The sequence below is a fragment of the Pinus tabuliformis genome, chromosome 6, assembly GCF_031772625.1.
Source record: "Pinus tabuliformis cultivar Carrire ecotype Pingquan chromosome 6, CPIR1, whole genome shotgun sequence".
NCBI classification, from domain to species: Eukaryota; Viridiplantae; Streptophyta; class Pinopsida; order Pinales; family Pinaceae; genus Pinus; species Pinus tabuliformis.
Window position 1 is genome coordinate 1,773,437,468 of NC_142292.1, and position 72,089 is coordinate 1,773,509,556.

General features: G+C 39.0%; 1 protein-coding gene across 1 annotated transcript; it reads right to left on the reverse strand.

The window, feature by feature from the left end:
* Positions 1-23,690: 23,690 nt before the first annotated feature.
* Positions 23,691-35,729, reverse strand: LOC149266055 (ran-binding protein 1 homolog b-like). Its single transcript, XM_089406993.1, has 4 exons — positions 35,563-35,729; positions 34,288-34,439; positions 34,001-34,126; positions 23,691-23,905 (listed from the first exon to the last, which is right to left on the reverse strand). The coding sequence occupies exons 1-4, from the start codon at positions 35,727-35,729 to the stop codon at positions 23,856-23,858; spliced, it is 495 nt and encodes a 164-aa protein (XP_089263119.1). The 3' UTR covers positions 23,691-23,855.
* Between the last annotated feature and the right edge of the window lie 36,360 nt (positions 35,730-72,089).

The window sequence follows — 72,089 nt, forward strand, 5'->3', positions numbered from 1 at the left end:
CTCCGATGACACTTGTTCCTTGGGAACGGTATAAAGTCTGGTAAATGCGTAGACAGTCAATCTCTGTAAGGAGATTTCTCTTATGTAATTTCTGCATCCATATAATAAAGATTCCAGTTCAAAATTCCGCAATCTTGCTGTGTTCACTTACTTGTTAAAAGGTCTTGTAAGAGATCCATATACTAAAAATTCCAGTTCAAAATTTTGCAATCTTGCTGTGTTCACTTACTTGTTAAAAGGTCCTGTGAAGAGTCATATCCCCGAAAGATGTTTCTGTCTTATGGAAACTTGTATCAAAACTTTCTTCTTCTTCTCTAGTGTAAGAATCTTCAAACATGAAATTAGAAGATTCTGGTTTGCTGGATCCTTCAATTTCTTTGGATTGCTTTATGGCAGGATGTGGACTAAAGAAACTGGGATTTGCAAACAGAGAATATGGATGAGAGGAAGTCGGCGGTGGAAAGGTTATAGAGCTGGGTGTTCTAATAAGGCTTTCCACAAAAGGAGTAATAGAATATGGAATAGAAGTCTTGGGTTCTGAAAATATAGTTGCAGATTTATAGGCCTCAACCCTAGGCTTCTTCTTCAAGGATTCTATTCCTTGAGTTACTTCCCATACTTGTTTTTTTACAATATCCAAAGAATTACTAATCTTTACAATTTCTTTTCCATGAGCAGTGGTAGCATCATGGGTTTTCTTATCTATTTGTCCTGTTTGTAAAGATACTCTGTCAAGACTCTTGGCTAGAGCCTTATCATTTTCTGCCAAAGTTGTAACACTGCTGTTCAAACATACTGTATTGTAATCTTGTTTTCTAAGAATACTTTCCAGCATGGTCTTCATCTCAGAATTAGCAGTTTCAATATTTTCAAATTTAGAGCTGACAAATTTCTCAAGACTGGATAAAGCTAAATTTGTCCAATTAGTAGCAGCCACAACATCTCTTGCTACTAGGTTAGAATCATCAACATGATATGGAAGTAATTTGTACAATTTTCCATCTTGGTTTCTTATCACAAAATTTTTCCAAGGAGGAAACTCTGTGTCTGTTTCTAAAAGGCTCCCATCAAGGAGTTCCCACTTGTGCTTATTTGGGGTCCCAGTTCTCATCATGTTTACTTGGAACTGAGAACAAATCTTTCTTAGTAGTTTTTCTCCTTCAATTTGAACAGCAATCAGAGATCTGGGAATATTTGGCTTATTTAGCATACTCTGAATTTTTGGCTGGAAAACATGTGCTTTCAAGGGAGGAGGAATTACTACTGGATTTTCTTTCATCTTTTCTTCTACAAATTTTTCTGGATCCTTGATTCTTTTATGTTTAGCCTGGTTCCTGAAAACATAATAACACAATAGTGAAAAATTTATCAAAGAAGAAAATATTTTTACTAACATAGAAAAATTACATTCACATAAAACATTTATAAGGCATGTAATATATTAGTTGGTTGGTCCCACAATTTTCTCTGATAATGTGGGGCTTTTGGCTACTCTAAGCAATAAGTTAAAATCTTTTCTGCAATAAACTCCAACCCTCTACAATATTTTCAACTACCTTTTCATTTTCCTGGAATGCTTAACTTCCAATCCTTTGTTACATAACTATTTTGCAAAAATAAGGAGATAAAGTCATGATAACAAAGCATAGTCTTCATAAATCTATAATATTACATATTTGAAACGATTAGGATATTAGTTATTATATAATTAATATATTTAAATATATCCTCATTATTCATTACGTACAAAAGTAGAATACACAATAACTATAATTTCAATTTTTAGAATACGTAATAACTATAATTTCAATAAGTGAAATAATAATTGGATTGACTTATTATCATGTAATTTATATTGAATATACATTTATTTATAATTATCATCGTTATCGTTATAGCCAAACATGTTATATTTTTCCAACTTTTATTTTTCTTTTTTTTTTTTATATTTTGTCAGAAGAAATATACATGTTATAGCCTTTGGATATAGCACTAGGCTCATTTAGACTGATTTTTCATTTTTCATTTTTTTTTCAAAATTACAAGGTCAAAAAATACCTGTTCATCCTCTTGTTGATTATCTTCAGTCTATATGAAGATTTGGTGTTACATTCTATATTCTGAAACAAGACAAAATGAGACTAAAAAGGGCATATCATATATGGATGTCCATGGCCTTTATGTCTTCTCCATCAATAGTCTCCCATATACTAAAGGTGCAAGGTAGAAGTGACACAACTTCTTTAGATAAGTGATTTGCCTCTTTGTTCAACTCTTGATAAATGTTCTCGAAGGAGATCCAATTGAAGAGTTGTATGGACTCCTCTATGATCTGAAAAGAAGGGATAACTACAAGTTTTCCACAAATTTTATTTGTTGGTCCATTTTATTACCACAAAGGAATCACCAAACACCTGCAACCATTTTAGACCTTTGCTTTTTCTCACCTCCAAAATTGACCACAATCCCAAGAACTCAGACTTACTGTTTGTGCCTTTTCCATGCACATATCTAACATGAATAATGTGGTTTTGCAAAAAAAAAAAAAGAAACACCGCACAAATGTCACACTCAGGTGGATCAACTTGGCATGCTCCATGGAAGAAACTCCATGGTATGAATTTATCAATGGAAGGCGATACTAGGACTCTAGGCTTCCTAAATTTCTAAATAACCTCATGTTCCTTAGTCATCCAGATGATAGAAGTAACATGATCTCTAGGGGAATCTCCTTTTCTCAAAATGTGATACAATTTCAAACCCACCAAATGTTGTAGATGAAAATATATTGGAAGCCATCAAAACTAGAGACAATAGAGTTTCACAACCTAACTTGAAAGCATTCCTAAAGGGAAGGTTTGTCCCAAACAAGCACGTTTCCCAATTTCTATATAAGAAGTACGAATATCTTTTTCCTATAAGGACAACAATGAAAAGGGGCCTAGAGGATTTTCATGTGGAGTTACAAAGGGTACACCAACCTAGACAAATCCACTTACTTATATCTATATATATATATATATATATATATATATATATATACATATATGTTAAGTTATGGTATGTTCTATGCTTATAACAGTTTACTTCTTTTTCTTATTATATTCCACCGATTAGCAATCACATGTACATAAAGTAAAGTGCAGATAGAACATTAAACGATCGACAGAAAACAAGCCAAGACAAGAGACACAAGATGTGGCGGCTAGCCAGGGACAAACCCCACAATGTGTGGGGAAACCCTTTCATCAAATATTCTTTTATCTTCAATAATTTAGCAGAGAGAAATAGTACAATAAATCTGATTCATATCAGCAGTGGCAAACCCTAGATCAGTAGCATAAGCATTAGCGGCTTCATTATCAAACTAGGGCAGACCATATCTCACAAACCGACCGTCGGATTGACTTCATTCCACCACCAAAAGTTTCGGCTTCTAGAGGAGGTTCAGATGAACCTACAGCGGAATTCAGATGAGGAGATCTTCTAGGCCACGCAAGTCAATCTTTACTTCTGCAGTTGCAGCTTCAGTTTCAACAGTTTCCGGCTTCAAACTAGGGCAGTCGATATTTTGCAAACCGTTCGTCGGATTGACTTCATTCCACCACCAAAAGTTTCGGATTCCAGAGGAGGTTCAAATGAACCTACAGCGCAATTCAGATGAGGAGATATTCTAGGCCACGTAAGTCAATCTTTACTTCTGCAGTTGCAGCTTTAGTTTCAGCAGTTTCCGGCTTCACATGTGTGAGAGAGAGAGACCCATTTCAGCGCAGTAGAGAAGAGACTCATATCTGCGCAGTAGAGAGAGAGAGATGTGATGAGATGAGTGAGTCCAAATGAGGAAAAGTTCTCTTATATTTATACACAACGTTGGTGGGTGAATAGATGCGACTGTTGGGCTTCTGAGCCTACATGAGTTGTAGGTCGGCTTGATAATAATTCCATAATCAAAATAAATTCATATCTCCATGAATACTTATCGGAATTGGATGATCTTTATATCAATCCTACACCTCTCGACAAGAGGAATCTAATAAAAATATTATTAGCCATGAATAAGATGACCCACATGAAGTTTTTCTCTGGTTGGCAATTTTAACACTCCCTCTCAACCATGGAGAACTTCTTCTGCAATCTGTCTATCGGTTGTTACTATTCATCCATCAAATGCACTGCCTTGTACAGCCTGACCCTTGCCTTGCTCTGCTCTATTCTGCCTGTTCTCCTTTGTCTTGTTCTGCCATGCACTGATCTGTACTGTTTTTCTCTGTTCTGCTCTGCTCTTGCATTGTTCTGTTCTGCTCTGCTTTTGTCCAAATTATGAAGAAGAAGAAATGATCGAGGATGTATCATACTGACTCAAAGTCAATCTCAGAGTATGTACCACTGGTCCCAGGCCAGTCTAAACCAACCCAAAGTCAGTGTCATAGTGAGTACAACTCCAATGGTCCCAGACCAATATCATCCTCCACTGACTCAAAGTCAGTCTCAGAGTATGTACCACTGATCCTAGACCAGTCTCAACCGACCCAAAGTCAGCGTTATAGTATGGTACAACTCCTACCACTAGTCCCAGACCAGTATCATTGATCCCAGATCAATGGAGGTCATCCTAGCGTAGGGAGTACGGTAGTTACAACGATGCGTCCATCAGTACTACTATGGTCCCTAACTTCATTTCCTGCTCATTGATCAGATGAGAGGTACTTCCCATGAGTCCTAGACTGCATGGGTAAGATGCCTCGATAGGAGAACTAATAAATCCTGTCCTCACAGGAGAACACATCAATCCTGCTACAATTGCCATAGAGAACACATCAATCCAGGCCTCACAGGAGAACACATCAATCCTGCTACAATTTCCATGGAGAACACATCAATCTAGGCTGCCATGGAGAACACATCAATCCAGGCCTCATAGGAGAACTAATCATCCTGCTACACAGGAGAGCGAATCATCATGTTCCACAAGAGAGCTAATCATCTTGTCCCACAAGAAAGCGAATCATCTTGTTCCAGTGTGCACCACCAGGGGAGGGTGAGTCACCCTGTGGTCATATGTTGCTCCAGTAGGAACTGCAAGCCCTCAGAGCTCCCAGAGCTTAATGTATGCAACATGCACAACCCTTGTACAAAGGTTTCTTGCCGACTCCAAGTCGTTTGGGAAAATCACAGATTAGATCTTTCCTCGGGGCTTTGACAAGGTGTATCAACCTGTACATCATCTTAATGTGATGGAGCTTCCTTGCTCATCGACTTACCATATCCCAGATGATGTCTATCTGCTGGAGCAATTAACGAATACGGGATTCCTCAATAATCGAATCCCACCTTTGGTTGTTACAAAGAATCACACTGGTATCCAATGTAAATCCAAACAGCTCACTAAAGAGCTTTCGCAACCAGACCGCCTCACACGAGGTTATGCTAGCAACAATATATCCTGCTTCGACGGTGCTCAAAGCCACTGACTTCTGCTTCCTGCTCATCTAGGATATCGAAGCAGATCCCAAGGTGAAACAATACCCAGAAGTGCTCTTATGGTCCACCACACTGCCTGCCTAATCAACATCAGTATATCCAAGTAGTCTCACATCTCCGGCAGTGTATATTAATCCATGAGAGATTGTGTCCTGAAGACATCTCAGAAGATTCCTGTCATCAATCCAGTGAGGCTCAACCAAATATGAGCTCACAATGCTAACTGCAAAACATATGTTCAGACGGAGGTTCACCAAGAACATCAATGCGAATGAGTTTTTGAAACTCAGAGGCATTTCCCAAGTCTGGTCCGACATCACTACCATATAACTTCTAAAAGTTAAGATCCTCGAGGTAGTCACAGGCTTGCAGTCCATCATACCGAATCTTTCCAATATATTTACCACATATGTTCCTTGAGATAGGAAAATTTCCCTTGGCTTCTGCCACACTTCAAGTCCTTGGTCCTTCATTTCAAATTCAAAAGCCATATCCCTCTTACATTTGTGAATGAGAGGGTTTGCACCTGTTAGAAAGAGGTCATCCACATACAACACCAGTATGAGAGGCTTGTCATCTTCAACCTTAAAGTAAAGGTTAGGATCAGCTTCACTCCTAGTGAATCCCAGCTTCATCAAGTAGCTATCGATCCTCTCATACCATGCTCGGGGTGCTTGCTTCAGCCCATAGAGAGCCTTCTTCAACCTGCATACATGAGATTTTCAGTCATAAATCTCAAATCCTTCAGGTTGCTCCACATAGACCTCTTCTTTGATAGAACCATGCAAGAACGCGGTCTTAACATCCATCTGATGTAGGTTCCATCCTTGTGAAGCCACAAGGGCTATGATCAAGCGGATGGTCGTATATCTGGCAACAAGTGCAAATATCATAGTCTATACCTCCCTTCTGGGATAAACCACGAGCAACAAAATGAACCTTATACTTTTCCATACTTCCATTTGCTGCATGCTTTATCTTGTAAAGCCATTTTGAAGTAACAATTGTCTTGTCCAGGGTCTGGGAACTACTTCCCAGACATCATTCTCCATAATAGACTCATATTCTATGGTCATAGCATCCTTCCATAGTTAATGATTGATGACATTTGAGAATGATGAAGGTTCATTTTGTATGATCGTGCTCATGATGGTCAGGTATCACTGATACCTGTTAAGTTTATTACTTTGATGGAAGGTTCCTCAGGGTGCAGCATGTCCTTCAGCATCATCAAGTATCCCCCTAAGCCATGAAGGCCTCTTCCTAGAAGAGGAAGGCTCATGTGGATGAGGATCAATCGGATCCATGGGTTCTTCTACATCAGGCATTGATTCATCATCCTTTTCTTTCGGTTCCCTGGTGTCGGCTTCTTGAGAGCTACTCAAAGTCAGCATATTGTCCACCTTGCTGAGAGCCATATCTTTGTCAAAGGTGACATCATGACTAATCACGACTTCCCTTTGACTGGTGGTGAACATTTCTCCAGGAGTTTAGGAACCCAATGCTTGATGAGGGCATCGATTTTGTACATATACGACGGTGATTGTAGTTTCAGCCCATAGAAACTTTGGAAGTCTTTGATCATGTAGCATGGCCCGGACAACTTCCATCATCGTGTGGTTCTTCCTTCCCACCACACCATTCTGCTCAGGAGTATGTGGTGTATTAGTCTCCCTCTTAATGCCAACCTCAGGTATGCCTGAATAAACCAATTGTAATATATCGAAGGTCTTGCTTTGGCTTGAGGGGAATGGTCCCCTTTTGAGCTTTCCTTCGACACATCCCGGACATACACCTTCTTTCTCTACTTGGAATTCGAGCATCCCTGTTACTATCTGTCTTACATCGGGTAGAGCTTTGTAATGAAGGTGGGCAAACCTCCAATGCCAAAGTTTGGACTAAAGAGTTGTGTCACAAGACATGACACCTAGCGGACTTCCATCGACCTGATATAATGAATCAACACTAAACCCAAGAGTAAAGGCATCTTTAACATTATTTTTCCATATACATACCTTGCCATTGCTTAAGGTTACCTTGTAGCCTTTGTCTTCCATTGCCGAGATGGACACTAGGTTCTTTTTGAGGTCAGGTGCATTAATACATCCTAGAATTTCTAGCCTTCTTGAATGCTTGTCCTCTTCCTTGATTCCCAACTCTCCTCTTACCTTTGCTATTGAATTTGTCATTCCTTTGATTTGCCATCAGAGGGATTTTGATCATCATCCCGGTGTGAGTCCTTTCTGTTAGGGCACTCCCTTGCATAGTGACCTGCTTTATCACAGATGTAACATCATCCTTTTCTTCCACCCTTAGGTCCAGCCTTTCCTTTTCATTTAGACCCAGAATTATTTCTTTTCTTCACATGAGAAGAAAAAGCAACAGGAGGACCTTTAGGCAAGGGCATTTCCTACTCTTCTACCCTTGTTTGTTCTTGAATGCATCTAGCCATTAATTACTCGAAACTAGGAATTACATTATTGTTCAGAAGAGTAGTCCTAAACACATACCATTTAGATGGTAATCCTCCGAGAGTTGTGAGTGCCATTTCTCTGTCAGTAATGGTTTCCCCAATAGATAGGAGATCGTTCTTGATCTCAGTGATTCTTAAGAAGTATGCTTGCATACTTTCATCTTTACCCTTCTTGATTTCCCTCAACTTATTTCTAAGAAACAAAACTTGATTTGATCACCAGTCTGTCGTAGACCAGGTTTTAGATCAGAGATGTAGGCCACCAAGCGCTTGTCGATAGAGTCCCGGATGATCTTCTTTGTTTTGACTTCTCCATTTTTCCATTTGTTCCAGGCAGCAGCAGATGCATTTGATGAAGGCTCAACAATATTGCCTCTTACATGGTCCAGCACTCCTTGATCCTCAAGGGTTAGATTGATAGACATCTACCATCCGTGATAGTCAGCTTTCTCACGGAGCTTGTCTTCGGCAGGAAAGAGTGTTGAGGACCCCATAGTTCTTTTAGGATAGCCTTGCCAATCTTCTCTTCAATGATTGCTCTTGCTCTTGCTCGGGCTTTGTCTTCACCTCAGCTCCGATACCATGTTAAGTTATGGTATGTTCTATGCTTATAACAATTTACTTCTTTTTCTTATTATATTCCACCGATTAGCAATCACATGTACATAAAGTAAAGTGCAGATAGAACATTAAACGATTGACAGAAAACAAGCCAAGACAAGAGACACAAGATGTGGCGGCTAGCCAGGGACAAACCCCACAATGTGTGGGGAAACCCTTTGATCAAATCTTCTTTTATCTTCAATAATTCAGCAGAGAGAAATAGTACAATAAATCTGATTCATATCAGCAGTAGCAAACCCTAGATCAGTAGCATCAGCATTAGCGGCTTCATTATCAAACTAGGGCAGACCATATCTCACAAACCGACCGTCGGATTGACTTCATTCCACCACCAAAAGTTTCGGCTTCTAGAGGAGGTTCAGATGAACCTACAATGCAATTCAGATGAGGATATCTTCTAGGCCACACAAGTCAATCTTTACTTCTGCAGTTGCGGCTTCAGTTTCAGCAGTTTTCGGCTTTAAACTAGGGCAGTCGATATCTTGCAAACCGTTCGTCGGATTGACTTCATTCCACCACCAAAAATTTCGGCTTCCAGAGGAGGTTCAGATTAACCTATAGCGCAGTTCAGATGAGGAGATCTTCTAGGCCACGCAAGTCAATCTTTACTTCTGCTGTTGCAGCTTTAGTTTCAGCAGTTTCTGGCTTCACATGTGTGAGAGAGAGAGACCCATTTCAACGCAGTAGAGAAGAGACTCATATCTGCGCAGTAGAGAGAGAGAGATGTGATGAGATGAGTGAGTCCAAATGAGGAAAAGTCCTCTTATATTTATACACAACGTTGGTGGGTGAATAGATGCGACTGTTGGGCTTCTGAGCCTACATGAGTTGTAGGTCGGCTTGATAATAATTCCATAATCAAAATAAATTCATATCTCCATGAATACTTATCGGAATTGGATGATCTTTATATCAATCCTACACCTCTTGACGCGAGGAATCTAATAAAAATATTATTAGCCATGAATAAGATGACACACATGAAGTTTTTCCCTGGTTGCCAATTTTAACCATATATATATATATATATATATATATATATATATATATATATATATATATATATATATATATATATATATATATATATATATTGAGAGTGGTTCACGGACACCCTAGTCAATGGGTGGTGCTACGTCCATAGAAAAATTTGGGCTAATGCCCCTCAACCTACTGTAGGACCTGACCCCAAGGACTTTGGGGAGAATGGACCCTGTGACCTCCCCATGGTGAGGCATTGATTTTGACCAATTGAGCTAACCCTTGGGGCTGATATGTATATATATATATATAACGTTTCACTTAATAATACATATGTGAAAATTAATATTTAATAGATCCTTTTGGACATTGATAGATTTTATAATATTAATCTTATAAATGTTTTTGATCAAATTGTAATATTTAATGATAATATACAATTTTTTATTTGTTCATCCAATAAGATTCGAATTGATAATGGAAGTAAATTAGACTTTCCCTTAAACTCATCATGATACATAAGAATTCAAACATGGTTAAATTGAGTTGGCTAATTAGAATTGATTCCTTATACACATATTTAAGGGAATAAGAAAAACTAATGTAGTACCATTACACACACGCACAAAGTTAATTGTATTATTTTCGAAAATTAGATTATATCACTAAAATATTATTTGACAAAAATATACTGGCCTCACCCTGCCATTCTGGAAACCAAATTTGTTGGTTGATATATGATAATTCTTAGTTTCTACAAAAGACAAGCACACCAACTAACCATAAAATATTGTATGACAAAAAAAGAGAGTGCTATTATATAGGTGATGAGCCTCATAAATGGGTAATTATATGGACTCATTTTACCTCCTAACCTAGTCAAATCAACCATTCTCTTAGCTTATTGCATGATTTTCTGATTATATTTATGCTTACAGAGTGATTTGAGTTAGTTATGATGCCATGAGGTCTAATATGTGTTTAATGTAAATTATTGATGATTTTTGTGGTCAAAGTCAAGGATCTAGTGGACAAATATCAGCAATAGCTCGAAGTGGAAAAATGAGAGGACTTATAGGAGGGAATCCCTCTCATTTAGTACTCCTCACTTCGAACTCCCCTTCATTTAGCTCGGAGTACAAGCAACCAAGTCATGCATTAGCAAGCAGCCGAGCAAAGTGGAGGATAACTGATGTTTATCTCGAGTTTTGGGAGCCAAGCCTCCCTGATTTTGAGGAAGATGTTGGGAGCTTCATTTGTATAAGTGGAGAGGCCTAGGGCCTCACTAGGGAGTGGGTCAAATTTTTGTTGAATTTTTGCTGTAGTTTTTCCTATGTAAACTATGCTCAACTTCGAGCTTATTATCTTGACAGTTCATGTAATCTTGTTATTGTTTTTGAGAATAAATATGGAATCCTTTTTGAGTTAGCATTGAGTCACCTCATAGGGCTGAAGCTCTTGGGTTAGTTCCCAATCCAAGAAGCCAAGCTCCTCTTCACTTATATTTATATGTTTCATTTTAGTTTGTAGATTAGGTTGCTATTAGATGCATTCCTTTTATGGTTAAGAATAGGTTGCTTTTGGTGATTCAGTAGTTTGTTTCCATTTGTGTTTTCTATAGTAGATTAAGTAGTGATAAATAAAAGATTCAAAAGGCTAGCAGTGGTGCCTTGGCCTCTCTTCCTCCCTTTAGGACAGTGATTTGACACAAAGACCCTCTTGCTGCCCCAAAAAACATAGATTTTCCTCCTTCATAGGACTTCTAGTGTTTGTAGCTTTATAGTTGGTTCATAGTCTAGTTTGCTTTGCTTCATAACTTCTTCATCATGCTCATTCCTTATTTTCAATAGTCTTATTTCATGCTTTTCTTTCATGCAATGGTTATCAACATTTCCTTTCATAGATCATAGTTTATTTTGATGCAAAACTCTATTTTTTAGATGCACTTATTTCCTTGCTTGCTTAATCTCATTGGTTAACTGTCAGTTGTTTATGAAATAGATCTTTTCTAGCAGCAGTCTAGCCTATCATCCATTCCACCCTCCATCTAATCCGTGCCCTACAAGTCACTCAGGTCTCCCTCAATTCTACCTTAGTTTCCAACATTTTCCATAGACTTTCCTCTCTCTCCTTGAGCAAATCCAATCATCTTTATCTCTCCTAATGATTCTTGGTAGACCCTAGGTGCCCTAACACTTCATCCCAACCTTCATATACCTTCTCCACCTACTCTCCCACCTTCAAAATAGTGAAAACTGCTCTTATCCTCCTCCTGTAGGCCTCTTGTAGAACGTTGTTTTTCCTCTTGTAGATTCTTGTGTCCTCCTGTAGATTTTTCTGTAGGCTTTCTTTTGAAGGCTGAGGTTGGGAAAATCCACCAAAAGGCCACCTGAGACCTCCTAGGACCCATCCACACCATCCTACATCCTCTCAAGTCTTGAAACCTCCCTCCATCGCCACCTATTCGCTGCAACATTCACAAACAAATAAGTTACATGCATGACAAATTCACATTACATAAAAATAAAAAAAGATGCTTTTTTCTCATTTACTTTCAGAAATAGCTCAGGTAGATGTTGTTTACTTCCTTGAGTAGATGATGGCATTCTTTTCATGGTTTTCATATTGTTTTCTGCAAAAGTATGATTAGTGGTTAATTAGGATTTCCTTGGTTTGCTTTACATTTCAGTCTTCCTTTCTTAAAGTAGAATAACATCAGTAGAGTAATCTCTTTTTCCTTCCATCACATATAAATCTTCTTCTGGAATCCATAGAAGTTGGCTTGAGCTCCTAGTGATCTTGCATCGGCTGACCAAGTGACAACCTGTAGTAAGAACTAGTACTTGTGCATACAACACCGCCGCTTCCAAGTTTGTTACGAACTATCGGGTAGATAAGAGTAAAGTAGGCAGCCTAGGAGTTGCAACATTATTGCTGCAATACTGGTACTCACCACTTTTTGGTGTCGTTGCCAGGGAAGCATCAGAGTATTCTGTGATTAGTGCTTTCTTCTATTTTTTCTTGCAACATTCTACTAATAGTTTATTTCAGCAAAAGTAGAATAGACATTTCCTTTATTTCAGTTCTGAATTTCTTTTGCTTTCCTTTTCAATTCTACAATTTCCATTTCAGAAAAGGTAGAATAGTCATTTCCTTGTTTTTAGTCTTGCATTTCCTTGCTTTCCTCTTCAATTCTGCAAATTTCATTTTAGCAAGCTCATTTCAGTTAGTTGCAATTTATTTGTTCAATCAATTTCAGTTTTGCAGGTACTATCAATGTGGGGAAAAGGAAACAAAAACCAACCAAAAATATTTTCTTTCATGCCTTGTAGGAATAGAGATAATTCAGGTAAATTTTTTCCCAACACCCCCACTGCTCCACATAGCCAACCTTCTCTCTTCTTCGGTGGTTGCGATCAAGAAGAACCCTTAGGTGAACAACCCGACATAATTGAAGAATATATAGGGGAAGAAGAAGAAGAAAAAATTCCTTTAGAGCCAATGACTAAACATAGAAATGCTAGGGGGAATGGAGAAAGAATAGAGGGTACCTTTCCCATACAGGAGACCAATGGCGACACCAAAATGAAGAATATAATCCCTTCCGCCCTACCTCATTTCCATGGTCTGAATACAGAAGATCCTGACAACTTCTTGTTTGAGTTTGCTGTTATCTGTTGAACCTATGACTATGTAGAAGATGAAAAAAATTTGAAACTACTCCCTTCTACTCTCAAGGATGCAGCATTGCGCTAGTTCATGGGATTACCTGGAAATAGTATCACAACTTTGGCTCAGATGCAACAAGCCTTTAACAAAAAGTATCGAGACTATTATAGGTCAAAAGATACTAAAGAAGAAATTTTCGAATGACTATAGGAAGTGATGAGTCCCTGGAAGACTATGAGGAGAGGTTCCAGCTCAGTTACAAAAGGCCCAGTGTACACTTGACCTAGTCTCTGAAGATGGTTCTGCTTAGGGGAATTCAAGAAGATCTTTTAGACACCCTCCATCTACTGGCTGGGGGAGACATCTACCAACTATCATATGAAGACATAAAGATTGTTTTTAGAAACCATTCTAGAGTATCCAGAAAGAAAGGTAGGGGGAGTCAACCCATAGCCAGTACCTCTTCCTTTAACTCATCCATCAAAGGATAAATTGGAAACATGTTGGAAGAATTCAAGAGTGATATGCTACAGACTCTTGCCATGCAAATGGATACCTTGCATATCAAAAGGAAACAAGAGGAAGCAGAGAGGTCTTTGGCCATCTTTTTCCCTAGATGCGTCAGGAGACATCCTAGGAACGAATGCCCATTAAACTCTATAGAGTTTTGTTCAGTCTGTGAAGAAAATCATTCCATAGATAAGTGTCCTTCCTCACCCGGACTTAAAGTTGTATATCAATGGGCTGAGGGAGTCACTGAACAGTTCTATTACATAAACCAAAGAAGGCTGCATGGAGCTAGACCATACCAGCAGGGGATGCAAGGGACATCCCAGGCATACTACCACCCCAACCAAGTCACTTCCATAGCTTCTTAGGGTCCCTTTGCTCATCCTTCCTGGTCCACGCCTCCTCCTTGGTCCTTCACATCTCAATATCATTCCCAACTAGCCAACCATTCATTTCAATCCTATGCTCAGCCATCACCTCAATGGAATGCACCTAATTAGGGGTGGAGGCCCCAACACAACTCCCTCCCTGCTCTTTTGCCTCCACCACCTGCCCAACCACAACCATTACCTCCTGCTCCTCCAAAGCAACCCCAAATGCTTGCACAACTGAATCTGAACCCAAACAATAGACATGCTCAACAAGTGTATAGTGGGGAACCATCATGCCCGACTTATGTTGTGGTGATTCGGGAGATCAACCTGTGACCTATGAAAGTTCTCCCAGATAGTCAGCCTCCACCTAGGGAGGTTGAGGAAGATAAAGAGGAAAGTGAACCGAAATAAATTCCACCCTTTCCTGAGAGACTATCTGTGACAGTCTAGCCTACCCCAGAAGAAACTGAACTCTTGGGGGAATTGAAACATCTATGTGTAAAGATACCACTTCTCCAAGCCATGAAGGATGTGCCTATCTACAATAGATTGATTAAAGAGAAGTGCTTTAGGCATCTAGGAAGGTGGAAGAGAGATGCGCCAACCATAAATATCATAGGGCATCTGTCTGACTTGATGTCGGAGCAGGTAATCTGTACAAAATATCTAGACTCTGGAAGCCCAATAGTTGATGTCCACATTAACGGCACCATGATTCCACATACCTTGATTGATCTGGGAGTTGCCATTAATGTGATCACAAAGGACACAAAGCTCAAACTCAAACTTCAGGGCTCCTTGAGGAAGACCACAACCATGCTACAGTTAGCAGAACACTCCACCGTGACCCCTGAGGGGATTGTGGAAGATGTGATGGTCTCCATTGATTCTTGGGAGTACCCTGCTGATTTCTTCGTTCTCGAGCCCAAGGCAAATGTCACTGGGTATCCTCTCATTCTGGAAAGACCCTGGTTGGCTATGGCTAATGCCTACATCAGTTGTCGAGCTAGGAACATGGCCATAAAGAACAAGCATATGTCCAAGCAGTTAATCCTATATCTTCTTGCCTAACCTTTGTTAGAACATGATCTACCTCTCTGGTTGGAGGAGGAAGATAAGGATGAAGTTTATTATGCACCGATTTGTACATTAGAAATCACCATGGGAGGAAAACAACAAGATGAAGATGATATGATTGAAAATTTGATTCAAAATCCACCTCCCAGTGTATCGCCTTTAGAGGACATAGTAAGAGAAACCCAAAACAACCCCTCAACTGATCTCTGCACGACCAACTCCACTTTTCTCAATGTTGAGAATATAGAGTTCAGTCCAGAAAGAACTTTGAAAATCAATCCATCCCTATCCACTTCCCAGGAGAAGGAACTGTGTAGCCTGCTGAGAAAGTACTTAGATGCCTTTGCCTGGAGTTATAAGGAGATGAAGGGAGTGCACCCTTTAGTTTGTACTCATCATATATACATCAAGGAAGGTTGCAAGCCAGTCAGGTAGCCTCAAAGGAGGATGAACCCAACACTTAAATATATTGTTAAGGAAGAACTACAGAAATTGCTTGATGCAGGGTTTATCTATCCCATATTTGACAGTGAATGAGTCTCTCCTTTGGTGCTAGTGCCAAAGAAAAATGGTAAGTGGAAAATCTATGTCGACTATCGAGAATTGAAAAAAGCCACTAAGAAGGACTATTTCCCTTTACCATTCATAAATCAAGTGTTAGATGGTTTGGTAGGGAAAAAGTTTTTCTCTTTCCTAGATGGGTTTACAGGGTACAGTCGTATTCAAATCAGCCCAGAAGACCAAGATAAGACCACTTTCACTTGTCCTTGGTGTACCTGTGCATACCGAGTCCTTCCTTTTGGTTTTTATAATGCTCCATCCACTTTCTAAAGAGCGGTACTGAGTATATTCTCCGAATTAGTTCATGATGCAGTAGAGATATACATGGATGACTTTACTCCTTATGGCTCTAATTTTCAGGAAGCTTTATATAACCTAGGAAAAGTTATAGACAAGTGTATTGAGATGAATCTGTCCCTCAGTCTGGAAAAATGTGAATTTTTAATGACTAAAGGGACCGTGCTAGGGCATGCAATATCTCAACAAGGATTGAAGGTGGACCCTAACAAAATTGCCATTATCCAACGGGTCCCACCTCCTCAAAAGGTGAGAGATGTCAGAAGTTTCCTAGGATTAGCTGGCTATTACCGAAGATTCATTAAAGATTTCAGCAAGCTAGCCTCTCTGTTGTTTAGTCTTTTGGGTAAAGATGTCAAATTCATATGGTTGGAAAATTGTCAAGAAGCCCTAGATACCTTGAAAAACAAACTTGTGATTGCCCCAGTTTTGAGAGGCCCAAACTGGGCCCTACCTTTCCACATTCACACAGATGCCTTGAACAAAGCAATAGGAGCAGCCTTGGGACAAGTCGATGAAAATTTACCTTATGCCATATACTTTATAAGAAAAAACTTGTTAAAGGTAGAGTTCTATACAATAACCAAGAAGGAACTCCTAGCTTTCGTACATCCCTCAAACAAATTCGAACATTATATCACACGCTATCAAACCTTTGTGCACACTGATCATGATGTAATTAGATATTTAATGAACAAACCAGATGTGAATGCTCGCATTCTTAGATGGTTCATTTTACTGCATCAGTTTGATTTGATCATTGTTGATAAGCTTGGTAAAGAAAATTTTGTTGCTGAATTTTTGTCTAGAATAAATTTTCCTGTAGGTGAAGAAGGAATGGTGGATGATCAAATGCTAGATGAACACCTGTTTGCTATCTCAGTACTCTCTCCATGGTTTGCTGATATAGCAAACTACTTAGTTTCAACACAGTTCCCACCACACTTATCCTCAAAAGAGAAGAGCAAGATAGTAAGGAAAAATGCCCCTTTCACCTGGATTGGGGGTAATCTCTTCAAACTTGGCCCAGATAAGATCTTGAGAAGATGTGTTAGGGAGGAGGAAGTTTTTGACATCCTCCTGCCCTATCATGATGGACCTTGTGGAGGTCATTTTGTAGCGAAAAGAACTGCCTTCAAGATAGTGCAAGCAGGCTACTATTGGCCCACTCTTCATCAGGATGTGAGGAGATATACCAGCCAGTTTTATCGATGTCAAAGGATGGGGAAACCTACTCCAAAGGATGAAATGCCCATGCAGCCTCAAGTGGCCTTTGAACCATTTGAGAAGTGGGGCATGGACTTTGTGGGGCCTATCAACCCTCCTTCAAAATAGAAGAAATACATCATTGTGTGCACCGATTACCTGATAAAGTGGGTAGAGACAAAAGAAATTAAAGCAACGACGGAGGAAAAAGTAGTTGAATTTTTGAGAGAGAACATATTCTACAAGTTCGGGTATCCAAGAGAGTTGGTCACAGATCAAGGCAGTCAGTTCACTTCTAATCTGATTGAAGACCTTCTCACACATCATAGAATCAAGAACAAGACTTCCACCCCTTACCATCGACAAGCCAATGGGCAGGTGGAGGTCACTAATAGAGAATTGGAAGGGATCCTGACAAAGGTAGTGAGCAGCAACAGAAAATACTGGATGAACAGATTAGTTGAGGCCACTTGGGCCTAAAACATAACATGGAAGACCACTATAGGGTTCACACCCTACGAGCTGGTCTATGGGAGGAAGGCTTTGTTGTCAATAGAATTTGAATTCAACACCCTAAGGATTGCAGCTTAGCTGGACCTAGACCTTAGCCATGCACAGAAAGAAAGATTACTCCATCTTAATGGATTGGATGAACACAGAATGCAGGCCCTTCTCCACACAAAGGTAGTTCAGCTTTAGAGGTAGATATGGCATGACAAAAACATCAAAGAGAAGCAATTTCAAGAGGGAGATTGGGCACTGCTCTAGGATTCAAGGTATAAAGATTCCAAGGGAAAGCTGAGGACAAGATGGCTAGGACCCTACACTGTGGAGAAATGCAATGACAATGGTTCAGTTCTGATCAGAACCATTGATGATGAAACCATCCCCATGCTTGTTAATGGACACCGGTTGAAAATCTACAAGAAACACCTCTCCAAGCAAGAGTTGATTGAAGGATTGAATAAGTTAGTTATGGTAGTGGAGCATGTCTTAACCTCCACTTCACCCACTCACTGAAGAAAAAAAGAAAAAAAAACAAAAGATAATAAGGACTCAAATGAAAACCTCCATGAGGCGTTTGAGTCCCATCATTGGGTTGAAAACCTCTCCTGAGGCGACCTAGTGGTGTCAAAAAAGAGAAGAAAGAAAATAAGATCCCTAGGTGAAAACCTCCCTTGGAGGCACCCAGGGCAGGCAACTAGGGTGAAAACATCCCTTAGGCACCCTGGTTGTTTTCAAAAAGAAAAAAAAAAAAAAAGAAAAAATAAAAATGAATTTCCAGTTGTATTGCAGGTGCAGGAGGACTACAAGAAGCAACAAAAAGTGCCAAAGGAGATCTGAAACTAATACTAGCACCTATCCTATCTTCCCTCACTTTTCTCCATCATTCTTGACATTCTTTTCACCTCACTGTGCTCCTTTTTCAAAAACTATGTTTTCTACAGGAGGCCCTGTGTTTTCTATAGGAGGCTCATGTAGAAATTATAGAGAGCCAGAAATGGATTTTAAGGGCAGGTTGGGGAATAGGGAAGCTTCATAAAGGGTTCATAAATTCTCTTGCAGCCTTCAAATCTCTCTTCCATCATTCTAGACCTGAATCATATCCCACACACCATTCTTCTCCCTGCACAGAAAAACAATTTTTTAGAAAAAAACAAAAAAATAAGAGAAAAGAATAGCACCATTCACCTCACTTGAAGCCTAACCAATACCTCTCCATCTCTATCTGCATTTTTGGCATCATCCTCACAGCTCCAAACATAGAAAAATTTCAAAGGGAGAAGCAGCTACAGGAGCTCCTGTAGGAATTCGTGTAGCAGCTGATCCCATTAAAATCTAGCATCAACAGCATGAGGGTGCAAATCTGAAGGTTGAAGCAGACACTTGAAGATCATATCTAGCTAGAAAGGAACCTGCACACAGCACAACCTCTCAGCAAGCAGACAAGCATGCATCAAAAGAAATAAAGGCATGAAACAGAAGGAAAGGCCGCAACACCTCACAACAAATGCATTCACATCTCAGGTACGTGACTAACCCGCTCCTCTGTTTGCATTGGTATAATTAGAGAGCATGCAACAACAACGAGATGGTTGAGGCTAGTTGGGGTTGATGTGGCCAGTTAACTTGGCCACCCTCATCTAGTTGACTTCACTCATCCGAAGGTGTCACCACACGTGCGCTTAGTCAAACTCAAGAGAGATGTGAAGGACAGGTAGTGGAGGCAATGGGAACTCCGATGCAATCATGAGGGGTGATTACAAGGAAAGGGAAATGATGATAATGCAGTGGGGATCAACGGTATGAATGGGGCCAACGTACACTTGGCTAGCTCACCCTCCATCATCGGAAATATCCATAAAAAGACATAAGTACTCCTTGCCGAAGCACTCTCACCACCTTTCTCCTTCATTCTCTCCTCGAAACTCCACTCCTACTACCTTCTCGTGCCCCTATAAGCCTCATACCCATCATTCTTCGCTGATCTCTCCAATATCCCTGCTCTCGTCATTTTGCAGGAGCACTTATAGGTTCTATAGGAGAACCTACAGGAGGGCTCGCAGTGTTCTATAGGAGGGCCAGTAAGCTATTTTGGAGAGGAAAAACACAGTTTTTAGCACAATTCTTGGGTTGCAGAGGTAGGTTCTTGGCATGCCTCCATTGAATATCAAAATATGCTAACAGTGGTTTAGTTTTTGAGGAGAAAATAGAACTGTTGGGTGGAGGAATTCCATAAAAGAATTGTTGCTTCTTTCTTAAAAAAACACAGTCTCTGTCTCTCTGTTTCTCTTGTAAAAAAAATTATTCTCCCCATTTCCATAGTTGGTTTTCCAAGGAAACATAGACAAAATGACAGGAGGTTTCATGAGGAAGGAGCCAAACAACTCCTCCAGGCTCCATGCACACCCCCAAGTAGTGGACATATTCACAAGAGCCATCTGGATGAACTTTTTTGAGAAATTTTGAGGGTTTGACAAGGAAATTTCTCAGGAATTTTCCCACTCATTGATACCTCACTCTAGAACACATTTCACTGTAACTTTTAGAGGCCTTTCCATGGAGTTAACCCCTGAATTTATCAATAGGGTCACTACCCTTCCTCTTGGGTTGCCTTGGAGTAAGGATGAAAAACCAATTGGCCAGGCTGCTAAGAAGAACTTTTTCAAAAACAATGAAAACCCTATAGAAGATAAGAATATCATAAGAAGGGCTAACATACCATACCCTTGGGATGAAGTTAGCTATCAGATAATCAAGTATATTTCCTGTGAGGGAAGGTATAGCATTGTCTATGGTTACCACTTTATAATCATGCATGAATTATGGTATGGCATGGAAACTCCAGCCCCTCAAAAGCTCAACACCCCTTACTTCCTCCTGCAGTCCTTCATTGACTCCAGTATTAAAGTAAAAGCAGGAAATTTAGACCAGCTAGCTCACCATGGGTTAATCAAAATTTCAGTGGAAGAAGCCCTGCATACATTTACAATCCCCATAGCATGGGAAATTTTTTGAAACATGACTGCTGAAGATGACATAAAGGCCTTGAACTATGATATTAGCCCCACTAGTAGTGAGGAGGAAGAGCAGCAAGAGGGAGAGGGAGAAGAAACTGGTGATTTAGAGGAACAAGAAGGGAAGAAGAAAGAAACCAAAAGAGAGAAGGAGAAAACATAGACAGAAATAAAGACAAAAGGATGAAAAGGGGCAGAAAACACAGAAGTGTCTCCTGAAACCCTAGAAAGAGAGGCAACAACTACTCTCAATGCCCTCAACACCCCAATTAAACCAAAACAAAAGAGGAAGAGACAAACTTCAATGTATTTGAGGGCTATGAAGAGCACAAGGATCAAAATAGGGAAACCCTAGCCTTCTTCTAAAGTGCCTATTGTTATTGAAGATTCGCCCTCTGCCCAAGGAAAAGAATCCCCTTCCAAGGGACCTATTACTTATGAAAGGGGGACTCCTAGATCTCCCTCATGGAAAGAAAAAGTAGAACTACAGGACTCAAAAACAATTCTACATGAGGCACAGACTATTCTACAGGAGACCAAAAAACTTGAAAAAAGGGTAGAAGGACAACCACATGCTACAACAAAACCAGCGATTTGCGCCAGATTTAGCGCCAGATTTTAGTGCATCTTTTTTGTAATTGTGATGAGCAACCTGGCGCTAAATCTGGCTCTATTGTTTAATTTTTAAAGCGTCCTTTTTTGCACCTGATTTTGCATCCTTTTTCACGCTAGATTTTGCATCATTTTTTGCATCAAATTTTGAACCAAAGTTTTCATCTTATTTTATGACAGGTTTTGCTTCTAGTTTTGTGTCATTTTTTGCATCTATTTTTCATTCTCTTTTGCTTCCTATTTTGTGTCATTCTTTGCTTCCATTTTTGCACCATCATTTGCATCAAGTTTACACTGTATTTTGAATCCAATTTAACGTCTTTTTATGCATCCATTTTGTGTTAGTTTTTGCATCTAGTCTTACGCCAGGTTTTGTATCTAGTCTTACACTAGTTTTTGCTTCTATTTTTGCACCAGCTTTGGTTCCTATCTTTGCACCATGTGTTGAATTTGATTTAGCACCAAATTTTGCATCCATTTTTGTGCCCATTTTTGCATCTTTCTTTGGACCATTTTTTACATCCACATTCACGTTTGATTTGTCTCCATTTTTCCCATCTCATTTTGCACCATATTTTACGTCATTTGTTTCATCCAATTTTGCATCATTTTTAACACCATCTCTTGCATCTAATGTTACATCATTTTGAGCATCCAAATTTTCATTTATATTTGCATCTTATGTTGAGTCATGTGTTGTGTCCACCTTTGCATCTTATTTTGTATCTAATGGTACATTCAATTTAGAGCCATTTTTTACGTCTACTTTTGTATTTGTTTTTGCACCAAGTTTTGTATCCAATTTTAAGCTATTTTATGCCCCTTTTTGCACCATTTTTTTGTGTCTACTTGTGTCGAATGTTGCACCATTATTTACACCGACTTTTTCATCCAATTTTGCATTTTTTTGGTGTCTAGTTTTACATCGTTTTCACCATCCAAATTTGCATCTTTTTTTGCCTCATTTTGTGTCCACATTTTCATATAATTTTGTGTCTGAGTTCGAGCCTAAATTTGCATGTGATTAGGAATAATTTTTTACATCCAATATGACATCCTTGGTTTCACCTTTATTCAGCCCCATTTTGCATCTTGTTTTATGTCTTTTCTTACATCTTTTTTTTTCCTTTTTTGCACCCAAGTTTGCATCCCAAATTTACACCATTATTTGCATCATCATTTGGCATATTAATTTGTAACGTTTTTTGCTTCTTTTTAACGCTCAACTTTGTATCTTATTTTACATGTAGTTGTTGTCTTTTTTTGCATCTAATTTGGTGCCCATTTGTGTGTCCTTGTTTTTGCCCAATTTGATATCCTTTTGTATGCCATGTTTTGTTCCCTTCTTTGTGTCAACTATTGCACAATTTTTCACTTCTAATTTAAAACACTTTGTATGTCAATTGTTTGCATTTTGTATTAATTCCTAGTTTAACATCCAATTTTACTTTCAATTTTGCATCCATGGTTACATCCGCATTTGACTTCTTATATAGAGTATATTTTTCTTTACATATATGACCCCCTTTATAGATTCATAGTGAAATATATGATAGTTTCTAAATATCATTAAAGCAGATATCACAATTCAAAATCATTTATAAAGAAATTTAAGAGAAATTGACAACATCCATCCAAAAAAATAACAATGTGTCATTAACAATTTTCAAAACATGTATAAAATAGCAACATAATACTAATAAAATCAGTATTATTTTTAATCAAAACAAGTAAAATTCAAATATGATTAACAAATCAAAATATTTCATGAATATCGTTATTCTACGATAAATTAACAACATACATAAATCAAACTCATCGTATGATTACAAAATCAAAATGTCTCATTGATATAGGGTAAATTCACAACACCCATCTAAACATAGCAATGTCATTCTACACAATAATTTCTTCATAAAAAACAATGCATGTGCATGCCTAGCTACCACCACCAAGATCATCCTCATGATCATCTTGACAATCCTCATTACTCTGATCCACATCATCACCAACACCGCAACTATCATCATCATCTCCTCCTTCACCACCATCATCCTCATCCTCATCCTCATCATCTCCTGATATATGTTGAACATAATTTGGATCATCGTCTTGGCAATCATTACCTATAGCATTCTGACAAAAAAAATCAATATTACATGTTAGTATTAATTACATAACACAACGCATGTTTTTGTTATACAATGTTAACCATAAAATGAGGTAAGATATAATATCTAATAGTACTAAAAAATAAATGAAAATACAACAAATTCAACCCATCTCTTTTGCTACAACACCTCCTTTTCCAAATGATTTGGAGGTCTTCCATATTTTAGTTCCTATCAATCAGTAAATAGGGAGAAATTAGATAACAATGACTTTCTTCTAGTACAAAATTTATTAAAAAAATATCACATGTTTAATATACTTACAAAGGTTGTTATCAGTGCTTTTAAACCTTTCTAGCCACTACGATGAGTGACTTTTGTCTTGGTTAACCTCGCCTTGGATGCCTTGTCCTTAAACATAAACCAATTCAATTTATTTTCACACAAATACATGTCTAAGATACTTATAAGTATTAATACATTCTAAATAATGTTTAATGAAAAATTCAATACCTGAATGCTCTCATTTCCGGCTTTTCTTTGTGCATCCAACTTCTCATATGATTTTACAAGTTCTTTCCATACTTTAAAAGGTATGTCAATAGGTCTTTGTTTCAGTCTTTGATCTTGAGGCATTTTTTTAATTTTTCTTGTTTGGTTAAAAATTTTGGTTAAAAAAAACCGAACAAGTAATTCACATCAATGGCATGGGGACTCTATGGATATGTGTAAAAAAATGGCTATAAAGAAAACATCCAAAAAACATATGAGCTCTCCCTTTGATGGTCACTTGGGGCATATGGCTGGAAAGGAACAACTCCATTTTCGAAAATCAAGGACAATCCTTTCTCAAAGTCCTTCCTAATATTTGCTCCAAATGTCTTAAAATGAAAAACAAAATTCAAACGTCATCCTTAAACATCTCCCTTAAATATAACGTTGGACCATAAATTCTTCACTTTTATTGTTATCGGCTCTGGAATGATTTTTCTATATGCAATTATATAATGAAATATGTGTGCACTAATGAAAAAACATTGAGTTTCATTTTTCATAATCACAAACAATGAAAAAAGAATCACACGTAACTAGCATCATTTTGGAAATTTTATATTTATTAAAAATCTTTAACATGTTTTCCTCCCATATCTCATAAAAAGGAGTGAAATTTTTTATATACTCTCCAATAAGCACTAAAACAAAACCACCGATTTGGAGGTTTTACACTAAGTTTTTCAACATCGAGCTTACTAGGGCTTGCACCACCGGGGTTATTAGTAAGAATCTCATGAGGTTTGCATAGCCATGATTATTAGAATCAAAATAGTTGGATTTGCACTAAAAAATAGTTCACAGAGCTTTCCTGCTGGGGAGAAAATCACAAGTTCAACTTCTACAGTGCAGAGCACCAAGAGCTCGTAAGCTTTCTTCAGCAATCCACCTACGTTTGGAAAATGTAGCCTGCCTGCTGGCGATGTTCTCAATCCTCTTCCTCTGCATCTTTCCCCTCACTATTCTTGTATGTCCTCTTTCGTTTTTCCCTCCAAACAAACCCTCTCAAATTGAGAAAGCAGAACAACTCACTCGATGAGAATCCGAATCCAATTATCGCTTCTAACAATAACCCAATACGATACCAGAAGCGATTACACAAAACCTGAATGACTCTTCATTTGTTTTGAAAAGAGCCAAGCATATACTTCTGACGAGGGTTTCCGTCTCAAGTCTGGCTCGCAGGACGTCGCTTAGTCAATTGCGAGAAAAGTTTTCCACCTGCCTGTCACATACGGTTTGTCACACTATATATTAAAATAAGGTTGATCATACTAACAATAAGGTTGTATAGTTTAAAAGGAGGGCTCTCCTCACTACATTTGGTTGTTTTATAGAAAAGATTGCTGGAATGTGTAATGTGAATGCTCTGCTAACTGTTTTTTAAGCATTTGGAAGTATTAAAAACCCCTAGGATAATTAATGTAAGACCTGTTAATTAATGTGTAAAGATGGCTATTGTCCTTGGGCTACCTTAGCTGTTCGTGTTTAGTGATCTGTGGTATTATGACTCCTCAAGTCACTATTAAACCATGAGAACCATGCCCAGGCATACTAGTGTGACATTGTGTATGAGAACCAAAACTAGACTCCTATAACCTCCTTTTTCATCCTTTAAATTGCAGAATTAACTGACTGTTCTAGTAATCGTTCTTGATCACCTGAACATGTGCACCCTAAATAATAAGAATAATACCCTGTAACATATGAATAGTCCATCCTGTGCATGTAGGATATGCACATGAGGTCCAATAAAATCACTAACCAGAATACCAGGTGTTATTAAAGCCTCTACAGGTTGATATATATGAATGTTACAGTGTGCAGGAGTATGATTCAATTCCATACGAAAATACAAAACATCTGATAGGATTTCCTTATACCTCATAGGCAAACAACCATTGTCCCTTCTATAGATGAGCAGAATAAGTGCTTGGTTCTCTACGCTAAATAAAGACAAAGTATAGTACTTATTGCTGACAAAATAGGATTTAAATCGTGGTTCAATTACTTGACATTCAGCTAGTCACAGAATTGTAGAGTGCATAATCATAAGTGATGTTGCGAGCCTCATTGCTCAAAGTCTAAGGGTCTTGCGAGCCATAATCACAGCCATGTATGGCATATCTTGTGATTATGGCATTTTATGAGGTCAATTCTTGTGAAGACATTTCAGTTTATAATAAATTTTGAACCTCAACAGAGTTTTGGCAAGACCTGGCTGAGCTAGGACATCAACAACACAGCTGATATGAATGACATAATATAGCCTCAAGAGGGAGCCTCTTTTGTTTCATCACTCTAACAATCTATGAAGTGGTGGAAATCATAACAACTTCCCCTTGAATATGACACCTAAACTGAGTACAAATCCTAAATGATGCAGCCCTTGGTGCATGTCTCTCAAAGTATCGATATTTCAAATGTTGAAAGCTCTTGTGCCCATTTGATATGCATTTCATTGCAGTTCCCCTGAAGAAAGAATCTTATAAAGGTGAGGCCATGGCCAATATGTTAGCCATATCCATTGGAGTTGCCATTGCTTGACAACTTTAGTGTGATCAGTCCCACCATGATTCACATGGGCTTCTACTCAACACTGGTTGTTGCTATTGTAAGACTCTTCAAGCTCATTGAACCCAAAGTATTGATAAGTGTATTCTTTGGGTCTCTGGTTTTCAAATTCTGCCTATGTTTTCCTCTCAGTATCATTATTTCAAATGCTGAAAGCTCTAATTCCCATTGTTGTGTATTTGATTGTGGTTTCCCTGAAGAAAGAAGCTCATAAAGGTGAGCCCGAGGCCAATATGTTGGCCATATCCATTGGAGTTACTATTTCAGCTTATGGGGAGGCCAAGATGAATGCATGGGAGGTGATTCTCCAGTTAAGTGTAGTTGCATGTGAGACTACCCAATTGGTTCTCATACAAATTCCACGAACATCAAAAGGGATTAAGTTGAATCCCATCACATCTTTGTTGCTCCTTGTTGCCTTGTTTTTCTCAGCACCCCCTGGGCCTTAGTAGAATACCCATTTCTGATAATCAGGGTCTCTTCCTTTGATTTGGATTACATGACATTTTTGCTTGTGCCTTGGCTCTTAATCTTGCAGTGTTTCTTCTGATAGGAAAGACTTCAGCCTTGACTATGAATGTTGCTGGTCTTGTCAAGGACTGGCTGCTCATAACATAATCTTTGTCTGTAATAAATGAAAAGGTTACAGTCATAAACTTGAGTGGGTGTGGACTGGCTTTTCTGGCTGTCTGTTACTATAATCATCTGAAACTTCAAGCTCTCAAGTCCAATGACAACCAACCAAAGTACCTCAGCAGTGCAGCTGATGCCAATGATGAAGGAGAAGGTTTGATAATGATGAGTGGGAGATTCTCAATCAGAGATTCAGAATCAGTAGAGAAAAATCAAACTCAAGCTTTCGAGAATTTCTCGGGTTGACAGGGTATTATTGCAGGTTTGTTAAGAATTATGGGAGAATAGAAGCACTTGTACAACATTATTGAAGAAAGATGCATTTTCATGGACTCCAGAAGCAATGAAGTCCTTTGAACATCTTAAAGAGGTAATGTGCCAAGCATTGGCCTTAGCTATGCCAAAATTGACAAAAACCTTTATTTTGGAATGTGATGCCTCAGGAAATGGAATTGGTGCTATTTGCAGTTGGGAACATCTCCCTAGGACAATATCAACCAAGCACCTCTACTCAAATATGACAAACATATGTTGCTTACACATGCATGTAGCATTTGCCAAAAATTCCATGGCTACCTTACAACATGATGTTGGGTAAAAAGGCGAGTGATACATGTCATAAATGCAGAAATAGACACTGAAACATAGTAAAATGCTGAAAATTCAAAATAGACTTTCCTCCCTCCCTCACTCTACAATCTTGAGGACAAAACATTGTATATGGGCTCTCAACACCAGTAGGCAGCCACGTATCACATAGATTTGTAAAAAAATTGCCCTCAAACAAGAAAAAACACAAACATTTCCAAAAATCTGCTCTTAAACAGTCAAAAATCCCACAGATTTTGATAAATCTACACAAAATCAACAGTGAAACACATGAATATGGATTTCTGATTAATCTACCCAATCTCTATGGCAAAACACTCAGAAATCTATCAATTTCTTCTTGAATCACCAAATCAGCAACCACTTCTCCCAGATATACAAATCTCACCAACAATACAAGGAAAAACAGATCCAGTCCACTGCCAAATCATCTGATCGGCCAATAAAACTAAGAAATTTCAATGATTAACTATCTACACAGGCCTCTATTTCAATTTTTTCAAGCTTTGTCTCCAAGGGCTCTGCAACTGCTCCCGCACTTCAAAAAATCGAATCTTGTCTTCCTCGCTTTGTACGAGATACGCAATCGAATAACCCAACAACGTTAGAAGAAATATCATCGGGTTCTGGAGGTTTCCAAGCAGACTCAACTTTCAGCACCTTAATTAGTGGTTGGGGTAAAAAGTCAAAACCAGTTCCTCCCTCTCCTCAAAATTTGTAAAGAAAGTTGATAATGCTCCTACCACGGAGCTTCCTTCAGAAAAAATTCGAGTCACAACCCTTACCCTATCTGGGTCTGACTTCCTTGTCTTCCTCTTCCTTGCTGGGAGACTGACAGCCCCATCTACATAGGAAACTCTCTTGGAAAGTTTCTAGATAGTTCTGAACTGAAGCATAAACAATATGTTTGTCCTTGTATTTGTGTTGAAGTTTATCTAGAACAAGCTCTTCCAGAGAAAATAATCCTCAAAAATGGAGACTGAATCCATGATCAGACTCTGGATTATCAACAGATCCATTACAAGTGCAAGCTTTGTCACGAATATGGTCGCTTTGCCAATGATTGCAAGTCCAAAACCTCTGTTGTAAGTCCCTCAGGAGAATGTCATGTCCCTAAGAAAACATGTGCAAGGCATGTCAAAGCTGGATCTTCGTTCAGGAAAGAGGTTGTAACTACCACTCCTTCTAACCCTTTTGACCCTTTCACTACCCTTCCTGACATGGTAACCAAACAACAGAATCTGTTTGCCCTGAAGCAGATGACCCTCCTGTTGATTTAGTTAGTCTTTAAACCTCTCCTGTCATATCTTCCTCTCCAATAAAAAAGAAAAACCTTCAGTGGACAACACAGACCCCTCACCCCATGACCCTGCTAACTCATCTCTCATTGAGAAGACCTCGCTAGTTGAACCTATTAACAACGAAGGGTCTCCTGTTCCTCATCCTAATAGGAACATCAACGCCTCCTGCAAGTAGAAGAAATCAGACTCCTGGGCTGATGGGGAACATCTTGAGCATGTTGAAAAGGGATTCAAAAAAATGGGAAGAAAACCTCACAAGGAGAAAAGAGATGACGCCACTGCCATTGAGAAAATATTAGGCAAGCAGAAAACATTAGAACAGCAACACAAAAAACCAGCAGAATGCCAGAAAGGAATCAATGAAATACAGGGACAAGAAGAAGGAAGCATTTCTACGCACCTCTCAATAAAAATAATTTCTTCGAATATAAGAGGTTTGGGGAACACCATCAAAACCCTGGCAGTAAAGGATATAATAAGGACTGAGAAAGCAGGCATTTTATTCCTTCATGAAACAAAGATGGATGCAAATGAATTTGAAAAAGCCAAGCAAATTTGTTGGGCCAGCAGCAAAGGTGCAATAGTCAGTGCGAGAGGGGACTCAAGAGGCCTTGCCACCCTATGGAACCCATACAAATATCAAGAACTAGAAAAAAAGACAACTAGTTCTGGATTAAAACTGTTTTGAAAGACTGTGACAAACAAAACTGTGGCAGTAAAGAAAATCCATCTGGGTAAAGCCAAAGAAGGTGTTAATGTAACTGCTTTAAGAGAAATCAAATTATTGAAGGAGCTTTCGCATCCAATTATAATTCAAATAATAGATGCATATCCACACAAACAGAATTTACATATTGTCTTTGAATTCATGGAGAGTGATCTTGAGATTGTTATAAAAGACAAAAACATAGTTCTCTCCCCAGCTGATATAAAATCCTATATGCAAATGACGTTGAAGGGGTTTGTTGTTTGTTATAAAAAATGGGTTTTGCACAGGGATATGAGCAAAAAGTGCAGTATGTTGGAGCATGAGCAACTGGGGAAGTTGGTCTTCATCAACTACAACATTTGGATGCTCACAAAACAATTGTAGGCAAAGGATCTAGATCCAATTTTATTTGATAAGGTTGATCTAGTCTTTCATTGGGTCTTGGAGGATGAATCTCCTACTAATGATTTGAGTTGGCTTGATTGAAAACTCTTGGGATTCTCTAGTGTTTTGTTATCTCAAATAGAAACACCACATACATTTGTATTACAATTGTTGCTTTTGTCTAGCGATGTGGTCTCTACCCATAGCTATGGGTAGAGAGTGAATTTGATATTGTCCTAGGTAGATGTTCCCAACTACAAGCTATGGGTAGAGAGTGAATTGGTGCTATTTGCAGGGAACAGGCCAGTCATTCACAGTGAAGAAGATAATGACAAGATTAGTGTATAATGATGGACAGGATGGTGCCATGGTGCCAACCTAAATCTCAAGTAAGGAGACATCTGTTCATCAATTTGTCAAGAAGCATGGCCTACAATTCAATTGCTCTAAGCCTGTCACTTCTTCCACCTGTCAAATAAATTGTTTCCTGTTTGTTTAGTTGACTATGGTTCTAATAAATATACTATTGTTTGATGTAAATAGACAAAACAAAACAAAAAATATGGAAAGTTGTGACCCCATTTTCTAACTACAAATTGAAATCGGATTACCACAGTGACCACCTCTGATTATTGGAATAAAAAAGGGGGTGGGTTAACCCAATACGATACCAGAAGTGATTACACAAAACCTCATTGACTCTTCATTTGTTTGGAAAAGAGCCAAGCATATACTTCTGACGAGGGTTTCCGTCTCAAGTCTGGCTCGCAGGACGTCGCTTAGTCAATTGCGAGAAAAGTTTTCCACCTGCCTGTCACATACGGTTTGTCACACTATATATTAAAATAAGGTTGATCATACTAACAATAAGGTTGTATAGTTTAAAAGGAGGGCTCTCCTGACTGCATTTGGTTGGTTTATAGAAAAGATTGCTGGAATGTGTAATGTGAATGCTCTGCTAACTGTTTTTTAAGCATTTGGAAGTATTAAAACCCCCTAGGATAATTAATGTAAGACCTGTTAATTAATGTGTAAAGATGGCTATTGTCCTTGGGCTACCTTAGCTGTTCGTGTTTAGTGATCTGTGGTATTATGACTCCTCATGTCACTATTAAACCATGAGAACCATGCCCAGGCAGACTAGTGTGACATTGTGGATGAGAACCAAAACTAGACTCCTATAACCTCCTTTTTCATCCTTTAAATTGCAGAATTAACTGACTGTTCTAGTAATCGTTCTTGATCACCTGAAGATGTGCACCCTAAATAATAAGAATAATACCCTGTAACATATGAATAGTCCATCCTGTGCATGTAGGATATGCACATGAGGTCCAATAAAATCACTAACCAGAATACCAGGTGTTATTAAAGCCTCTACAGGTTGATATATATGAATGTTACAGTGTGCAGGAGTATGATTCAATTCCATACGAAAATACAAAACATCTGATAGGATTTCCTTATACCTCATAGGCAAACAACCATTGTCCCTTCTATAGATGAGCAGAATAAGTGCTTGGTTCTCTACACTAAATAAAGACAAAGTATAGTACTTATTGCTGACAAAATAGGATTTAAATCGCGGTTCAATTTCTTGACATTCAGCTGGTCACAGAATTGTAGAGTGCATAATCATAAGTGATGTTGCGAGCCTCATTGCTCAAATTCTAAGGGTCTTGCGATCCATAATCACAGCCATGTATGGCATATCTTGTGATTATGGCATTTTATGAGGTCAATTCTTGTGAAGACATTTCAGTTTATAATAAATTTTGAACCTCAACAGAGTTTTGGCAAGACCTGGCTGAGCTAGGACATCAACAACACAGCTGATATGAATGACATAATCTAGCCTCAAGAGGGAGCCTCTTTTGTTTCATCACTCTAACAATCTATGAAGTGGTGGAAAGCATAACAACTTCCCCTTGAATATGACACCTAAACTGAGTACAAATCCTAAATGATGCATCCCTTGGTGCATGTCTCTCAAAGTATCGATATTTCAAATGTTGAAAGCTCTTATGCCCATTTGATATGCATTCGATTGCAGTTCCCTGAAGAAAGAATCTTATAAAGGTGAGGCCATGGCCAATATGTTAGCCATATCCATTGGAGTTGCCATTGCTTGACAACTTTAGTGTGATCAGTCCCACCATGATTCACATGGGCTTCTATTCAACACTGGCTGTTGCTATTGTAAGAGTCTTCAAGCTCGTTGAACCCATAGTATTGATAAGTGTATTCTTTAGGTCTCTGGTTTTCAATTTCTGCCTATGTTTTCCTCTCAGTATCATTATTTCAAATGCTGAAAGCTCTAATTCCCATTGCTGTGTATTTGATTGTGGTTTCCCTGAAGAAAGAAGCTTATAATGGTGAGCCCGAGGCCAATATGTTGGCCATATCCATTGGAGTTACTATTTCAGCTTATGGGGAGGCCAAGATTAATGCATGGGAGGTGATTCTCCAGTTAAGTGTAGTTGCATGTGAGACTACCCAATTGGTTCTCATACAAATTCCACGAACATCAAAAGGGATTAAGTTGAATCCCATCACATATTTGTTGTTCCTTGTTGCCTTGTTTTTCTCAGCACCCCCTGGGCCTTAGTAGAATACCCATTTCTGATAATCAGGGTCTTTTCCTTTGATTTGGATTACATGACATTTTTGCTTGTGCCTTGGCTCTTAATCTTGCAGTGTTTCTTCTGATAGGAAAGACTTCAGCCTTGACTATGAATGTTGCTGGTCTTGTCAAGGACTGGCTGCTCATAACATAATCTTTGTCTGTAATAAATGAAAAGGTTACAGTCATAAACTTGAGTGGGTGTGGACTGGCTTTTTTGGCTGTCTGTTACTATAATCATTTGAAACTTCAAGCTCTCAAGTCCAATGACAACCAACCAAAGTACCTCAGCAGTGCAGCTGATGCCAATGATGAAGGAGAAGGTTTGATAATGACGAGTGGGAGATTCTCAATCAGAGATTCAGAACCAGTAGAGAAAAATCAAACTCAAGCTTCAGGATTAGGTATTTAGATCATTAATATTGTCTTGTGCTAGAGATTACTGTTCTTGGATTGGCTCCTCTATGCCCAGATCTATTTGCAGGGAACAGGCCAGTCATTCACAGTGAAGAAGATAATGACAATATTAGTGTATAATGATGGACAGGATGGTGCCATGGTGCCAACCTAAATCTCAAGTAAGGAGACATATGTTCATCAATTTGTCAAGAAGCATGGCCTACAATTCAATTGCTCTAAGCCTATCACTTCTTCCACCTGTCAAATAAATTGTTTCCTGTTTGTTTAGTTGACTATGGTTCTAATAAATATACTATTGTTTGATGTAAAAAGACAAAACAAAAAAAAAAATATGGAAAGTTGTGACCCCATTTTCTAACTACAAATTGAAATCGGATTACCATAGTGACCACCTCTGCTTATTGGAATCAAAAAGGGGGTGGGTTATGCACAATCCTCCGTATCATTTGCTATTACCAGAGATAATTAAAGCCACCCTAAACTCAAGTCTTAACTATGCTGATAGGGTGTTTGGGGAGGGGGATCCCTTACCAACCCACTATAATCTGCACAAAAGCATCCTAAGAACATATGCAAAGTCAACCCTTCAATGAAATGATCCAAGAATATAGGTACTCAAACATTGATTTTATCAAAGAAAAATAGAAGACAGAAAGAAAAGATCATAACAAGGATTAGAAGAGTCTAAGAACAGTGCTCACTGTCTACAGAGCCAAGACGAATGCAGAAGAGTTCTTCCTTCAGTTCCCCATCTGAGAAATCAGTTGCATGCCAGACCCAAGTTTTATCACTACCTGCGTGCTCCTGAAGTGACATTGGGGAATGAACTGCAAGGCAAAAAAAAAAAAAAACAATATAATCCAGATAATAAGGATCAACACAAATTCTCGGCACAGAAAGCCTCTTAAAACTTGGACGTAAGATAAGCTATTACAATCTCAGGGGGGAAATTACACAAAAAAAAAAGCAAACAAACAAATTTACATACTTAAATGATTTGCACATATTTTCAATGTCTTAGATTGCCTCATGACCAGCCGAACCTTTGTAGTATCTTTGTGCTTAAGAAACTTTACTGTTCCTACACCACGCTCCTTCCATTGATTCCCATCCTTGTCAAACCTGTACAGCTTCGCCTTCCTGCAGGGTCAAACATATAAAAAAGAATGGGAATATTAATAAACAATGAAACTGCATTAGGATCATTTTAAGAGCCCATGGCATCCATTAGAAGTAACGTCCGCAATATCCCACCATATCAAATGCATTCAAAGATAAATTACCAACGACCTATTAAAAACACAGGAGATATTCCTTAACATTACCGAAAAGGATCCCACAAAAAAGCTCAATAATAACATCAAACATGTAAGAATACAAATCATCAACTATTTAATAACAAAAGAATGCTCATCCCATACATCCCCATAAAGTACAGAAATGATCAACAGCCTGTTCAAAACATCATAGAAAGTCAATGAAAACAGTTGACAGAAGACCAAAACAGACATATGCCTGAATCATACCACCTCACAACATAAAAAGACAAATCACCCTAATGCCAATAACCAAAAGACAGATTATCAAATAGGCCCAATTCAGTATTCAATGGCTAATCCAAAAACCAAAAAATACGAAACCCCGTATGCTTAACAATAACAAATGACCATCACACCCCCCACTAAGCCAGAATAACAGAGAAACCATCATAGATTCTTCAAAGACATTGAAAAAAGGATGGCCTATAGTTCAACAAAATATAAAAAGACTCGTCAAAATACAAAACCCCCAATGATAACAAATAAACCATCAAATGCATCCCCGAAAAAATCTTCATCGGCAGCCTATCAACATAGGAAAATAATTATTACAGACCATAATGAGATCAAAAAATGTTGATCAAAATATCAATGGGACATCAAAACAACAAGAAACTCGCAAAATACACAGAAAAGCAAAACCCTAATTACCCGATAAAACAAACCATAGCCCGCTAAATTCATCTACCATAGAGTTTCTTCAGCACCCCGTTGAAATGACAAATCCGATCATCATCAACAGGCGAACAAAACATCGAGAACCCGATAAAAACAGATCTTACTAAAAAGGAGAAAAATTAGAAGTAAATAACTGCCCAAATGCATCTTCCTTATAGTCAAGGTCCCATTTATGTGCACAGGAAAAGGGCCACCGAAGAGGCCATGAAAACAACTTTCAACTGAGAAAACAAAATCATGAAATAGCCATGGATTAAGAAATTTACATGTCAAGAAGGACATCCTCCTCTTCTTCGCCCGTGTTGACAGTAACCTCCTCAAGCTTAACAATGGGTGCAACCTGAGCTCCAGTGTTTCCGGCATCATCCTCGTTCTCTCTCGAATCGTCATCTACTGCCCGTGTAAGAACAGGATCCTCCTGAGTTCCAGCCATCCCAATACCAGATAGTGCACAGAGGGAGGGCTCGAATGAAATCGATGGATCCAAAATATGCCAGAAACTCGCCCAATATCAGACACGAATGCGAAACCCTGAGGATTTTGGACAAAGGATTTAACTGTGCAAAAATGCTTTGAAGGCAAAGGGCAAAGAGGTCGACGGAGAGAAAACTCTCTATATAAGGGTTTTTGAGGTCGATGGAGAGAAAACACTCTATATAACGGTTTTGAAGAGGCAAGGCCGGTAGCTGTTAAAGATTGAGAGTAAAAGTAGCATCGTTAAAGATAATATAATAAATTATTACAGGGATGGTTGGGGGGTTTCAAAGGGAGAGAAGGCCATGGAATAACCCCTAAATCATCTCCAACATGAGAGGCCTACTTCATTCATGTTGTCATGTTGGGACCAGAGGTTGTTGTGCGTTTTTTGTTTTCGCAATTTTGAACTTTTTCCTCGTTGATATATTATTGTGTTTATTGTAATAATAATGGGATGGGGTTGAGGGGTTTGTAAATGAGATAAATATGGAAAAGTAATTAGAAATATTGGTTTTAAATTATTATAATAAGTATTGTTGTGGTTGATTCATGATAAGTTGTAGGGTAGTTGGTTTGTATGGGGTTTAGTTGTTACGAGGTCTTAAGTTCAAATGTCATGGGGAGGGGTTGAGAATGGAATTCATTTTGGGGGCATCAAAACTATTCTAAGGGGCATCTTCCACTGAGCTTTACACAATCCTCGATGTTGAGGATGAAAATAATATGAATATGCCAAGCTCACTCTACAGCCTAGTATGGTTACGGCCATGTTTGTCCATCATTCCAAGGGGCATCTTCCACTGAGCTTTACACAATCCTCAATGTTGAGGATGAAAATAATATGAATATGCCAAGCTCACTCTACAGCCTAGTATGGTTACAGCGATGTTTGTCCATCATCAAAGTTGAAATTTTGCTAGTGTCGGCCAAAATAAATTTAAAAAAAAAAAAAATACAAAACATTTAAATAATGTTTGCTCAGAAAAAATAATTGCCAATGAAGAAATTGGATCCCTCTCCGCTCATATTATATCTATATTTAAGATGGGTCTATGCTAGTGGATAACACAAAAATCACAAAGTGAAGAAGAGTTTAATTTCAAGTCAAAGCAAAACTTTGGGACTAGCGCAATTCATCTAACTTCTATTGAAATGCGGTATTTATACGTGTAATGTGATCTATATCTATATATATATATATATATATATATATATATATATATATATATATATATATATATATATATATATATATATATAGTGTAATTGCTATTATGTTGTTAAATGGTTGTTTAATTAATGTTGGTTATTCGATGGCAAGATGGTTTTGTAACTCTTAATGATGTAATTGTTCATGTTCTTGGTTGTAGTGTGCCATGTTGTTGACATACAAATATTGTAATGGAGCCAAAAAAAAATGACAGTAAAGCATAGTTGGAAGTTATAAGTTTATCCTCCTCGAAAAGCAAAATTGTGGAGTTAAAGAACCACTTCTAAGAAATCAATTTCCATCACATCCATAGGGAGCTAAATACAACTGTAGATTCTCTCTAAAAAATAATTATTTGTCTGGAGACAGGTTACATATATTATGATGAATTAGTTGGCAACCCAGTTCAAAGTTCTCAATCGATGCCCATATACTAATATGGATCAGCTTTAAGTCAAATTTTCAATTAGTTATCAACTAGCTTACTATAAATTTCAAGTGAGTCTACATTCAGCTTTCAATTAGCCTCAAATACAATGTCTTTCTTTTTCTCTTGACAGGGGCCTCTTCATGGTTGTATAATACACTTTCAGGAATTTTTTGTTACAGGCTAATGTCATTTCTAGTCACTGTCTTCGTTTTTCTCATAGTAGGGCCCTCTTCGTGGTTGTATAATACACTTTCTACAATTTTTGGTTGCATGCTATTGTCATTTCTAGTCAGTCTTATAATTTGCAGAAGAAAAACAAATTGTAAAACCCTGGTTTTACAACAACTTCTTTTTCTCTTCTTCTGGGTCGTGATGCCTTGTCTTCTGGAAACCCATTGTAATGACAGAAGTTACAATCTTTTTGTCAATGTTTGTGCTTTTTTTCTTCCTCGTGAATAACAAAAGGGTCCTTTTTTCTATAGTAATAAGAAGAAGAATAAGAAGAAAGATATTGTAATGGTTATGTCATGGTTGGCATTCCTAAATATAAGCAGATATAGGATAAGCATGCATGCGTATTAGAACTTGGTGCGCATGGATGGAATTCAATGTGCCAAATGATGTAGATGTTTCACAAGCATGGGGTGTGACATTTCAACCCTAGTTATCAATAGTGATGAGAGGCCACCAAGGACAATACCCCTTGGACCCTATGATAAGTGTTGCACATTTTGGTGTTAGGAGTGGAAGGGTAAGCTTGGTTCGAGGAGGTTGGTTATGGGATGTTTTTTGGTGCACATGAGGTTGTGCATCAACTACCATGGCTACACTTAAATTAGTGGGTCATTACAAAAATAAAGTGGGAGAGTTAAGTTTTGTGAACAAAAGTAGCCTATGGGTGATATTTGCATTGATCACTTGTGTTAGGAACCTTTTTAGGCAAGTTAACTAATACTTGGAAGGTGTGAACCATGTAATTGAAATAATTCAATAGTGTCCTCCTTCCTTCAAATGAAGCAACAAAGCCAAGAACGTGACTATCAAATAAATATTAGCCCCTATTGAGCCCTTGTTGCACATTTACAAATTGCTCAGACATTGATGTCATGGTGTTTCACACTAAGTATATCTAAGATTACATGTGATAGTATATGCCTCATTTTAGTACTAACAACTTCATTAGTTTTGTTCTTATATATTACATACTTTTTTTATTTGTGGTTGTTATGTATGTGATGTTTATAATAATTACAAAACTAACTATGTGAAAGCATCCCTAACATAAATTTTCATTTGGCACTAATAATATTTTCCTTACAACCCCCTTCCTTCATTGGCGGTGGGAAGGAAGCTGATCCTTCCTTCCCCCCACACCCCCCTTCCTTCCTTTGGAAAGAGAGGTAAGAGCAAGAGTTGGAAAGATGTCAGAAAGAATGCCTACCTTTGGTAGTTGTGTTGTCGTATCGAGAGAAAGAAAGTCAGTTACCTGTCGTCCTCCCTTCCGTAGATGAATGCCTACCTTTGGTAGTTACCTTCGGTAGGAGAGAAAGAAAGTCGGTTACATACGCTTCGCTTCGGTTGCCGTATCGAGAGAAAGAAAGTCGGTTACCTACGCTTTGCTTCGGTTCGGTAGGAGAGAAAGTCGGTATGCGTACTTTGGGTGTTGTTGGTTGTTCTTTTTTTTCGAACAACTGTTACTTGTTTGAAGAAAGAAGTCTAAGTTAAGGGGCGGCACCGCAGGAGAACGGAACGCTCTCCGGAGGAGCCATCAAAGGTACGAGTTCAAGAAAAAAGATAAGCGGTAAGCGATCATAGGGCGAGGATAGGGGAAGGCACGCTTGAGGGCCGTCCGGGCGAGGGTGGGGTACGGGTAGGGAGAGGGGGGAAAGGACAGGGGAATAAGAGAAAGGAGAAAAGAAAAAAGAATAAGAGAGAGGAAATAAGGGAAAGGAGAAAGCAATCGACATTAAATTCAACAACTAAAAAGAGGCTCTTTGAGCCATGGCTAGCTCTCAGAGAATTTCATTCTCTTCGAGCTCTATACATATTATACGCGTCTAGACATATGATACTTGCATCTCTACGTTTCACTTCTTTACTCTCTTCTCTACCGAGATAAAGATCTAGATCTAGTATAACTTAGCCATTCCAGTAGCCAATAGTCTTTAGTCCTATTTAGTACCCTTCTAATATTCCCCTTGGCATAGTAGGTAGATATTGATTCCTTGTCCATGCATGAAGTTCCATAGCAAGAGATTTGACCCACTTCACCATTGACCTTAGCATATGGAAGGATATGGTTTCCATTAGCAGTGTCTCGCTTTTATGGATCTTTTTATCCATTTGCGTAGGCTTATCTCATAAAAGCTCACCTTTCTCTCCCATGAGGATTTTCCTCATAGAAGATTGCCTTTCTCTCCCACACAACTTTTATGTTTTTCTCAATGGATATTTATCTCCAATCCATCCAACTTATCTAGAATTAAATCAAGAAGCTTTACCATGAAAGGATTATCCTTTCCCATTCACCAATGTGATTTGGCAAGAATCTCATCTCTTGGTGTCTCGCTTTTCCAAGTGATTAATTTATTAATAATGTATTTACTTTTTATATTACACATCATACCTAACTTTTCTCAGCTTAGGTTTGCAAAGTTTGACACACAAGGGAGGGGTGTTACATTTTGGATCCCTCTCTTTCCTTAAGATCCCTCCAACTGCAGCTAGAGTTCTTAGATGACTGTAAGGAGGAAGCCCCTATTGGAAAGGGACAGACAGTTTGAAGGTGTCTATCTTGTTGGTAATTCCTATATCGAAAAGTTGTATTTTCATAGTCCAGGGGTTGGGAATACACAATTCCCATCCACTTGAGCTCAATTTTATCTCGCAAAACTTCATTGGGATCTACCTAAACACATATGCAAACATAGGTGAAAATGCCTTTCAAAAGTCTTTCCCTGTCTACTTTGACGAATCTTCCAATAAAATTGCCCACTTTTTCTAAGAGATCTAGATGGGTAAAGTGAATGGGAAAACTGGGAATCTTACCCATACTAGAGTAGTCATCGGCAACATAGTGAGAGGATTGAAGTTGGGAAACCATGGCTTCACTAGAAGACCAACTCATCCCCAAAACCATGGACCTTGGTCAAGGATTTTTTTCTTATCCTCAAGACATTTGAAGATCACCACAAAAAAACATGGGTTACATCCACCCAAACCGGCGTTCATCCAATCCTATCATAATCGAACAGAAAAGCGCTACTTTTTCAATAGAAAATGGGGAATAAAAGTATCACCCAAGGATAATGACCATCGCATCAAGCGCTCAATCATAAGGGAGGAGCAATAATTTGACAATCACACGTCCTTGATTTCTGTTGATTTAACTCTGAACACTCACGTAATATTCTCTTGCTTGGCGAATTAAACACCACTGCATGTAATGGACGAGGATTGAGCCGAACCCTGGATGAAGCCCACTTCATTCTCATCTAAACACAAAACTATATATATGTCAAAGTTATTACAATAGATTCTGATTGTCAACACCTCGAGGTTCTCTTTATATGTGGCTACCTTTTATGGTTACTATTGAATGTGTGATTGGCAATAGTAATGGCAACTTAGGGCTGCCAAATTTCCTTCGATTCCCTCACTACATCCTAACGCAAATAGTTGTTCAATGCCTTGGTTGTCTTTCAAAACTGGTAGGCAGCGTCTTCTTTGATATTTCTCGATGGTTTTAATTCCACTACAATCACAACTTTCATTTACATAAACTTCGTGTTTTCGCACGAGCGATGATTGTTCCAAGGTGAAATGTCACTTGGATGGTTTCAATGTTGTTGACCCATCATAACTAACTAATGGATATGCCCATTACAATTTTATACCACCCCATTATCAATATCAATTATGCATGGGAACCAATTAAAGCAACTTTTCACATTAATTTTATATGAGCATGAGAACATGTGTTAACAAGCAGCCCATAAAGCCTCATTTTGAATGCCATAGTCACTTAGAAGGAATTCCTCTTGTAGTAGCGTCCTCCCTTCTAAACTTTGCTAGTGCTAACATTAGAACCACCATTACAACAAGATATCTTTCTAGTGTTGACAACACCATTATAGTAAGATACCTCAAGAGAGACAGAAAATTTAAAAAGTATGATAGTAATACGTATCCAGAAGATGGTATTGAAACTAGTAATTGTTCACGAATCCATAAGATTGTAAGGTCATTCTCATTATCATAGTCATTGTCATCATCATCACCATCATCCTTGTCATTGTTATTGCCATCATTACATTATCATCATAATCACCATTCATGCCATCATCATCATCATTATGGACATTGTTTGCAATTGTTCATAATTGTAGATGTTGTAAGAAATATCATCAACCCAAAAAATGTGATCAGTGCTAGAAAAGGGTTGTTTAGGACACATTGATATACGTAAGAGAAATAACAACTCTATTTTTGACAGATGATCGATGATGATCATCATCACCACCATTATCATCGTCATTGTCATTTTTATCATCCCCATCATCATCATTAATGTAATTTCTATCGACATTGTTGTAATCATGCATCATCATCATTCATGCCATTATTGTTTTTGATGATGACCTAGATGATCATGACACCAAAGATAATGCTTATGATTATGACAATGACAACATCTAAAATTGGGAAGATTCGCCAACGTCATTAGCATCGTCATCATCATAATCATTGCCATCATCATCATTGTCATTGTAACCACTATCGTCTTTATCATCATAATCACAATTCATGTCATCGCCATCATCTTCATTTTCATCATTGTCAATATTATTGACATTGTCATCAATTGTTCATAATTGTCAATGCCATAAGGAATATCATCAATGCAGAAAATATGATGAGTGTTGGAAAAGGGATGCAAAAGCGAACATAGAAATGGGGGCAAAAATAGAAATAAAATTGGATGAAAAGTGGATACAACATAAGTAGATGCACAACAACATGAAAAACCTGACACAAAAGTGGATGCAAAAGTAGATGGAGTTGTCAATGCAAACTTGGATGCAAACATGAAGGCAAAAGTGGAAGCAAACATGGGTCCAATGGTAGGTGTAAAACTTGGCACAAATTGTGGTGAAACAAATGTGGATGCAACAACGGAAACAAAAGTATATGCAAAAATGGATGAAACAAAAGTGGATGCAATAGGGGATGCAAACGTGGAAGCAAATGTGGTTGCAATGGTAGGCGCAAGATATGGTGCAACAAAAGTGGATGTAACAATAGACAAAAAATATGCAAAATAAGATGCAAAAATGGATGTAAAAGTGGAAGCAAACATTGATGCAACAGGCAAAACAAAATTGGATGCAAAAAATGGATATAATGTAAGTAGATGCAAAAGTAGATACAAAACGAGATGCAAAACCCAATGCATAAACCTAACATAAAAGTGGATGCAAAAATAGATGCAATATTTGATGCAAAAGAGGATGTGAACATGGATGCAAAATTGGAAGCAAACGTGGATACAACAGTGAGTGCAAAACATGGTGCAAATTGTGGCATAACAAAAGTGGATGTAATGATAGATGCAAAAAAAGAATCAAAGTATGATGCAAATGAAGATGTAAAAAGGGATGCAAAAAGTGAAATTTAAAATGGGTGCAACAGTGGATGCAAAATTGTGTGCAAAAGTGGATGCAATAGAAGTCGATGCAAAAGTAGATGCAAAACGAGACACAAAACCCGATGCAAATCCGGTCCAAAATTGGATACAAAAAGGGATGCAAAAATAGATGTAGTAGTTGATGAAAACCTAGACGCAAATGAGGATGCAAACGTGGATGCAAAATTATAATCAAAAGTGGGTGCAAAAGGAGGTGCCAAACTAGGCGCTAATTGTGGCACAAAAATATTAGATGCAATAGTGGGTACAATAATAGATGCAAAAGAGGATGTAAATATGGATGCCAAACAAGAGGGCAAAGTGGATGAAACAAAAGTAGATGCAAAATTTTATGCAAAACTAGACACAAAACACGATGTAAAACTTGGCGCAAAAGGGATGCACAAATGGATGAAAAAATGGATGCAAAAAATGATTTAAAAAAGGATGCAAAAAAGGATGTGAAATTCGATGCAAAAGTTGATGCAAGTGTAGGTGCAAAAAGTGGATGCAAATGAGGATGCAAAAGTATGTCAAACAAAATTAGGTGCCAAACTTGATGCAAAACCTGGAACAAAACCTGGTGTAAAGGATGACACAAAACTTGGCATAAAATTTGGTGCAAAACGTGGTGCAAAACCTATTGCAATACCTGGTGCTAAACTTGGTGTAAGATTTGGTGCAAAACTTGATGCAAATTTTGTGTCAAGTTTTGCACCATATTTGATAAATGGATGCAAATAGCACCAAAAATGGGCTCTAGATGCAAAAAAAGAAGTAAAAAGGGACGCTAATCGCTGGTTTTGTTGTAGTGACAGGGAAGGAGTAAGCAACAGAGGCCCAAGAACCTGACCCCCAGCCTAGTCTTGGCTCTTACTACAATCTTCTTGAGGGGGGAGAATTATTCCACAAAAATTTGCAATTCCACTATTCTTTGAGTTGGAGAAAGAAAGAATAAGGACCCATAGGTGGATGCAAATAGCCAAATCCAAAGGAGTTGAGGATATTGGCCACATGGAGGAAAAAATTAGAGAAAGGGGCAGAGAGTTAAGTGCTGCCAGACACAGAGAAGCAATCACAAAGAGTCACTTGGAAACTGAAAATGAATTACTAAGAAGACAACCACAAGAGAAAGAGACCCAACTGGCATGCATGGCCAGTTGGTCCATGGAGGCATCACAATGTAAGACACTAGCAAAATCCTATGGCCTATATCTCAAGGACCAATGGATGCAATTTCAGATCAAGACTTTGGCACAAAGAGGCGCAATGCCTTTCCAAGATTATAGGAAGTTTATGGACCTGTGTGACCAAAGCACATTAGAAGATAAAGCAAAGATGGCAGAATTCTATTTGCATAACATGGCCCTCACAGAGATGAATGTGTGGGACACCAATGCTAGGCTAGGGGACCTGCAAATAATGGCCATGGCCTCATGGATGAACCATGAAGAGTTAAGGGAAACAGAAATAAGAAATTTGATGATAAAGGAGAAGAATGAGCCCCTAGTGACTATAGTTGAGCCATCATAATCAGCACACATAACCTGCTTGCACATAATCCTCAGATTGGCCCTAGATATATCAGTGATCAAGCTCAAGCCATTGCACATTTTAAGGATATGGAAAGGTTACTTGGGGATGACTGTGTGCATGCTTGCATGAGGAGATGGAACACCTTACCACACAGTCTAAAGATCAGGGAGTATCACTCCCCAATGAGGATGAAAGAGGCATTAAGGAGAGTGCCAATATACCAGCGCTCCATGCAGAGGTTGCAGGTCAATTTGATTGGCCTCAAATTGAGTCCCCCACTGCTGCTAGGAATGCTAGAAGGCAGAAAAGAAGAAGAAGAGAAACAATAGTGGGAAGAGGTAGAAAAAAATCTATGATTCTATGACAAAGAGGAAGAGACCACATCAGAAGCATGGGATACTAGGGAGGCCACCAGGGCCATCAAATATGAGGAGATGGACTAAGTTTCTCAGAGGATGAGCAACACTTTCAGTAGGGGGGTGATGATGAGCCTCATAAATGGGTAATTATATGGGCTCATTTTACCTCCTAACCTAGTTCTCTTAGCTTATTGCATGATTTTCTGATTATAATTATGCTTATAGAGTGAGTTGAGTTAGTTATGATGCCATGAGGTCTAATATGTGTTTAATGCGGATTATTGATGATTGTTGTGGTCAAAGTCAAGGATCTAGTGGACAAATGGCAGAAATAACTTGAAGTGGACAAAGGAGAGGAATTATAGGAGGGAATCCCCCTCATTTATTACTCATCACTTCAAACTCCCCTTCATTCAGCTTGGAGTACAAGCAACCAAGTCATGCATTAGCAGGAAACTGAGCAAAGTGGAGGATAACTGATGTTTATCTCGAGTTTTGGGAGCCAAGCCTCCCTGATTTTGAGGAAGTTGTTGGGAGCTTCATTTGTATAAGTAGAGAAGCTTAGGGCCTCACTAGGGAGTGTGTCAAATTTTTGTTGAATTTTTGCTGCATTTTTGCCTATGTAAACTCTGCTCAACTTCTAGCTTATTATCTTAATAGTTCATGTAATCTTGTTATTGTTTTGAGAATAAAGATGGAATCCTTTTTGAGTTAGCACTGAGTCACCTCAGAGGGCTAAAGCTCTTAGGTTAGGGCTTAATCCAAGCAACCAAGCTCCTCTTTACTTGTGTTTGTATGTTTCATTTTAGTTTGTAGATTAGGTTGTTGTTATATGCATTCCTTTTATGGTTAAGAATAGGTTTCTTTTGATGATTCAGTAGTTTGTTTCCATTTGTGTTTTCTATAGCAGGTTAAGTAGTGATAAAGAAAAGATTCAAAAGGCTAGCAGCAGTGCCTTGGCCTCTCTTCCTCCCTTTGGGACAATGATTTGAGGCATAGACCCTCTTACTGCCCCAAAAACACAGCTTTGCCTCCTTCATAGGACTTCTAGTGTTTGCAGCTTTATAGTTGGTTCATAGTCTAGTTTGCTTTGCTTCAGAACTTCTTCATCATGCTCATTTCCTTATTTGCAATAGTCTTCTTTCATGCAATGGTTATCAGCATTACCTTTCATAGATCATAGCTTATTTTGATGCAAAAACTATGTTTTTTAGATGCACTTATTTCCTTGCTTACTTAATCTCATTGGTTAACTGTCAGTTGTTTATGCAATAGATCTTTTCTAGCAGCAGTCCAGCCTATCAGCCATTCCACCCTCCATCTGATCCATGCCCTACAGGTTGCCCAAGTCTCCCCTCAATTCTACCTTAGTTTCCTGCATTTTCCATAGACTTTCCTCTCTCTCCTTGAGAAAATCCAATCATCTTTCTCTCTCCTATTGGTTCTTGGTAGACCCTAGGTGCCCTAACACTTCATCCCAACCTTCATCTACCTTCTCCACCTACTCTCCCACCTTCAAAACAGTGAAAACTACTCTCAACTTCTTCCTGTAGGCCTCCTATAGAACATTGTTTTTCCTCCTGTAGAGTTTCCTGTAGGCTTTATTTTGAAGGCCGAGGTTGGGAAAAGCCTATAGAAGGCCACCTGAGACCTCTTAGGACCCATCTACACCATCCTACATCCTCTCAAGTCCTGAAACCGCCCTCCATCACCACCTATTTGCTGCCACATTCACAAACAAATAAGTTACATGCATGATAAATTCACATAGAAATACAAAAATATGTTTTTTGATCATTTACTTTCAGAAATAGCTCAGGTAGATGTTTTTTACTTCCTTGAGTAGATGATAGCATTCTTTTCATGGTTTTCATAGTGTTTTTTGAAAAATTAGGATTAATGGTTAACTAGGATTTCCTTGGTTTGCTTTACATTTCAGTCTTCCTTTCTGCAAGTAGAATAGCATCAATAGAGTAATCTCTTTTTCCTTCCATCACATATAAACATTCTTCTAGAATCCATAGAAGTTGGCTTGAGCTCCTAGTGATCTTGCGTCGGCTAACCAAGTGACAACCTGTAGTAAGAACTAGTATTTGTGTATACAACACCGTCGCTTCCAAGTTTGTTACGAACTACCGGGTTGATAAGAGTAAAGTAGGCAGCCCAGGAGTTGCAATATTATTGTTGCAATACTAGTGCTCACCAATAGGCACAACAAGTCATCCAACTCAAGTGTCTGAAGATGTCACTAGAGTTGGGTCCTTTGCGCTCATACCAAGAGGCAATGAGAGCTTAAACTCACATTCAATGTGTTTCTCCATGTGAGCTAAGAAACTTCCAATCAATCCAAACTTGCCTGCGATTTCCACTAGTTCATTTGAATGTCGTTCAAAATGAAAATGATTTCATTCATGTCCTCATGTTTGTCTTTAAGACTTGTCCTAATAGGATCTTTAACTACCATTGGAGAGTAATAGAATGCATGTATTGATTTTTTCTTTCCTTGGTGTCACCAGGGTCAGGAATCCAATGAGAAACCTCCTCTAGTAGTTCTAAGTTTGAATAGGTATGTTTGTCTTGGGTAACATGATTCTCTAGTCATTGGGTCTCCTCCTGAGTGCTATGAGAGGTCACAAAGTGATAAGTAGATGTCACCTCCTAAACCCGCAACTCAACATGTAACCAGATTCACTAGCCTTGTCCCCTAGCCCCACGATGACTATGCATATGTTGATTTAGTATAATAACCATATCAAACAATAAAACATTGTTGTACTAAGAAAACGAATCCACCAGTTCCAAAGACTCCAAATAGGTAGTGACCCATTAGAAGTAAGTCACATTACATGAGAACTAGGAAATTCTACTTCCCCTGAGACATCCATGGATCATATATCAACTATCCCCCACAAGATACAACCAGGTTGACCAAACAGAGGAAAGGTAGGACAATAATAATACAATCTAAACATAAATTACCCACCAAGAAGGCCACTAAGAGATATCATACAATAACTACTTTGTTGAGGAGCAACCAGACCAGGGGAAGAGGCCAACTTTGAAGAAAACATGACCCTCAATCTCAAAGAATACATAACAACCACATTCCCCTACAATATTTTTTAAGAAAACCCACACCACTCCAGTAACAACCATAAGCTGAGAAAATTAGTGCACTAAGCTAGGGGATAGATATTACCTATGTATAATAGTGTAAAAGAGCCAAGGTCGGGAATTCAGAGGGCTAGAGACTGAGTTCTTCCCTACGCTTATCTGCCAGCTATCCAAAGAATCATCACAATTGCCAAATTATTCCTTCAGCCCAATGATTATGCCATCACCATCATCTCTAGTCATTATCCACCACCTACATCTGCCCAAAGAAACAAGGAATTTATGTTGTTGTGATTCACAAACACAATATAGGCTTCAACATGGCAATTCAATTTTGGAAACTCCCACCTCACCTCCCATTTCATTACCTGACCAACACAACGACTTAATGTAGCCAAACTCCAAAGGGGGAAGGAAAATTCCACCAGTAGCAGGGGACTTAGACACTCAAGGCACAAAATCCTGCCTTGTTGCAAAGGATTTATAGAAGAACACTCCAAAAACACATTTAGCCACGAGTTCAAGGAAATTAACCTTCCAATGCTTCGTGCATGGGAGCATGCCGCACCACCCCCTCTTAATTACATTGAGAATTAATGGAGTGACAGACACCCCAATCTTGTTTGCCAAATGGGCATGCACCCCATTGGAGAATATTCTGTGAAAATATTAAAATTATTCTTTATTTATTATTATTTTTGGAAAGATGTTGTTATATATTCTCATATTTTCTATTATTATATTCTATTTATTGATTCTCTATATTATTATATTTTATTATATTCAATATATACGTATATATTCAAAATCCCGTCACTTTGTTCAATCCTATTATGCTATGTAAATAAACTAAAGGGTCTTGCAATTAGTTTATTTTTAAAAGATGAAACAATAAGAAATTACTATGGTTTGAAAAGAAGAGTGAATTGGAATATTAAAAAACAAAGTTGTCTTTAGTGTGACTTTTTGGATTTTCTGATGTTGGAATCTGACATAAACATTTGATATGAAATCTTGATTTGTGTTATTTAAACTAGTTCTTTGACTATATATATGGATTTAGCACCCTGAAAAACCCCTAGGGCACTTCGATTGTGTAGGGGTTACCCATCAAGCTTGTGATTTCAATAAATTCTTGCTGGATTTTAGAGAAATTAGACCAGAAAAAACCACTGGAGAAGCTTCCAAAATGTCGCACTAAAAACAACTCGTTAAAAAACGGCCTCACCTCTGCATATACAAACAAGATTGAACACCAAAACCCTAATTTTATGGATAACGAAGGTTTTGAGTGCCAACCTAAACATCTTCATGACAAGGTATGCATTTCAAGTCTAGGACTTTCAATTTGGTAATATCTTGGAAGTTTATGAACTGTTTAGCTATTATTATTATTATTATTATTAGTATTTTTTTTTTCCCGTAGAAAAAAGTCGTAATTTATATTCGTGTATGAAATAAATTACATATTGTAGATGCTTAGAGCATATGCAGATAGTTGTCCATGTGTGGACAAAATACAATGATAGAGAGAAAACAAATAAATGAAATACAACAATCCTATACTTTTATGTCCTTCTTCTTTTCCACCCTACTCCAGCCTTGAGATTCAGGAGGGGGAACGATGATGGCCTGCGGGTTCTCTTGTGTGTTCACTGGAGGTTCTTTGTCGGATTCTAATCCTTCAGATCCATGAGTTCTTTTGATGCCACTCACTTCCAGCTGTGGAGTTTGCTGCTGCTGAAAATGGTCCTCCATTTGTGGGTCTGGTGCTATTTCGTCCTGTGTGCCTTTCTGTTCCATATTTATATCAGATTCCTCTTGGTTTACTGTATGCTCTGGATGAATGTCCTCTTCTTCCAGAAGTTCTGTATGCTGCCACCCGTTGGGATTTTTTTGTTGTTTCTTGTTTCCTTTTGGATCCTTTCTGACCTATGGGCAGGAGTTTTGGAGGTGTCCTGTTTGCCGGCATCTGTGACATCTGAATGCAGTGTTTTCATAGTCTAGGGGTTGAGTCCGCTGAGTGTTGTTATAGTTCAATGTAATATGATCAGGCATCCCCTGGCTCAGGTCCACTTCAATGCATATTCTGGCGTAAGTGAAGATTTCTCTGCTAATTCTGTCTTCATCGATTTTTAGGAATTTCCCAAAGGAATTCCCAATGGCAATTAATACTTTATGATGCCAGAAGTGTAATGGGAGGTTGTGAAGTCTCACCCAAACAGGCATTGTTGAGATTTTCATAGTGTTTGCGTCAAAATCATCGAACCAAGGGGTAACAAAGAGGCCAGCATTACCCCAGAACCAAGGCCCCTCATTGATGATACTATCCCTTTCTTCCTCTGTGTGGAAACTAACAATGAAAAACCTTTGGAACATAGGTGTATATCACATTCTGGTGTCCAGCGGGAGTAAACCCATTGATGTAAAGCATCAGATTTTGGCGAGTAACCATTAAATCTACATATGACAGCATTTTTAGAGAATTCAGAGTGTAGTGCATTTACCTCTGGTATAGTAACTTGGAGCGTTGGGGATTCCAGTTTTTGTTCTACTATATATGGACCTGGTTGCTCTGGTGGTGATTTTGGTTTGTTCTGCATTTTTTCTTTCCCCTTTACTGCATCACGAAAGGAGCTTGGAGTATTTGAGCAGGATCCGTTGCATCCTCCGCGCAGTCTTAGATTGAGAAAAATGGTTGTGTCCTGACAGATCCCGTATTCCTGTAGAGTATGATGGTCCTGTAGGCTACGACCTTCACAGATCAGGTTCTGGTGTTTTGTGGGTATTCCGAGTTGGTTTTGTATTTCGTTTTTTAGCTCTTGTATATTTAATCCCATGCTGAGTCGCATGCAGTGGTGGCTGCCCCCTGTTAATTTGATGAAGATTTGGATCCCATCTTTACCCTGGCAGTATGATTCCATTTGCATGTCAGATCCTGGATCCCCTCTGCTCGATCGATTCAGTTTTTCACCGATCTGCTGCCTGGGTTCTGGGTGTTCTCAGATATTGGTCAGATCAGAAGGATCCGGCCCAGATCTGTAGTATTTGTACCAAACCATTGTGGGTGGGATCAGATCTGCCACATGCAGTCCCCCTTCTGAACCGTCGACCTCAGAAAATGCAGCCGATACATACCCCGCGGAAGCCAGCTCTTGGGGGGAAGCCTTTCCTCCTCGCTGGTCAGCGACATCATCAATCCTCGAACAAGGGTGCACATGCTGAGACGGAGATACCTGAGCCGGTTCCTGCAACGCAAGCGGGTAAGCAAGATTGTTGCGTCCATGCTGCAACGGGGTAGCAGAGGGAATCGAAAACCGCGGAGAAGTTTCCTAGTCCAGGCCAGCCCAGCTCCCCGCGTTCTGCTGTTCGTTTTCCCTGCATCCTAGGACTAAATCTGGAAGACTTCTAAGAGGCATTCGGCGCTCAACAGGAGGAAGAGGTTCTACTCTCCGGTGGCCGCTGTGTCCTGTGAAGCCGACTTTGAAGGGAAATTCGTTGGCTACTGTTACACTAAAAAATGTCACCATGACTATTTGCAGTTAGTATGGCTCCATCCACTGTCATACTATTCTCCTTGGCAAGTCTCATGCCTCTGCTCTTCATGTCAAACTTCAAGAAAGAGAGAAAAGTCATTTAAAGTCAATTATCTCTGGTACGCAGTTGCTCTTAGCCTTACCTGCGTGTACACAACCCAAGTTTACAATACCTGCGTACTTGTACGCTCTGTATGTAAAGGGGTGGGTGCGTACCCCATTAAAGATCAAAAGGCGCGAGTTTCATCTTAAAAAAGTTACTTGTGGTCATTTCTAGAGTCTTCTAGAAGCTTGTTTGACGTGTATGAAACGCCTCCACATGGTTCATGTATCCCTACCAAAGAGGAACTTATCCCATCAAGAGGGGAGCTATCCCATCCAAAGAGGGGCTTATCCCATTGATGGTGGACCTGAATAACTTCCTCTAGAGCACTATAAATACATACATTGGGCCAAAGGGAGGGGAGGTTGAAAGCTGAACATTCCTAAGGGTAGATGCTGCTGGAATTAGGACTTCCTTAAGCTTGTGAGGAGAGATTACCATCTTTGCTTGTTTCGTTTGGAAGTGGGTGAGCTGATCAGAGTAAAGGAGAACTCTTGTGGACCCTGGGAAGGACCTGCACAACACCAAGGCTCAGGTTGTAATGGTTCCTTTTGTTACCTTTTAATACAAATAAGTCCATTCTTCTCAACAATTTGTTATTTATGAGTTGTTTCATATACTCCTTGATCTATATGTTAAATATGTTTTATTTTATGTGATATTCAGGTGCTATTTAATCGTTTGATTGTTAGTGAATGCAGGTTTCGAAGGGAAGGAGGAGCTCATCCGGATCAACGAAGCTGGACTACTACAACAACGTTGGGTTACAGGTAGGATCTAAACACTTGATTTCTCATATTGTAAAGGCATATTTAGTGAAGGATTGCTCTTATTTGTCTTGTTTGTCACTAGAAAGTCTTAGGCTTCTAGGGAGGTCGGTTGTGTCTGCACTAACGACTCTTTCCGCATGACAAAATGGCGACTCCGCTGGGGAATCCATGAATGTGTTTGAGTTCTTTTTGATTTGATATTTTGGTCTGAGAAAAATCGCTTGTTTTCTGATTTTTGGCTGTCTAACTGAGTATTCGGGTGGGTTAGCTTAGAGTCAAATTAGATTTTTATTTTTCTTAGCTTTGCCAGCAGTATGTAGTCTCTGAGTTAGGCACAGTGCGTACTTGTACGCACTGCATCTTTGTGCACAGGGCGTCCCCGCGCCTGTGTCAACAGATCACATGCGTACCCCTGTCAAATTTGAGAAAATTTCATTTTTCCTCTTTTTTCTCTTTAGATTTTGTTTTTAAATTGTTTTTACTGCCCAGATCCATTGGTTTACTGTCAGAGATCTTCACCTGAACTTGTCCCGTTAGTGTCGAGGGTTTTGGTGGAATTCATAGGGATTTTGCCTTAGGGTTTGATTTTTAACTGGTCCTATAGTGACTTTGGCATTAGAGGTTGTCAAACTTTAAATCTCCTTGGTTTTGTTCAGTCCTCTTAGGAGTCGGGCCTGTCATAGAAGTCACCCTTGTGAGAGACCTACCTTTGTGTCTTCTCTTTGCGAATCTCGACAAGTTTGTTTGTTAAAGCCTTGAATTTCATTCTTGAGAAAAAAGAACAAAAAGATTTCGATTTTGTTTTTTGATTAGTTTATGGTTCTGCATGAACTGATCCTTAGTTGCATTTTGACTAAGTAAAACATCCGGGAATTATCCTTGTAGGCTTTTGTCCTCATTATTTTTTTCTTTTAGGTAAATTTCCTTTTAATTTGCTTTTGAGTGAATTTGGTTTGATTGTCTTAGATTTGTTAAATTTGATTTGATAAATAGTTTTACATGCTTTATTAATATAGAAAAAACACAAAAATTCTTTTGGAAAAAGTTTGGTTTGGTAGCATTTGTGGTCTTTTGGGAGAGAAAAGAAAATCTCGTGAGGCAATTAGTTGTCATGAGTTATATGTTTTGAAAAGATAAAGAAATTGTTTCTTTGATTGTCTTTGCCAAGAAAGTTGTTTTCTATAAAATTTGCATTTTCCAACTCTCTTAGCTAGGAGATTCATTGAAAAATAAAAGTAGCATAAATCATCTTAGGTGCATCTTTGTAGTGGTTGCGAGTTGAGTCTACACACCACCAGTTTCATCTCCACTACCTTTTTGTCTTTAAGAAAAACCATAAAATTAACGCTTAAAGTAAAATCAACTTAGTATCTTTTATTTACTAGGGCTCTGAAACACCAATTTAGATCAGGCTAGTGTCTTGGAGTAGGAGAGTAATTAACTCTCCAAGACAACAAAACCAAACAAGTAGCTTATCTTGTGATAGAATAAATCCAATTGTTTCATTTGTACTCTGGGAAAGCTCCTCTTAAAGGAGAAGCACGAGCTCGTGTCCGAACCAGTGAGGGGATCAATCCTCCCTCGTTGGGAACGACGCCAGACACGCATGTATTACAAACGGTAAACCTCGGATTAACCATTGTCGAGGAGCCAAGGGTCACTTGTCGGTAAACCTTGGATTATTGTCAAGGAGCCGGCAAGGGGATTGAGCTTGATACTCTGCCCTTGCGTGCTGTCGGAGTGTAGACTGTTCCCCCAGGTGCATTTGTTGTTGTTGGTAACCTTAGTGACCATTATCTTTAGGATTCTACCGAGGTGACGGTGGAGGGAAGATCCCATTGTACCTAGAGCAGACGTCGGCTAGACTCACTTGGATTTTGGGGGGGGTTCACTTCACTCGAGACGGTTAAAGTGGAGGAACTTGTGCCGGTCTATTCATTAAGCAGGTTGCCGGGGTAATTGTTCCACCCGCCACTTCTGTACTGAATCCGGCGATGTTGGGTTTCATCTCCAACTAGCGTTTTTGGTCTGGAAGGCTATTGTTTGTGCTTGGTTTGACGCCCTAGATTCTTTAGGCGTGTGATTCAAATTTGTTTGGTTCTTTAGAGACTTTAGGTGGTTTGCTTTGAGATTTTACTTTGTTTGCGTGTGCAGTAGTTAAAAGTTTTTAACTGTGGCGGAATTACTGAGACAGTCCCGTCGACTTCGGGGCAAGTCTCCTGAGGTTGTTTCTATGGCCGAATTGTTGAGGAAATCTCGTAGACTTCGGGGTGAACCTCCTCAAGACATCCCAAGTCATTACGAAGGTTTAAAGGTCCTTGTAACTCCTAGTGGCAGTAAAGTATGTTCACCTGAAGAAGGAGAATCGTCATTGGTAGTCCATCCAGATTACCAAGGTCTAGAAACAGGTTATAATCCTGAGGCAGTTGCAGTTTCTGAGCTTGCTGGTAGTTTTTCATCTACTAGTGATATAGGTGAAGAACCTGAAGTATCTGAACCTGTTACTCCAACTTCTAGTGCACCAGATTCACCTAGGGTAGAAAGAGTCATCACCAAAAATCTTCCTACTGGTTTGATAGCTATTGAAGAACTTGCTCCAGAGGAAGAATTAGGCATATCTATCCTTGAAGATCAACCTACTATTGATCTAAGGGAGGGTGAATCTATCTTTTACAGTCCTCCTAGAAGTACTACTTGGTACCTTTCGTTAACCAATTATTTAGACAACTCAGGGATAAGTTTTTCTCCACCTCGTACTCCTTTTCCACCTGGAGGTATTTATACTCCTGTAAATATGTCTGGTCATTCGTCCGTGTTCACTCAATCTCCTAAATCTTTCTTGTACGGCGGTCCTTCTGTTCCCTCCGGGTATCAGTCACTTTCTGGTACTTTTGCGGGAGCATCTCCTCAACCCATTGAACATGGGTTATTAGCTGGAAACAATGGTAATAAACCATTGGGCGTAGGGGACATTTACATGATGTCAGGTTCAGTTCCCGGTTCCCCACCTCAAGGTGGTGAATTACCGCCTGGGGGGCAACCTCAAGGTACACAAATTGAGTCTGGGGGGCAACCTCAAGGATAGTATGTACCCATAGTACAATACATGCCTCAAGGTCAACCCCAGCCTCAATATGTACCCCAAGGTCAACCTCAGTATCAATATTTACCTCAAGGGTATCAACCTCAAGGTCAAGGTCAAGCCCAGTATCAGTATTTACCCCAAGGTTATCAACCTCAAGGTCAATACTCGAGTCAAGGTTATCAACCACCTCAAGGTCAGTCATATGTTCAAGGTATGGGAACTGTGCCTTTCAGTTATCAATCCTATCCTCAATCCGGTTATGGATCTCAGTATCCTCAACCTGTTAAGGGTCAATACCCCGGAATGATAGTGTGGGATCCATCACAAGGTCAACAGGTGTTGCAGCCAAGTATACAGTTGGTACCTCAACTTGGACAACCCGTAGTTTCTGGTTCACCCCAGCAACCGCAACCTGTCCAGTCAAATATTCAAACTTCTGTAACTTCGGTAGTTACGCAGCCGCAAATTGCACCTAGTACTCCATCTCAAACGAATGCTGCAACTACCGCAACATCTACCGCACTTACTTCTGGAGTATCGACAGCTCCGGTTTCTACTTTCTCTGCAACCACTCCTCAGACATCTTTACCATTGTCTGGATCTACGATTCAAACCACGGTCCAGATGACTGTAGGGCAGCCTGGTTTAAGTACTGTTGTAACAAGTCAACCTCAATTTACCTATCAACAGTACCAGGGACAGTACCAATTCGGTCCTGCTGTCCAACAACCAGTTTACCAGTATCAACTGTATCTTGGGTACACTTATCAACAACCTCAACAACCCCAGTACGGTCCGGTTAATCCTGGTTTTCCAGGAGGATATAATATCCTGAATGCGATTCCTGTTCCAAGTTATCCTGGATATCCTCCTCCTGGGACTGGTCTTGTGACCCAAAGTTTTAGGGATCCTAATCGTCAATTACCGTTTATCGCAACTTTGGATTTACCTGACTTGACGCGCCTAACGAACGATCCAATACAATATCTTCCGTTCTGGCTGCCAATGCCAAATAAGTTGCCCAGTGATATACCCAAGTTCGAAGGTAAGTCTGGAGAGGATCCGTCCAATCACGTGATGACTTACCACCTCTGGTGTGCTTCAAATTCCATCTCAGATGATTCGATCCGCTTACGTCTTTTCCAGCGTACGCTCATTGGTCTCGCGGCCAAGTGGTACATTGAGTTACCACGGGCCTCTTTTTACAATTTTAGTCAGTTAGCTACCTCGTTCCTAACTCATTTTCAGTTGCCGGTCAAATACGATAACGGCATGGAGCTATAAACTTCATTAAAACAATCGACGTCCACTTATATTTCTGATCATATTCATGAATGGAGACGTCGAAGACGTTTAGTGAAAGTTTTTATCCCGGACCAAATCTTAGCTGAATGGTTTGTAAAATCATTATTACCGAAGATTACTGAAGATGTAGCTAAGGCCAAAGTAGTTACTGAGGAGCAAGTCATTTCTCAAGCCTAGTACCTTGACTTAGTTTACATTCAGTCAGGTACGTTACACGAGAAGATCCTAGGTCTTCCTAAGTCGAATCAAATCGCTGCTGCTCCTTCAGGGTCTCATGCTGCTGACGGCATGATTGGTACGGTAAATACTAAAAGTAAGAAGAAATCCTCAAAGAATTCTTCTCCAATAATAACCTTACCAGACTCCCCGACAGGAGAGTCTTCTCCTGAAATTACCACCGAAATTCACGTTGTAGAGTCATCTACAGCTAAATCAAAAAACGGTGGTAAGAAGAAAGGCAAGAGGAAGGATAAAGCAGACAAGGCTCCAAAGGAGAAAAAAGAGAAGTCGGAATCTAACGACGAAAAGCGCAAACCTCGTTATCCTTGTTTAATTTGTGAAGAAGATCATTTCACAAGAGATTGCCCTCATCAGGCAGAGGTTGTGAAAATCGTTAAAGGTTCCCCAACTCCTGCTGTTTTGAAAGATCCATTTCCAAAGCAGGAGAGTAAAATGATAGGTTCTTCCTCGAGTGCCAGTGAAGAACCCATATTGATGATGTCTCATGTACGGATTACGACTCGATCACAAGATTATGGTAGTAAAAGTCCTGTTGATGGATCGAAAGAAGCAGAATCTTCTCGTTCAAATCCATCAACCTCAGCTCCCGGTTCCGATCCACTACAGATCGAGAAACCTAACCCTGACTTAGTAATAAAACCGCCCGCCAAGGGTGTACTTCGAAGGTCTGCTTTCAATCCACATGCGAGAGCGGCCCAGAATTACAACATTGTTGAGGATTTAGCTGTTTCACCCTCAGCAATGTCGGCTTTAGAAGTGCTGCAATCATGCCCAGCACAGAGAAAATTAATTTTGTTGGCTATAGGAGCTGTTGATGTTCAGGACCCGAAACTGATAATCTTTGATCTAGAAAATAGTACACCGCGTCTCCCTCATCAGATGGCTTTCCAGATTCCAGTGATAGTCAAAAGCAAGCCAATTCATCGGACTGTAATTGATGAAGGAGCTTCTACGTGTATTATGTCGATTCAGTGTTGGAGATCGCTTGGTTCTCCTTCACTGAACCAATCCCCGACAATTCTTAAGGCCTTTGTTGGCCGTGGGTTCCATCCGTTTGGAATTTTATAGGATTTTCCTATAGGGATTGAAGGAAAAACCATTAGTCTAGATGTGGAGGTGGTTGATTCCCCTCTGGACTACAACCTTCTTTTGGGTCGAAGTTGGTCTTACGCTATGACAGCGGTCGTTTCATCGGTTTTCAGAGTTATAAAGTTTCCACACAATGGTAAAATCGTGACGATAGACCAGCTGGCTTACTTTTCATCTGACCCAGCCTCTTCAGAGAGTATCCAGCATGTCGGTAAAACGACTATCCCTTACAAGGATGTTGGTGTAGGATTAGTTAAAGATTCCGTTTTACTGGGAACTTTTCCTTTCCCTCCAATCAACGCAGACCCTTCATTCGCAACCATTCATATGATTACTTCAGACACTATTATCTATGATGATCCTTGGATTGTCCCATCTCAATCTGAGATAGAGTCATTCAGTAATGCAATGCCTTTGAGTCCATATGAAATTGCTTATGAGGCCATGCAGTCTTTTTCCGACTCAAGTTCAACCCAAATCGACCAAATGAATGTGGTCCGTGAGGAATCACTTTTCACATCGACCTCAGAACAAATAACGTTTCCTGAAGTTGTGTCATCTGACGAACAACTTCGCGAAATCCTAAGTGTAGACGATCTACCATGGGAAGATCTTCATCATAGATCTTCGTTTTTACCTGAGGGTGATGACTTTGAAAATGATTTTTCATCAATTTTTACAGCTGAATATGTCAAGGGCGTTCAGAATCCCATGAAACATCCTGATTCAGAGTTGAATTTGGGAAACATTTCCCAAACTATCGCCATTGACATTTCAGTCAAAGCCGGAATTATTGAGAACATTCATACAGATGCCTCGTGTACAGATGATGAAATTCAAACATACAAGGTCCTATTTCAAGAATTTCGCAACGTGTTTGCCTGGTCCTATGAAGAAATGCCAGGAATTGATCCCTCCATTGTTGTTCATGAAATTAAGACCTACCCGGACGCTAAACCCGTTCAGCAACGTCTGCGTCAGATACACCCTAGGAAAGCGGCTGCGATTAAAGCAAAAGTCGAGAAGCTGTTGAAAGCAGGTTTCATTTATCCGATCCCGTTAACGGATTGGGTATCGAATATTGTTCCGGTTAACAAGAAACAAGGAACAATAAGAATATGCATCGACTATAGGGATATAAATCATGCTTGTCCAAAAGACAACTATCCTACGCCCTATATCGATCAAATAATTGATGATTGTGCCGGCAGTGAAATATTTTCCTTTATGGACGGTTTTTCCGGTTACAACCAAATCAATATTCTACCTGCCGATCAACCAAAAACGGCTTTCATTTGTCCCTGGGGGACATTTGCTTACTGCAAATTACCTTTTGGACTTAAGAACGTCGGGGCCACTTTCCAACGAGCAATGTCTTACGCGTTTCACGACATCAAGCACATTGTGCTACCGTATCTCGATGATTTGCCTGCTCATTCTTTACATCGAGCTGATCACCTTGTTCACTTACGTGCTATTTTTATGACGTGTCGGCATTATTGAATTCGTTTGAACCCACACAAATGTGTCTTCTACATAGAAGTGGGAAAATTGCTAGGATTTGTCATTTCAAAAGCCGGCATCCGCGTCGATCCCTCGAAGGTCGAAGCTATCATCAAATTGCCTCCTCCTTCGAGTTTGCGCCAACTCCAAAGTTTGCAAGGCAAAACAAACTTTTTACGTCGATTCATTCCTAACTACGCCGAGGTTACAAAAGGTTTCACAGGGTTGTTGAAACAAAATGCACAATTCTCTTGGGATGAGATAGCTCAGAAATCTTTTGATGCACTTAAGCACGCGTTGACCCATGCACCGTTGCTGCATCCTCCCAACTACAACCAGGACTACTTTTTGTATCTCGCCGCCTCCCACTCCACCATTGGAATGATCTTAGTTCAGGAAGACGAAGTTGGAACGGAACATGTGATATATTATCTTAGTAGGACGTTAAATCCTACTGAGCTAAAATATTCGCATGTGGAGAAATTGGCCCTGGCAGCTGTTCAGGCTGTCCAACGTTTTCGTCATTACATTCTTCTCCGTAAAACTATAGTGATTTCGGATTGCAACCCTATGATCTATATTCTGACTAAACAATTTCTAGGGGGCAAGTACTCCAAATGGATTGTTATCCTGCAGGAGTTCGATTTGGAGTTCGAGAAGTCCAAGTCTAAGAAATCCTTAGTTTTTGCCGAGTTAATGTGTGATTTCCCGCTGTGCTGACACAGAAACAGTGGCAGAAGAACCCATTATGGAAGAATATTTATTTCTTATCAGCACTTTAGATCCGTGGTATGGGGATATAATCGTCTATCTCCAAACCCAATCCTTTCGGCCCGAAGCTTCAAAGTCGGAACGTCGGAAAATTCGATTCCAGTCCCAACAGTACAAAATTATTGGAGATACTCTTTATCATCGTGGGGCGGATTTAGTTTTTCGTCGTTGTTTAACTCATGAAGAGGCAGAAAGGGTTATGAATGACTGCCATTCTGGAGCATGTGGCGGTCATATGTCTGGGTATGCCACAGCTCAGAAGGTGTTGCGTGCTGGCTATTTCTGGCCATCCATGTTTAAAGATTCTATCATTGCGGTCCGAAAATGCCACAACTCTCAAGTGTTTGATCGCAAGATGCACGCACCACCTGCTCCTCTCCACCCTATAATTTTCGTTGGACGTTTTGCTAAATGGGGTATCGATTTTATTACATGTAAACCTCACTCGGCCGGGGGGCATGCGTATATCATCCTTGCGGTTGATTATTTTACTAAGTGGGCCGAGGCGATGCCTACATTCGAGGCAGATGGCAAGACAGCTGCGATTTTCGTATTCAATCATATTATTGCTAGGTTTGGTGTCCCACAAGCGATAATCACTGACCATGGACGCCATTTTCGAAACATTATTATGACAGAACTTACAAGCAAGCTTGGTTTACGCCATGATAGTTCTACTCCTTATTATCCTCAAGCAAATGGCTTGGTTGAATCCATCAACAAAGTTCTAGTTATCATGATCCGACGAATCATTGGTATTCATCGGTCGAATTGGCATAACATGTTATTTTCAGCGCTTTGGGCGTACCGAACCTCAGTGAAAACATCAACAGGGTTCACTCCTTTCCAACTAGTTTATGGTTTGGAAGCAGTGTTTCCCATTGAATGCGAAATCCCATCACTTCAAATGGCTATCGAATTACTCCCAGCTACTTCCGAAGAGGAGAAGCGTTTGTGATACTTAGCTAAATTAGATGAGACTCAACGTGACGCTTCTTTGGCAATCGACACTCACGCAAAAAGGATGAAAGCTCAGTATGATCGTAACGTGACCCCTCGTAATTTTTCAGAAGGAGACCTATTGCTATTATATGATCAAGCTAACGATAAATTAGGTGCTGGAAAATTCGTTCCCATGTGACATGGGCCCTACATTGTCAAGCGAAAGCTAGCAAAAGGGGCCTATGAGCTGGTAGATTTTGATGGGGACTCTTTGGGTAAGCCCAGAAATGGACTTTACCTAAAGAGGTATTATGCTTAAATGGTGGGTATGGAGATTCAGTTAGGATAGTTAGGTTAATTTTTCTTTCTAGCTGGTATGTTTTGTTAGTTTAGAAAGTGTGCTTAGCTTAGAGAATGTGTTTTTCGTCGTTATTCTCGCTTATCTTGGTTTTACTCTTGATTTTGCAGATGTCGACGCCTCTCCAAACGTACATTGGATTTGTTGATGGTGCTTGTCGTAGTACACGGAATATCTCTTCCGCAGCTTGGGTTATCTATTCGCCCTCTGACGAGCTAGTTTCTATGCATGGGGTGAGCCTCAGTCAAACAACAAACAACATTGCAGAATACAGTGCAGTGATTGAATTATTATCTGAATCTATTTCATTTGGGATTCAGAGTTTGATAGTGAGGTTAGATTCTGAACTCGTTGTACTTCAGCTTAATAGAGTCTATGCCATTAGAAATCCAGTGTTATTAAGATTGTTTTTGAGGGTGCGTCTCTTAGAACGTGAATCTGATTACATTGAATATCAGCATATTCCAAGGTCTTTAAATACATTAGCAGATGCAATGGCGTCTCGAATGTTAAATAGACATTTGTAACAATCATAAATGTAAATTTATAAACATTTCATCACACATGTTTAACAAAATAAGCCGGTAATAATGATATATATAGATAGGAGTGTGTCAAAAATATACATCGTCTTCGATCATAGGTTGAAAAACACCTTATGATCGACAAAAATGATAAGTACAAAAAACCAAAAATGTCACATGTGTCTACAAAAAGTGACTAGCCAATCACTGGTGGTGCTCTCTATATGAGACCACTGCCCGCGCTACCCTACACAGGAACCTCCTGAAAGGTCCTGGGACTACGACCACATAGCGCTGAAGTCGGATATGAATTTCGTCTATAGTCGTCTCTGGTATGTCCGCCGTGAGATGCTCTAAGTCCTGTTCCAGCTCGGCTAAGGTCTCTGCAGCCGCATCCTGTGGGGCTGGTGCTGGTGCAACTGGTACTCTTCTCTCAAAAGCCTGTAGATTGGCCGGATGCTGTGGGCCTACATCTGCATTTTGAAAATTTTTGCTGTCAGTTTTGAGACGATATATAAAAAACAAAAAAAAATAGATAATTTAAAAAACTTGTGAAAAATGAGGTACCTCTGTCGTCCCATTGTTCTCCCTGTGGAAGAACCATGTCCCGATCATTGCGAAAATCTACTCCGGCATAAGGAAAATCCTGAATCGCAAAGACCTGGCTCTCCAACCAGTGAAAGTAACTCGCAGGAAATCGAACAACTCCCGCTCCCTCATCAGGATGCTGGGCCATTACCGAAACCCATCGCGTCAACTTAGGCTCCCGAGGAGGCCCAACTGGAACAGTAAGATGCTGGGGGATCAGCATTGGAACTCTCTCTAGGGCAAAGCTCACAACTAAAGGCCCATACGCAAAGGTCTTCAATTGTCCGTTCTTTGCCCTAGTCAGTTGGCCCTTCATATTGGCCAACACAGCATCGCACCAGTTGAAAATGGTGCCTCGGAAGCAATCTATAGTCATCCGCATTTGGGAACCAGTGGCTATGTGCAAAGCGGCAGCACCGCAAAGTCTGGTAATTGTAAAGGCAATTACCATAAGTTCAGGTCGGGATATGTATTTTATTTCTATCCCCTTCTCCTGGTTTTGATTGTTGCACCACTCTAGTCGGAGACTAGCAAGGGATTGGCCACCCGGCCTAGTCCCAAATAGAGACAGTTTCTCGCCCCTGTTAGGAAAGCCAGTGAGAAAATATATGTCGGAGGACTCTATCTCGAGCTGGTGTTCTCCGATGTAGAAACATTGATCCTGAATGTTCCACCTTTCAACCAGCCACTCTAAGAATGACACCTGGGCCCTCATGCCAGTTATGGCCCAGTACTTGTAGAGACCACATGCCTTTAAAGCATCAATGGAAGGTTGATGACCTATTGCGGCCAAATCGACATCTTCGTGCTCTCTTTCACGCCAATCTAGCATGGTGGGCAATCTACACACCAAAAAACATTGATTAGAATTCATTAAATCAAATTTTGATGGTTAGGTTTTGAGTTTGGGTTTTGAAAATCCGCTTTGCGCGGAGTACGCACCCCACGTTCAGAAAACAGAGCGTGGGTACGGAGCTGTTCTGAAGGTGGGCTGCGTACTCCGACCATTTTTCCATATACGAAAATGTCGGGGTATGCAGGTCACCCATGGGGCACCTGCGTCCCCCGAAAAGCGGACCCTAAAACCCCAAACCCTCCAAAAAATCAAACTAGAACTTAAAATGGAATTCTAAACGGATGAAATTGAAGAGGAGGATGTTGTGAAATACCTGAAAGAGACGGCGCTCGATTCCGGCGGTCGGATTCTCCGCAAAGTCCACGGGAAGTTTCTTGTCAAAAGCCTTTTTCTCACCCTCAACAGTAAAATGGTAAAAATGACATGGTAAAAAGTCTTTTTATAGGTTTTTTGGATAAATGAATGCTAAGTTTGTTTATTTTTCATCATGAAAGGATATTTTTCAATGTATTTTTTCCCATCTTAAACAGGTATGAGTAATGTGTTGTTTTTGTGTAGGACAAAAGGACTTTAGGGTAAAGTCATCATTTTTTCACGAACCAAGACATCAGAGTCATCTTTTAAGCCCTTTTCTAACTCCTAAAACATGAAAATATTGCCGAGCGTTTCTTTTACACTAGTTAAAATGGAATTAAAAGACGATCCTCTTACAGCCCTTTTCTGACCGTAAAAAACACGAAAAGATTGTCGGATTTTTGTCGTTTCAAATTCGATACTGGAAATAAAACGACATGCCTCTGATCGCTTTTTACTTTTCAGGTCAAAGGCATTAATCATGAAAGTGCTCCTTGGTCGCAAGATCAAGCGGTTCTCTCAGGTATTATTTTATACTTTTTCGGGCTTGGGAGACACAAATTTACGAAAAAGTTCACCTTGGAGTCTTCTTTAGTTTTTTCAGACTCTCTAAAATTGAAAAACGCCGAGTTTCTCCTATACTGGACTCGTTAAAATTTCACAGTAAAGGACCTGTTCGATTACAAACAGGAACGGACCACTCCTTCTTAGGGTCTGAATCTAAACTAAGTTGGACTCATCCGAAGGATGAGCTTATAATCAAGCATATGTTATCCTCCTCAAGCTTGTAAAAAATAAAGAGGGACTTGCCAGAAATGGTGGGGGAAAAGAGAGAAGAATGAACCTATTCGTTATCCTTTGTTACAGAAGAAACTTATCACCGCTCTTGAACACGACACGTTTCATTCACCTAGGTTGGGAAATCCTTTGCCTTAAAGCTGATAAAACCACTCTGAAAGTCTTCAACCGTTTCTGGGTATTAACTTTGGGTCAATCGTCACCAAGCCATCTGTCGTGTCGTTATGTGTTCAAGAGGTCTCTGCAAATAAACCATTCATATGAAAAATACTTGTCATCCATTTGACCATCCCTGAGTCAGTCCTTACAGCAACATTTCTTCAACTTGGACAATGATTTCGTGTTGTGGGCTTGCCTGCAACGGGTCTCTTTCTATCGACATCAGCACATTATCTAGAAAGATGACTTAGAAATCGTCAGCACCTTGAAGTCTGCATGCATCAATGGCAAGTTTCTCGCCTTTGACGACAGTTTACATCATTGACTTTCGATCAAAGGATTCCGTGACGTGTTCGACATCAACCCATTCATTCACATTTCATGGATTGTACTAGGTACTTTGAGAACCATTGACATCACTGGTGGTCTCTCGCACGCTTGTTAACAGTTTACATCATTGACTGGTAATCAAGCAGTTTCTACCATGTTCAACATCAACTCATTTATTCGCATGGATAGAATCGTACCAATTCAGGAAGTAGAGATGAAGAGCCTGGATCTAGTTTCCACCATCCAGGCTGCGAGGAGTTTTGTATTCATTATATTGTAGACTAACCATAAACAGATGGTTGCATCCATACTGCGTCTACAAAAGTCTACGATTGTGATGTACTTCAAAATCATTCTTGTATCAGAGCAGTAGTTAGATTGTTAGTTAAAGTTTTCAATCTGAGTATGGGAATGCCTACCTCAGCGATGATATCATCTTATATATGTATTTTGTGTTGAATATTTGCAGGTTCTAACCAGGCCCTCCGCAAGATACTCCTTGAAATGATAAAGTACTTCACCCTTCCTAGATCATATAAAACCCTAATCTACTACAGGCTTCGCACTTTAGGGGGCAATCTGTTACACTAAAAAATGTCACCATGACTATTTGCAGTTAGTATGGCTCCATCCACTGTCATACTATCCTCCTTGGCAAGTCTCATGCCTCTGCTCTTCATGTCAAACTTCAAGAAAGAGAGAAAAGTCATTTAAAGTCAATTATCTCTGGTACGCAGTTTCTCTTAGCCTTACCTGCGTGTATGCAACCCAAGTTTACAATACCTGCGTACTTGTACGCTCTGTATGTAAAGGGGTGGGTGCGTACCTCTGTAAAGGTCAAAAGGCGCGAGTTTCATCTTAAAAAAGTTACTTGTGGTCATTTCTAGAGTCTTCTAGAAGCTTGTTTGACGTGTATGAAATGCCTCCATGGTTCACGTATCCCTACCAAAGAGGAACTTATCCCATCAAGAGGGGAGCTATCCCATCCAAAGAGGGGCTTATCCCATTGATGGTGGACCTGAATAACTTCCTCTAGAGTACTATAAATACAGGCATTGGGCCAAAGGGAGGGGAGGTTGAAAGTTGAACATTCCTAAGGGTAGATGCTGCTGGAATTAGGACTTCCTTAAGCTTGTGAGGAGAGATTACCATCTTTGCTTGTTTCGTTTGGAAGTGGGTGAGCTGATCAGAGTAAAGGAGAACGCTTGTGGACCCTGGGAAGGACCTGCACAACACCAAGGCTCAGGTTGTAATGGTTCCTTTTGTTACCTTTTAATTCAAATAAGTCCATTCTTCTCAGCAATTTGTTATTTATGAGTTGTTTCATATACTCCTTGGTCTATATGTTAAATGTTTTTTATTTTATGTGATATTCAGGTGCTATTTAATCGTTTGGTTGTTAGTGAATGCAGGTTTCGAAGGGAAGGAGGAGCTCATCCGGATCAACGAAGCTGGACTACTACAACAGCGTTGGGTTACAGGTAGGATCTAAACACTTGATTTATCATATTGTAAAGGCATATTTAGTGAAGGATTGCTCTTATTTGTCTTGTTTGTCACTAGAAAGTCTTAGGCTTCTAGGGAGGTCGGTTATGTCCACACTAACGACTCTTTCCGCATGACAGCTGCAAAAAACCGATCCATTCTCTTCGTAGTCCTGTTGTCTTATTATTAGTATTATTCAAAGTGAAACGACATATCAAACTTAAGGTTTTATAATAATGGGAGTTCACTTTCATGTAAAACGTACAAAGAAATGTTTACCACTTTAGAAAGGTATTAAGATTGTAAAATAAATTTCAAAATTATATTAATTTAAATATAAAACATATATTAAATTAAAATAATTTTGTTGATAGGTTTGCATAATTTTAATTCAGCTATTAATAATTATTAAGTGAATAGTAGGGATTTAATTTTTATTTAATATTTTTAGTAATATTTACAAATAAAAAAATTAAGATTTATCTCCAAATTAGTTATGTCTTTCTTCCTTTTTCAATTAGATTAATTAATTTAAAAAAATCTAATATGAAATGAGCTATGTTTTGTTGGATATATGATATTGACTCAAGTCATGGTATTGTAACCAAAACAACTTTGACATAAATGTAAAGTGAGAGTGAATCTTCATAGTTAAATGTATATATGTTTAACTTATATATTAATTTTTTTAACAATAATAAAGTTATAGTTTAGTTAATTCTTAGGGTTTTTTTTTTTAAATAACAATTTGAGATATATCATGAGTGAGTGAAAGCATGAATATGGGTTATACTTTTGAGCCAAATGTGGTGATGAAATTTCAAAATTTTCATCTTTTTATCTAATTGAAGCCTTCAAAATTCATATAACCACTCTGAATTTTGATTTAGAGTAAAACGACAAATTGTGGAGAAATATGTTATTGTCCTATGGTATTTTTTGAAAAAATATTTCGTATCGTATAATATGTCAATTTTCCATTAAATGAAATGCTTTTCCTTGAAAATTTCCACACATCTTAAGAGGTATGCGTGTGTTCACATAGCATAACTTAGTTTAAAATGTGTCATATATATATACATGAACATGATCTACATGTAGAGAGTTAAGTTTTTAATATATATATATGAACATGATCTACATGGAGAGAGTTAAGTTTTTCATATTAAAAATTTATTGTTTTATGAAAAAATATATTTCTTATTATTTTTCAAAGTTGGTAAGTAATATTTCAATTTCATTTTGCAGACACATGTGTTTGCGTAAGGTTTTTTTTCAACTATTTAAATAAATTCTAAAACCAAAAGTACCATTTTAAAGAGGACTTGTAAATGAAGACAATGGTATTTTCTAAATTTTTTTTGTTGTGTATATTTTACGATATTGTTTTTTTATTCAACCTCTTTAAAATGGTTACAAAAGTTTTCAAGCATTATGTTTAAAAGAAATTAGATGAAAAATATCACATGAATTCGAAAATGTCAAACTCATATGCCATTAGATAGAAGATCCTTCATGAATCCAACATGATCAACATTGCCACCTCAACACAAATTTAGCCCTAAGTCCGCTAGGGTACAAATGAATTTGCAAGAAATTTTGCAGAAGGGGTGCTGAAATTGCTGATTTTAGGACTTAATAGGCTCGATTGAACACTTAAAGCACACTATCGAATGCGTAAACTTGAAATTTAAATAGCTCCATCGAGGGTTTCGTAAACCCTCAATCGAGCAATTTACGTGGTTAACACGGGCTTGATCAAGCGTTATGGATCCATCAAGCTATGTGGCTTGATCAAGCCTTTATAATTTTGTTTTGAATTATCTAAAATCAAACATTTTAAAATTCCAAATCTTATTAGAATTTTTGTTATAATGTCATGTAAAAACCTTATTAAATTTAATATTAATATTAAAAAAATATTATTATTATTATTATTAAATTAAACGACGGAATGATATTAATATTAAAAATTTAATATTAATATATTTTAATGTTAATATTAAATTTATTAATTTTAGATTAATATAATATTACTAACTTTAATATAATATAAAATTTCTTATATTATAATATATACTAACACAACCACATTAATAATGTGGTTGATATATGCCATAGGCATTAATAAAATAGCTGACCATTAACACAAAAAGAGTCATACAAGTTGACTCAAAATATGTTAGTTTTATTTAACCTATTTTTTTATTTATTATAAATATAACATAATAAAATATATAATATTTATAAAATTGTGAAGTTATCAAAACCTAAAGCTTCCTTTAAAGAAATAAAACCTAATGAGTTTCAATTGGAAGACATGAATCACTCTATGTATCTTTGATGGAAGTAGTTGAAACATTAATATTTTGGAAAATTTTAAATAATATTTCCATGGAAAATTATAATTTTCCCTCCAGGTGAGTGTACAACACACATTTGAAATCTTTCATTTTAAACATGTATTATATAAAAAAACTAAATTGTTGTACGACATCAAAATACAAATAAATTAAAAAATATTTAAACATTATATTTTAATTGTCAAATTATTTTAAAATTTTTGAAATATAGAGTGAGAGAGAGTGGGAGAGAAGGGTAAGAGAGAGAGAGTGAGGGGGTCACAAATATGGAGAGAGCGAGAGGATGAGAGAGTCTCCGAGAAAGAGAGGGAGCTCGAGAGATGGAGTTGGAGTAAAATATAGGGAAGGAAGCAATTCAAGACACACACACACACACACATAGATACACACATATACATACACACACACACACACACACACACACACACACACACACACACACAGAGTATGTTTGGGGATGTGATTGAAATTAAAAGAAGGAGAGATGGAGAGAAGGGGGAGAGAGAATGAGAGAGGGAGGGAGATAGTCAACAGAGTTACGGGACGAAGCTTGAGAGAGAGAGAGTGATGTGGGGGATGTTGGATACCTATACCAATAGGTTTCATATTTCATGATTGGCCAAGGAAAGTCCAAATATGCTCTGCTTTGGTAGCACAAAGATCCCATATTTCCTAGAGAACAAGAGGTGTGTAAAGTGTTTCAAATGATGATGACCTTATTCCAACTTGGATGGATGATTCAACAGTTTAAACTGGATCATGCCATGTTTCAATTTTGAGTTATAGAATAGAGAAAGAAGTCTGTCCAAACAGCTTAATCTTGGCAGACAAGTAGTTCAGGTAGAGAAGAAAGGGTTCCCAACAGCTCAATCTGGGACCTTGGAAGAGATAAGGGTAGAAGTAGATAGAAAAGAATAAAGAAAAAGCCAAAGAAAAGAAAAGGCAAGTAAGGGTTTGCAAGTCCAAGTGCACCCTCCAAGGAGAAACAAACAATGCTAGGTAAATGGCTGGGTAGGTAGTGTGGTTGCAGAAAGGGTATTTTCACCATTGCATATATGTCAAAAGATGTTTTGCCAAGGCAAAATCCATCAATGAACAAAGTGGTTAAAACCATCAAATTGCAGCAAGGAGCATGACTAACCTCCCTTTCCCCCTTCATCTCATTACTAACATTCCCTTTTCAGCTGAGATTCATGGAGAGATCATGGTTTTATGGTGGTTCTTGTTCATTCAGAAACCACATTTCTTGTCTAAAAACTTTTCATTTTGATCTAGCCTCTAAACTAAAACAGTTTCACATAAACTCGGCGAGATCTCCCTCATTTGCCCCCCCTCATTCATATTAACCTCTAATTCTACTATATAGCTCCCCTATCTTACCTTTTCCCCTAATAATATTAACACTATGGTGTATAAAGCCCCAAATTCTATAAATACTCCTCCCCTTGGCATTATAGCCATATGTTCTTCAAAAGGAACCAAAGTGACCTCTGGTCACCTTGGTGAACCTATCGCATCCCATTCCCCCTTGCTACAAGCCAACTTGCTCCTCAAACCACCATTTGCGCTGAAAAAACCCTTATAAACCCTCTTTTACCCTTAAAACCTTTGCAAAAATTTCCCAAAGTCTAAAAACCCGCCTCTGGCACATTTCCAAAAGGTTAGCGCATTGTTTGTTTTAATGGAAAACATTGAAAAAACCATTAAAAAACCCACAACCCAAGGTTTTCCGCCCGCGCATATACTCCGAGCGCATTGTTGCCCCGCCCACCGTCGGATCAGATCTTAAAGATCCGACGATCCACAGCAATATCGGAGCAGCCCCCGCAGTCGTCCTTTACCGCCCGAGAAAGTGACGTTGCGTCACGTCACGGGCAGACCACGCGTCAAGCAATAAGGGCTCTCGGAGCCAGGCCTGACACCTTCAGCGCCGTACCCAGACCGCCCCGAGAGACCGTAGCGGCTAGCCTTAACCGTAACCGCTACGGTCCTGACCGCCAGCTGCCCTCCTATGTCACATCGCCACGTCATATCCGTTTGTCCTCGCCTCTGTTATTCGTCCACCTGGCCGCTGACATGGCTGCCACCCCACCATCCCCCATGGACCAACAGTATACTGCCACGTCACCTGATGACGTCAGCTGACGTCACTTGACCTTGACCCACCAATGACGTCATGCTGACGTCATCACTAAAAAGCGCCAAAATCATAAAAAAGCCCATATATCACCAAAAAACGCCTATTTTTCCCATTTTCACGCATTTCTCTACTGTTCTCTCTGCATGACCGTTTACGTCCAAATTTTCGCCAACCTGCTCAGTTAAACAAGGCGACCTCCAGAGCTCCAACTGTGCACGCCCATGCGACCTCTGTTCGTCAATTAACAGGTATTTACCGTTTGTTGCCCTCCATACGCCTGTTATTGAAATTAAAGTTACTCAGAGGGCTAAGGACACCTTAGAAACTATATTTACACCGGCCATTTCCCTCTGCACGTCCACATTTGCAACTGTGAAGTCTAAAAACACCAGCCGAGCCATAATACCTGTAATTTCGCTCAAAAACAACATTCACTGCGTATTCCCGGCAAATTCCTTGTTAGCCTCAATTCACCCGCTAAAAGAGGACATAGTGAGCCCTTAGAGAAGCCCTGCTCCTGAAACAAACAGTATTTCAACTGCTGTTGTGTAAATTCCTCCTCTGGTATCTAAGATACAAACTGTTTTTACAGAAAATCACTTCTATTCTGTGTTGCTTCCATTAAACCATCCACCTACAATTGTTGAACTTTAAAGAATCATGGAGACTCCTATTGCTCTGA

What these genes read in the sequence shown, in the direction of transcription:
- LOC149266055 (XM_089406993.1), bottom strand. Translation starts at nt 35,729, where the DNA reads ATGGCTGGAACTCAGGAGGATCCTGTTCTTACACGGGCAGTAGATGAC. An exon ending in AATATGTGCAAATCATTTAA is followed by an intron (nt 34,127 to 34,287) that starts GTATGTAAATTT and finishes TTTGCCTTGCAG; the next exon opens with TTCATTCCCCAATGTCACTT. An exon ending in TCGTCTTGGCTCTGTAGACA is followed by an intron (nt 23,906 to 34,000) that starts GTGAGCACTGTT and finishes TTTATGTTTAAG; the next exon opens with GACAAGGCATCCAAGGCGAG.